The 72,089-nt window shown below is 38.1% G+C and overlaps 1 pseudogene; it reads right to left on the bottom strand.

Annotated features, from left to right (window-relative positions):
• Positions 1 to 35,100: 35,100 nt before the first annotated feature.
• LOC139715777 (adhesion G protein-coupled receptor L2-like) lies at positions 35,101 to 67,737 on the bottom strand (annotated as a pseudogene).
• Between the last annotated feature and the right edge of the window lie 4,352 nt (positions 67,738 to 72,089).

Below are 72,089 nucleotides of genomic sequence, written 5' to 3'. Positions count from 1 at the left end.
TCAGTCCTGCGAATGGCTTACTCTTCAGACGCAGGACATCTTTGTCGAAGAATCGGTCATGGAACAGTTGTGGAAGTTGTGGCAGGGAATGCGGTACGACCTCAGCGTCGCGCGATGAAAATGATTTCCCTTTGTGAACTTCCCTGAACGCACTCCTCGTCGACCCATCCCTGTGGCTCCCAGACACGCGTCGAGTCATCAGGCGAGTAAGACTGCCCTCAACGTCAGTTTCCACCCGGGATAACATTGGCCCACTGGCCGAGTCCGTCTCACTCTGACCACGTGCATTCCGCTGAGGCTTTCCGAGAGATCGCGGGACATCGGACGAGTCCATTTGCCCTCGACCTCCCTCTCGACTTGGCAGAGACGACTGCAACCAGCAGTTTGCCGACTGTACCTTCTTTGAATCCAGCATTCCCCCGGGTGTATCCCACAGAGATTTGTCACGAGGGACCAAGGGGTCCAGTGAGGGTCCAACTAACGAACTATCTCGCCTGCACTTCGCCGGACGCGAGGCGTCTCTGTCGTCGTCACCCTTTCGCTTGGCACTGTTTTGCAATGCCATCCTCGATTACGGGATGATTGTAACTGCGTGTTGGCGATCCAGGAACCTTCTCTCTTTAATCATGAAGAAAGCGACGTCCTCTGTGATAGTGTCGAGGGGTGTGTAACCAGGTGTAACCAGTGTCTGCAAGAAATAAGAGTTGTGTTAGATGTACATGCTTATGTATTGCGGTTCATGACATGCATTTCCTTCGTATTGTGTAACAATATGCGTTGACAAATGCATACTTTGTATCATGTATTACCTTTTGCGTGATGAAAATAAAGTATAATTGAATTGAGAGAATTGAAAGATTGTAATCCAAACATTTGAAAATTCCAGGTACTGTAACATTCACATTGTCCTAACTGCGATGCTTACACATAACACCACAGTTTGAACAAAAAAAAAAGGTGACTATTAAAATGTGTTATTCAAACAAGAAAATGAATATCTAAACCAGGGAGGTGTCTCTTCCCATCTCCCTGTTTAACCCTTCGTATGCCACATTGACTTCCAGTCCATTGCTTTGTGTGTGAAATTTGTGTGCATTGGACTCATTGGTACATAAAGGGTTTAACACAAGATGAATACACTGCGTCACAGGTTCTCAGCTCTAAACTTTAGGCATTGGGAATATGATATTATTGGCACAGCCTATCAAGCAGGGGGACTGAGCGAACGCCGAAAAGGACCGACGGATGCCAGCCGAGGTGACGGCCATCATCTGCTGGGAAGTGTGAGCAGGGGGGCATGTCTGACTTGTCGACAAATTGGGCTCTCAGCCAATAGATGCAAGCATAGCTTGTAACAGGTGAAAAATATCCGACCAAAATTTATGAAATGAGGTGTCACTGGATAATACTTGGATTGTAACTTGTTAGGAAGCTCCGGTCTTCGTTAGAGCAACTAAAACAAAAGAAAATCAAACAAATAGAACAGCAAGAGCGTCGTCATAGAATTCTGTTAATTAAAGAGGAGTGTTAGGGAAAAGCAACATTTTACAGGTTGTCGAGAATCACTGAGTGAAGTGTAAATGACGACTTCATCACATCACAAGTTTCCCGTTGATTAGCTATCAAATTTCCATATTTTTCTTTTTTGAAATGATTTCAAAACCCAGAAATCATTTGTTTCCTTATCAAAAATTTCAAGGTTTGTAATTATTATTTAGCAGTTGTGATATCTAAAGTTGGATTGATATGATTCGAATGACTAACAGAAGAAGATATGTGCATATATCTTTAATGCTCAAACTAATGAGAGAGTTGTAAGACTAAGAGTCGGACTACACTCGGTATACACAGTCAACTTCAACGTCAAGTGTAATTCCTCTTTTAAGACCTCAACGCATGAAGAACTTCCGCAAGATATGACAGCACTGTGAATGTGTCGGTAAATAATGTCCAAAGAGAATGCAAGCCAGGCAGCCAACCAGACAGATAGACAGATAGATAGATGAGGTAAGAGAGGGATAGAGAGGGGGAGAGAAGGGGTGGGGAGGGAGAGGGGAGAGATAAATTCGAGACAATGACATATTTGAGAACTCTCGAGTGATAACATGAATGTTTCGTCATCCAACGGCGAGTTTGTCATCCGTCCAACATCCTGTCACTCTTTGGAAACAGCTTTTGGATTGCACAGGACGTACTGGTTAGAAAAGAGTACTATCAGACCACATTTATACACGCACACTTATCACACACCCACTCGCACACATGCAGTTCAAGATGTAAGACAACGTATGTGCTTGTCTGCATTCACGACATTAATATCTTACTCTGTCTAAATCCGTTGCAATAGACACAGTACTGATCAAGAATACCTGGAGCGTTAACGATAATAATATGCTGGACAAACACAAGACCGATTATTACATCGGGTACATGCACTATCACACAATGATAAGAACAGTCTGATAAGAACGCGGTTGAATTCTAAGCCCTTAAATAAACTCTCACGATTTTGCAGTCCTCTATTTTGGCTCTTCAATTTCAACACGTGACTGTTTTTGTTCCTTTTCACGTGTCCCTCGACGAAGAAACGTATTCCAAGGAGAATTTTGCTTTTCCGTCAAAGTCCCTAGGTCAAGTTCAAAAGGCCAACTAATCGAATCCGGTTTCAGGCAACCTTCAGACAATTGCCTTCATTCTCTGAGGGCCTGGGTAACCTTCTGAAAGACGGAAATGAAACTTTCTCCCCCTCTCACACTCACTTTACAATACTTTCACATAAAGAGGAGGCACAATAGTGCGCCTTGATTTTGGGTACAAGAGGCTGACGGTGATTTGGGAAAATGCCCTCAAAAATCCAGCCAAGTTGACTTGCAGCGCCGATTAGGTGTGTGATTGACTACATAGAGCGGAGAATTCCTTTCCCGAAGGCAAAATTGTTATTTGTGTTGTGTTCGCCGTGTGAGGGTTGTATAATGAGTTGCTCATGAGTGTGCGCACACATGCACAAACACGGTACATAACGTCACTCATGTAAAATATCTATAATAACAATCTACCTTTATGACATAAATAGATTACGTATAAAGAGAGGAAAAGTGAGAAAAAAACCCCACAACAACATATAAGATGGAGGGGAGTGGATGTTGTGGTGGAAGAAGTAATACATCTGAGCAGGATGCGATCTTTACGAATCATCGTTGCTGTACTTATAGTCTATAGTCTACTTTCTTGACAGAAGTATCTATTATGAGAATGCTTCATCACACTATTCACTCACTCTCAGTCTTATTTCATACCACAAGATATGCAGGAATTACCTACATTTCTCTTTGCTTGTGATCACGTGATTGGGACATGTGTTCTTGAAGGGAGGGTTAATTGGTCCGGTGTAATGTTCAACTTCTTCTCTCTTCTTCGGTTTGAGACTTGGATCAAGACAGTTCGATAACGTCAAAGTGTAAAAGAATGGGTCACACAGAACCAATCCTTTGTCAGCCGTGAAAATGTATTCGTATCCCATATGACAATGATATTTTATACATCTTTGTACGATTGACTGATTTCTGAAAATGAAATCGGTATAGCTAGTAGCCGCAGAATTTGAGTAAGGAATAAAGCACATTGAAAGGTTTGTGCTGAATGATACTGGGTCATTAATTTGCAAGATTTGATTATGCATGTTTTATTTGATTATTGCGCTGGAATCTAGCGAGTGTATGCCATATGAAATCATTCTTAAATGACAAACAATCCATGCCGTTAGGATTAGAGTGCGATGTGGGATACTGTATGCTGGGCCATAATAATTAAGGGAGAAAAAAATGCATAAAAATAAAGGATAAGATACCTATCGTTTGTTTGTGTGATTTACAAGGTCGAGACAGAACTTTTGAACAAAAATTTTCTGGTAATTCGTTATCATCCCTTCTTTATTTCTACTGTACAGATGTACATAATATACTGTTATAAATCAGTGTACTCTGACTTGTGATGACAGGTGATATCTACATGCAATATTTATGTGTGTGATATCTACATGCATGGTGTGTAATCCCTGGCCAATTGAATAAGGATTTCGGCGTTGTCGGAGAATGGATTAACAGAAGTATGATTGATTGATTGATTGTATGAATGAATGAATGAATGAATGAATGAATGAATGAATGAATGAATGAATGAAGAATGAATGTATGAATGAATGAATGAATGTATATATGAATAAACTATCAAATATCAGTATCCAATTCATCACATAACTAAAATAATGCATATCATCCAGTAAAAAATATGAGCAGCACTCTTTAGTCTTTTCCCCGAAATGTTTTCTTTACTCCTCAGACTTTATGGTGAAAGCGATATCGTACACCTAGACAAACAGGATGTACATCTGACGGCTAAATCCTAGCTAGCTAGCTATGAACAGACAAATCGTATCGATGAAGAAAAATGGTAGCAAGGTGGGGGGGGGGGGGGGGGACAAGAGAAGTGGTCGGCGATCTCATGCGGTGAGCAGTTGCTAGACGTCCAATTTGCCTATACGACCTTGGCGTCAGTAGATATACAACGCAGACGATGGTATAAATGTCTAATTCACACATCTGTCCCTCGCTCACCATGGGTCGATTAAACAAGCAGCACTTTCTCAAGTTCAAACGGATCAAGACTGGAAGTGGTATTAAAGCAAAAAGCATTGTGCGTATCGTTTTATTTTCTCTCTCTTTTCACCGACGCCCGAAGGCATCCCGTCTTCCATTTCAATGTCTCGTCTTTCTTTCTCTTTTTCATTCTTTCTCTCTCCTTCTCCCTTTCTTTTCCTCAATCTTCGTATGTTAAGTTTGCCGGTAAAATCACAGCCGTTGAACACACACACACACACGCACACACACACACACACACACACACACACACACACACACACACACACACACACACACACACACGCACACACGCACATTCATGTAGACACACAACCCACAGAAAAAATACTTTTGTTGCAGACGATGTGTCACACTTTTTTCACATGTTTCACGACACTCACCAATTTTCGTGTCTCGTTACTTGACAAAAATTGATGTGAAATTCAGATGAAAAACAGATGATAAGGAGTGAACCTTCCCTTCCCAAGACCTGGGAGATAGTAGCCCTCGTTTCGAAGCCCGCCCGATATCGTTTTTTTTTTTTTTGTTGTTTTTTTTTTTTGTATAAAGACGTCACCGGTCTCGTCTTGGCTCGTGCTGCCAACAGATTTGGCGGCGAGAGCGGCCAGAGTCTGGAAGGATCTTTGTTCACTTTCTTCCCTGCGATGGTAAATTCCATCAAGGCGTTGAGTTATGGCACATCTATCAATGGAATGATAAAGGGCTCACTCTGTCAGACAAGTTGCTTAATTCTAACTACAAAACGGTCGGTGTTACTTTTTAGACCCGCCTCCGTTTATCTTAGCCATCCCCATCCACATGCTGCATCACTACATTGAAAATTTAAAGAATATTAAAAGGTGTTAACAATTCCAAGTCACGCTAAACGGCGTTAATCAAAATTACTTTCTCTTTGTTACACACGACCGACGTTATGAGACGTTGTTGTTGTTGTTGTTGTTGTGTGTGTGTTTGTGTGTGTGTGTGATTTGTATGTGTGAAAAGGATTTGTAGAGCTCCAACACATAGTATACACGTATATCAGTCCTGTCAACCCAACTTTCCCCTCAAGACGGTTCCAAAAGAAACGCAGAGCAATTAAAAGGTTTTAAAGGCTATTTAACAATTTGTGTTTCCCCCCCCCCACTCAAATGTCAAAATGCAGCCTACTCAAACACTCAAAAATAAAAAATAAAAACAGAAAACGTCCATACATATTGTCAATTTTTATATACATATCTTAAAGTGGTAACGCTAAAGGCAATGATAATGGCAGGGTCCTCTGGTAAAACAGTGCCAACGCTGAATTAAGGGTCTGCCCTGGACCATATTACTGTTTTGATACAAGGTGCCGTTCCACGTAAATTTCAAAGTTGCCTTTATGTAGAGTAAAATCAGCCAAATAAGGTTTTGTTGAGAGGTTTCATATAAAATAAGAAGGTTCTGGAGTTTGAAGCTTTTCACATTTTCAAGAAACACTGATATCACGACCAACCACGTAGGCAAACTAAAGGAGGAGATGACGTCACCATCTCACAACTCTTTCATTGGTTCAGGCCAGCTTCAGGCATAAAAATTATTTGATGATATCAAATCATGTTCTGTTTAAATAAATGATTAAGCAACTACCATTCTTTCCAAATGAAAGTCATATTATTACAAGACTATAAAACGGTGCTACAATGAATGTGCAGCATTATTCTTAGGCCTAATGACTTCGTGTCAAAAATAAAACTTTAGTAAAAATGAGAAAATGGGAGATTTTTTAAGATGATGCAATCTTCGTCTCACTTCATTTTATTCTATGTTATTTCCGACAGCACAAAATATTTACATATACATCACAGTAACACAAAATCAGTGCAATATTGTAACAAAGAAAAGTATCTCTTCCCCAAGTTGCACGTGGTTGCTCCTAATCGGTGATGTTCGTTGTTCCGAATGTTCAAATGAAATAACGCTCGTTAATCCGACAATTAAAAGAAGGTGCGCATTAAAGGGGTGGTACAGTATTGGTGGAGATGAGAATTGGGCTTTTAACTTTTTGCGAGATACCAAGAAAACACTTATGAAATAGTACAGAGCACACCATTCTAAGAGGAATTCAAAGTTTATTTGATAAAAATCTGGTTTGGAATGACTGAAACATCCAAAAACAAAGTAAAACAAAGCGATTGTAAAAAGTGTGGGTCCCACACTTTATTAGAGTCGCTCTGTTTTGGATATCTCAGCCATTTCAAAACCAAGTTTCATCAAATAAACGTTGAATTCCTCATGGAATTACATGCTCTTTCATATTTCATAAGAGGTTTCTCATTATCTCACAAAAAAAAAATGTTAAAAACCTGAAATTAGGTCTCAACCAAAACTATACGATCCCTTTGACGATTTTTTTAGGAATTACAAATTCACCTTGTTTCATTTTCGGATTAACGAACCTTCGAAATAACGAAGCTTACTTCATTTTCGGATTAAGGAGCCTTCGGAACAACAAACTTTATTCAATTTTTGGATTGACGAACCTACTTCGGAATAACGATCTGCAACCTTATGATTGTGTCATGAATAGTGTAACTCCCCATTTTGTTGTGCGTTTATTCTCATGGGACCTCCAGATTGTCAGAACTATGTAGCTTTATCTTCTCATCTACAGAACACAGATCATATCAATCAACATTTGAAAAATGATTTGAAAACACAAAGCAATGTTTTCCTGCAATGAATATCCGTTTATAGAAATAATCTATCAAAGCACAAAATGAAACTGTAACGAAGACGAGTACACAACCCAAAAAAACCCCAAAAAACCAAACAACCAAAAAAATCGAAATCAAAAGCGGCTTGAGTGGACTAGGCTGAATTGCAAGTTTTGAATGACTGATAGATTTAGAGATGTTGAAATAAGAAGAGAAATAATTGCACATGGAAGTCTACTTTCTTATTCAAAGAAATATAATTTTATATGAATGAATGAATGAATGAATTAATTTAGTCATCTATCCATTTATTTATTCATTCATTCATTTATTCATTATTCGATTAATTCATTTCTCTTTTGTAGTGATTGACGATTCATTCATCTATTTTTCTTCTTAATTTTTTCATCAAAACATCGCCAGGAGTAGAAGTGCATTGTTGAACCTGATTTGGTTTGATTTGATTTGATTTACTTTAATTACTGTGTACGAGATGGATTATGCAAGGTTCGAACAAACAGATTTTTTTTTTGTTCTCAGTAGTTTGAACATGCAAAATGAACAAGAATCAGCCATTACACTGCAGCGACTTTCCATTTTACAAGAAATGGCGTTCTAAGTGAGTTTTTCTCCTCTATATTTTATGACATCTGTCCCCTCCCTCCCCCCTCTCTCTCTCTTTTCTCTCTCCCTCTCCCTCCCCCTCTCCAATATTGATGTTTCAGTGTTACGTCTGGCCAGTTATGAAAGCAGTCGGTCATATTTCCTTTTTACTCTGTCAAACTTTGAGGGAACGCAGGAAAGTTGTTAAAGTGCAGGAAATACAGTGGATGAGAAACCTGTTACACGACGGAAACGAGGAGAAAAAGTGATCCCACTGTAGGCATAATTATTACTTTCTGTGCCATGAACAAAGTACTATTTTGGAACTGTAGATATCTATTTCGGTTAAAGGGCGGTAGGGGAATATATTCATTCAGAGATTTGCCACCAATTTAACTATTTCCGTCTAAAAAAGAAAAAGAAAGAAAATATACCAAACCTCTTGGCACATCATGTTTGTGTCATTTGTGTGCGGTGATTAGGCAAAACAAATCGATTGAACTCGATGATATCTTCCCGTATATGGCCCACTGGCATTGAGAAGAAAGGCAAGTAAAGGTATACAACAGTATCATCAACTGTCTCAAATCCTCATAATTCCAACCAGCATCGAGGCTGACAGTTTAAAATGAATTGCACTTTTTCGAATGACGCACTTGTGCGAAGAGAAATCCCCAAAGCGCACTCCTCGACGTTGAGGGTAGCGGCACAGATAGGAACAAGTAATTGTTCGGTTTGGATTTTGCAGACGACAAAGCTCTGGTCTGATTCGTATCTTGCTGTCTTCATTAAATCATTATAAAGAAACCAATGATAGCAACGAGGTATTATCAGCCGAGCCAATGCGCCGAAAGAAAAAATACGATGATGATAATAATAGAGGGTGGGGATACACGTGGGGAGAGGGAGAGAATCAGTGCCCACGAACGTTTGCACTTTTGAAGGACAAAATACGCCCGAAGCGAAGAATCGAGGGGGGATGAAATTAGAAAATTGATTTTAAAATTTACAGGAAACATAGCCGCCAGCGCCCCGGTGTCACTGAAATTGGTATCTACATAACTGTGTTAGGCTATAAGATTGAAGCGACACCAAACTTTGGCGTAGACATGACAAGAGCTGAAGCAATAATCTACTTGAGTGGTCCTTCGCGTTGATAGTTTCCTATTTTTTAAATTATATATATATATATATATATATATATATATATATATATATATATATATATATATAGATAGATATATAGATATATATTTCTTTTACTACGCCTTCATTTCATAATTCTCCAAGAATTTCGAAACAAAAGAACATAAAGTGATACGGGACATTCTTTAATGAACATATGCTTATGAAACGCAAAATCTTTTAAAATTGATATATAACAATAGTTGAACGTAAAATTCACGTGAAGTTTGATGGAGGACAACGACGACGTTTGTCGTCAGAAAAGACAAAATGAAACTAACGTAATTCCCGATATAGATGAAAATGATACTGGTGGTACCATAATACAAACGACAATTTTGGTAATGTGAATAAAGACAGCATGATCAGAGCAAGCCTTGCATAACATCTTAACCTATAACGATTTAACTTCTATTTATAAAAATGATAGTAATTATGACGACCTGTCTTCATATTTGGTGTGATCATCAATGTGATCATTGCAAGCTAATTGCAACTTGCTAAAGAACGACTGCTTAATGACTTCCCACATGAATTTAAAACATTTTACACAATCTATTCATCTGCTTCTATTAACTTTGTTCGCTATTTGATGAACAGATATGTTTATGTTTGTGCATGAATAACAATATCAAGTTTTCTCATTGTATATTTCACTGCTTTAAAGTCTCCCCTTCAAAAGACGATATGATGTTGACATTCTCAGGATAAAAGCGAGAAGCAAAACAAAACAAAACCATACACTTATTGATAAAAAATGTAACATTGCAAACAAAACAATGCAAATGATACAAACAAAATTTTGATATTTCACAATTGGCAATCATGCCCATCGCTACAGCAAAAACAAACAAGTCAATTCAATTCAATTCAATTCAAATCAAACACCCTAGCAAACGAAAGCTTCGAAACAATCTATATCAAAATGGCCTCGCTCATGTTGCGCTCGTGATTTTTTTCTTTCTATTTTCAAAACCTGTCAAGAAAAAAAAAATTCTAACTTAAACCACTGCAAATGTGGTGGAGACCTGACCAATAAACACCCTGCCTCGCTGCCTTGAGATCGTCAAACTAGCTAATAAAGTCTAAATTGAATGCCAATCTCTTTCGCACAAAAAAAGAAAAAGAAAAAATCTCCACAATATGAAGACGTCCCCGCACGAAGAAAAAAATTCAGGCCAGTAATCAACACCCACGAAAAATATCTCTGAATAAATTGGGAAAGACAGAAAGTTTTCACACCAAGTTTGTTGTTTTTATCGAAGTGATGGTGATGATGATACGATGAAAAGGACTCTTTTCCTCCGGTCCAGAGTCTTTGTTTAGTCGCAGAGAGAAAAGTACGATGGGAGCAAAGCTCATAGGAAGCAAATGGATTGTAAATGAGTGATAAACAAGAACGACAACACACATTCATTTATGTACCCAAGTGCCCGCGCACATATAAAGCGAGATTTTGAATACAAGAGCTTCAGACTTTTTTTTTTTAATACTCGGAATATATAATGATTATCATGATTTTCCTTTGATCGCTTGTAATTTGCCCTTCATGCATTAAGGATGTTCCTTTTTTGTTCTAAGCGATTTTCCTCCTAACAATTCAACTCTTTCATTAATGAGTGAACATTATTTTCATTTTCTTCCTAAGCTTCTTTGCGGTGGTTCTGAAAGTAGACTTAAAACGCCACCGAATCAACAATGGAGTACTGTGCAGCTACGTTTTTATTTGATTACACCGCTTAGTCATCTGTTTAGCGGTTAATAGTCCTTCATATCACCAATCAAGAGCACATGTACGGTGACCGACAACAATTGAATTATTTTTGTTTCCAAGTTTGAACTGGAAATCATTCATCACTGCCAACGCATGCTGCGTGGCACTTTATCATCAGTCAAAAGATGGCGCTGTTTAAAAGTCCCAATGATCATGATGATCGCGTGGCTGCGGCAAGATGTTGTGGTCTGCCTGATGAGGAACCTCTCACCTTTCACTAGTCTAGTTCTGGACCGTTTTTATCGATTCTCTTTTTTCGTCGACTACTAGTATAAGCAGCCGAGTGATGGCGCGTCCCCGGGGCAGCAGTTCTCGGGATCGCGCCATCACTCGGCTTAACGCATATAGTCGGGGAAAAAAAACCCCGGATAAAAAGGGTCCAGAACTAGACTAACTTTCCGCAGGAAGTGCGTCTTCTCTCCCTCATCTCCCTACACTCACACCAGATGACCATTACGAACTCATGTGGATTGCATTGCACTTTTCTGTCGAGGAGGATGTCTTAAAGAATTCGAAATCAAAACTTGTAGGAAAAGTGGTGAGGCAACTATATCGGTAATCTACATCAGGTTGGACAAAAGTAAGGCCTTCTGTCTAAAATCGTCTCCTCTTGATCAGCTGTGCATAATTAATTCAGTAAAAGAACAAACAAAAAACAAAAACCCTCCTTAACCCAACAACAAATAAACAAACAAACAAAAACAACAACGAACTACAAGCCGTAATCTGGCTTAAACGTCACGTCAGAGTTTGGAAGGAGAGAGCAACAAAGATGAAAAATGTTATGCAGAAATTGCAAAGGCGAAAAAGAAAACTACTTTTACAAAGCAAAATAATGGCAATGTACCTCCTCACCTACCTTTCCATCCATCCGGCTATCTATCTATTTATCGTTCCTATTTATCTATTTATTTATTTATTTATTTATTTATTTATTTATTTATTTATTTATTTATTTATTTATTTATTTATTTATTCGTTTATCTATCTATCTATCTATCTATCTATCTATCTATCTATCTATCTATCTACCTATCTATCTATGTTCTCCGGTTCTCGTGGTTGGTAATCAGACTGGCACTCAAGCTACCGGTTAAACCATACTTTACTTATTCCACTTACAGATCAAGCCATCTAAATGATTCCGCTTGCTATCACTGTTTTAGCCATCAACACACACAGGTTTTTCCTTATACAGGGACAGCGACATATTCAAAATTTTGTCACAGTCTATTATGCAAGGATCGCGAATATTCAACTTTCGAAATCATCTTTGCATAGTGAATATGGTTGCTCGGATGGAAATATGCACACTGGATTTTGTTTATTTTTTTTTCAAGGCTCAAGGATAAAATATTATTATAATACTCCAGTAAAATGACAAAGATCTGGTGATTTGCACATTGGGCCTACATGTTCTCGTTAAGTGGGGACTCAATGTGAGCACTGTATTACTGTATGTGAGGAGAGCGTGTTGGTAAGACGAGTGTATTTGGCTAAGAACTGCAGCAGCAGCAGCGTTGCAACAAACAACTCTGCTGCAGGGTAGAACAGCGCCATCAGTTGGTAAAAACACAGGGAGGAAATTTCACAGCTGAAAACTGTCTTGCCGGCAGGCACACACGTAAGCGGGTTCTCGCAGTAGCTTGGTGGCGTTGGTGAAGATTGATGGAAAATAAGGTTCGATTGTTTATTTTATCCAGCATCAGGATCTAAACCTACGGCTAATCTCAAGCGGGCGCTCGTAATTGGTTATTTTACTGTGCTGCAGCCCTATTAGTTGTGAGGCCTCCCTGAACTGGACTCGTATAAGCGAGAGTTAGCTGGTCTCATGGAATATCATTTTCTCTGGTTTAGAGACGTAGGTTTCACAATTAGAAAACGAGGTCTATGAGATTCATAGCCCTGCTTGTCTATGATAAAATGTAAAAGACGCATGCCCCCCTCCCCGGAAACAAAACAAAACCCATTATCTTAGAGGAAGATACCGTGCCGAGATTCAAAGTAGCTCAAATCATTATGCAGTCGTTTTTCATTCCCTTAATGTCTAGCTCTATGTTTCAACAAATTTGGAATGCATGTGTGTGTGTGTGTGTGTGTGTGTGTGTGTTTGTGTATGTGTGTGTGTATGTGTGTGTGTGTGTGTGTGTGTGTGTGTGTTAGGGTGTGTGTGAGTGAGTGTGCGTGTGTTTGTGCTTGTGTTTGCGTGTCTTTGTACTTTTCCCCCAAAGCGTTAGGAAATTGTTTGCATTTGTCTTTCTATTTTTTTTCATTTTTCGTTTTACAAAACAAATGTCACCCGTTTTTTTTTTATTGGGGTCATCCCACGAGCTCGACACCTGCGAGTCACATGGCCCACGAGGTAGACATCAAATGAAATTGGCCCATTACTTAACTCGACCCTAAGTAAAAAACATTCCCATGAGCTGCACACTAGGCAAATAAGGCCCACGAGCTCGACACAAGGTAAATAATGCCCACGAACTTGACACTAAAGGCAAATAAGGCCCACGTGCTCGACACCAGGCATAAAAGTTCCATGAGCTCTTCATCACGTTCATTAAGCCGCACGATGTAATGTATAGCTCATGGACGGTATAGCTCGTAGGCCTTTGTTCACGTGTCTAGCTCGTAGGCTGTATGACGCGTGGGTGTCGAACTCGTGAGGTGCACCCGTTTTAACCTGAGGCGAAAGGCAATTTTTCTGTTTCGTCACTCTCCAACTCGACTTTTCCGGTCAAATAATTGAGATTAAGTAGAGCGGCACAAGAGTAGCAAGGGTTGCTTTGATCGTTATTTTTTCCCTGAGGGGCTGCAACAAACAAAATAAGTTTTTAAGCAGTGCCCTTCATTTTTAACCTCTTTCCATTTTACCCATGTATTAAATGATAAAATACAACGTTAATTGATTCTACATAACTTAGTTTTAATTTTACTACCATTACAACAATTCATTTACAGATGTATATATTTGAAATATTGTGTCTTCATGTAATCATATTGTGTTTATGAACGAATCAATACTGCACGCTCCTCCACCAAGAAGGTAGCTACATTCGTGACAAAAGTATCTAACACCTTTAACTGTAATATATTCATATTCTGTACATAGTAACAAATCATGATAATTCCCCCTAAGGTTTATACTAAGGCAAAGATTCATGATATTACACGTACTCTTGCAAGGGAGTTACAAAACAGCCTGTGTTGACACAAAAAACACAATGGTGCTGTGAGTATCGGAGTTGAATGACAATCATCCAAGAGGTTCTCGTAAAGGAATTATGGATTTCTTGCTACTCTGAATTACAGGTAACGTGGAGCATTTATTTTAGTGAATGAATTTCACTTGATTTTGTTGTTGTTATTATTGGTTTTTTTTTTGCCCTATCTCACGGTGAGATGACGAAGTTACAAAGTGCAGGAATGTAACAGTGTGATACAAATAGGGATAACTTCATTGGCAATGTCGTCATTTCGTGAACCTTTTCGTCCACATGATATAATAATAACCGCATACTGAATATGGCCAGGATGGTAGAAAACCGGAATGTACAATTAACTATACACTGCATAAGTGCACACACACACATGCACACACACGCGCGCGAGCGCACACACACACACACATATGTATATATGATAATGTACACACACATGTATAGGCCTACATACGTACAGATACATATAAATATGCATGAATACACACTTACAGACAAACCACATTTTTCACAGTGAAAACAACTCAAGAAATGATGCCTCTCGCGAAGGCATTCACATAATTATGATTTTATTTATACATGTGACACTCTGTGTGTGTGTGTGTGTGTGTGTGTGTGTGTGTGTGTGTGTGTGTGTGTTGTTCTTTTGGTGCATGGTGTCCTCAGTTTCGATTTCACGATTTCATTAACGCAATTTGCGCTGCCCTTATTGCCTGAGAGCTCAGACAACCGGAGAAGACCACGGGGCAATTGATGAACGGGGGCATCAGCTGTTGTCATGCCAGCAGAGATCTTGATCTCTACATCCCGCTCCATCTTGCTGTCATCGGAGCGATGACAGTTCCGCCGCCGAGGATCCTGGCTAGTGTCAGCCACTTCAGCTCGCCGACCAATCTCTAAATCTCGGCCGCTTCAAGACTTCCCAAAAGGAGAAGATGAGGGAGGAAAAAAAGGTGGCACAGGACTGAGAGATACATAAGCCTGCCACCTGCCTGTGGACGAGAGTTGTGATACGTTCGGCTGACTTATATGAAAACAACAATTTATCTAATGATGTGCCCTCTTATAGGCCTCTAACCCTCCCTCTCTCCCTCACACACACACACACACACATACACACACACAGACACACACACACACATACGGTCTCATTTTCTTTTCTCTTTATATTTCCCTCCTTTTCCCATTTCACTCATGTTTTTTTTTTGTGTGTGCGTGTATCTATCCACACAACTTTGATGTTCCTGACGATTTATTTCTTTAAGTTGTTTATATCTTTATGCATATTTAATTATACACTGTAAAAACATCGGTGTTAGATTTAACACCACGGGTGTTAAATCGAACACCGATCAAACTTCAATAAAGGACCACACCCACAGGTGTTAAAAATGCACTGTGATGGTGTTGAAAAGTGTTCACCTGACACTTCGTGGTGTTAATTTGACACTGTACCTGGTGTTATTTTGACACTGTACTGGTGTTAATTCAAAAATGACACCACATGGTGTTGATTTGATATTTGCTGGTGTTAATATCAATGGTTTAACACCCGTCCAGCTTCAATAAGGGACCACACCAGCTGGTGTTACTTTGGTGTAAATTTATTTTCACATTTTTTCACAAATCTAGTATTTTAATGTAAAATTCTTGATCGTCTTGTTTAAATTAAAAATCAACAAGAAGTGCAGTTACTAAGAAACTCTTTAAAAAACAGTTTAAAATTTGGAAATGACACCCGTAGGTGTTAATTTAACACCATAAATGAGCACCGAAAATTTAACACCAGCTCGGTGTTCACTATTTAACACCGGACTTTTTGCAGTGTATTTCTTTACCCCAGCTCTACTTTCATTTCTCTCTCTCTCTCTCTCTTTCGCTCATCCATTATTGATACAATACTTGTTTATCCGCCCTTCTTACCGTCTTCCTATCCATAAACCCATCTATCTACTTCATATCTATTTCTGTATTTCCAGCTATCTGCCTACCCATGAACCTACTTGTTGTTGTTTCTCTTTTGTCTTCTTACAGTCTTCCTTAAAGCAGGTGAACGCCAGCAACGATGAGCTCTGGTAGGGCGGATCATTGATCATCATGGAGCTACAACACAGCTCCATGATCATAAACAAACCATGAAGATTCCCCATAACCTCTGTTTCTGTATAGATTAAGTACCAGCTAACATTTCAAAATGTCCCTTTGATTTGAATTAAGGAAAAAATGTATTCAACGTTTGCGCATTTCAAGTTTCTTGGTGAGCAACAAATGAAAAACTCTAATCTTTTGAGACCCACTTTACTTTCTTGTAAGACGAATTAAAGGTGATGATCTCTCCACTTCTTAGCAAAATAGAAATCAGTAGAATTAAGCTTAGCTCAAATTGTCATGCTGTCTCGGATAAGAATAAGAGCATCAATAAGACAAAATGTATAATAAGACAAAACGCCTGACCGTTCACTCCCCTTTCTGGAGTAAGGAAATAGCTTCTGTCACCTTGATGTCCAAAGCCTTTCGGCTGCATCTTCGATCACCTTCTGACAGGAAATACTAAGTAAACATCGAGGCGAATCGAGCGATCTGTCCACGCATGGTTACAATAAATATCCACCCTTCCTTTTTTCGATTTAAAGAAAACCCCGCGATGTTTACCCAACGAGATCGGAGACGCATCTTGACAAATTGCATTTTATTCCTGCACCAGGATACATCCGCGCGCGTGTGTATGTAGTGGGTGAAGCGGCGCCACCTTCTGGCCCCGGAGCTACCGGCACGAAGACAATCAGTAGAACGGTCCGTCTTCACCTCCTATTGTTTAGCCTCCAACTTCAGACCCCAAAAGATGTTGGGACAATCTACACCGACACGTGTTTGTACCTCATCTATCAAATCACCGATGCATGCTTGATGATTTTGTAGCTGGAGCAAGAAAATCAAAATAAGAGGTGCCTGTTTTGTTTTGTTTTGCTCTTTCCTCAGGAGTTCTGTCAACAAAGCATGGCAGGCGTTACGACAAGCAAGATTTCAGAGGCTTTTATCGATCGCGATTATTTTGTTATGAATTCTCCTCTGACTTTTACTAATCTTTCCGTCACTTCTTTCCTAAACTGCGTCAGCATTTTCACCTTCACTCTCTCTATTCCCTTACATTATTTCCGGTATTATGACCTAACCCACGCTATACGTCCCGCAGTTAAAAAAAAAAAAAATGTTGTTGTTGTTGTCGTCTCTATGGAATTTGAATTAATCATGTCTTCGAAATGTTACTTGAATAGGTTTATTCTTCAGACAACGCTCCATTACCTTTGAGAGTTTGCAAATGATTTCAGAGGTAAGGTAAAATCATCCTCAATGCCAAGTATACTTGTTCATGGTTCCATTTTGGTAAAACCATTCATTAATTCATCATGATCATAGCACCATTATCGTTCTTTGCACCATTATCGTTATTATCATGGTCATTGCACCATTATCGAATTTTAACAAAGAGTATTAGAAGTATTGAATTACATTGGATAAAGAGAAATCGATCATGGGAGGTTTGTTAGGAAGTTTACTGGGAATATCAAGAAATGTATGCGATCCAATTTATGAATAAATGTTCGTTATACTTTTTTATTACATGTATGTCTAAAAAAACAAATACTACAGTCATGTATATTTCATAAGCGTCCCTGTCACGAAACTGCCAACTTGCCGCTTTCTGTTTTGTATTTCGTACTTCTCGATAACATTTGTGTGTGGGTGTGTGTGAGTGTGTGTGCGTGCGTGTGTGTGTGTGTGTGTGTGTGTGTGTGTGACTATGATAGAAATAAAGTCATATAAACGTCAACTAAATTTTGGACACATGCCGATGACTATCATTTCACATTTCACTTTCATCTTGAAAATAAAATCTATTCAAAGCAACTTCTATTTGAAGACTTTTCAGAGATCATTCATATATTGTAACAGCTTTTCTTTATGGCAACATCATTCACAATTCAAACGCAGTGCGGACCGGTTTTAATGAACTTAAATCTTCTTAATGTTTGACTTGAGTGCACGCTCAAAATTCAGGGAATAGTGGGTATATGGTTAAAGATTATTTCGTCGGAATTTTAGCAAAGATTTGGAAATGCACATTACTTACATGATTATGATGAAGTGGGGATCGAACACAAGGTAATCACACTAGTGGCAATACAGGAAATTGAAAATCTCTATGATGATTATGAAGTTAGACATTTTGAGCTTAACCTCGTTTATCCGCGTGCAGTATGCGGTCATTTTTTTAATCCTTGATATTGTTATCTCTGAAGCTGGAAAAATGATAACATAATAACATCTCCTTAACAAGTACAACTCTTTGCATGCAAAATGTAATTGTCTCATCACATTTAGTTTGATGTTATACTTTCTGATATACACGAACATAGGTGACAAGCAATGGAATTTCGCATACACTGCCATCGGAAGAGAGTTGGTTAAAGTCACCCAACAACAATACCATCAGCTGCCTATAAATCCGTTGATATAACTATAACCTTACATGAGACTGAAATCTAAAGCAGATTTCATAGCAGTGACGCTTCAGTGAATTTAAGACACTATGGAATCTGTTATAGCAAAAACGAAGTCATTTAAATCTTTATTGACCTGAAACAAGTGGCGATCAATGTTTTTTTAGAGGGATTTCTTATTTTCTACATTTAAATAGGGAAACCATGCAGGCAAGTGAAGAAATAAAACAAATTCTCTGAAAACGGTAACGGAAATATTAAGAATGTTGTGGTCCTTTCAACGTCGGTACGACATTAAACGAGGTATTCACCCTGTACTTCACAGAAAGACAATCATGTCCATAACCATACGTGACTGTCACGTCGCTTACGTCATTGTCCATTTTTTTAAAACTCATCAACTAACAAACACTATAGCCGTCACTATAAGGCAAATACTGTAAATGATTTTAAATCGAAAACTGATCAATTTAAAAAATAGAAGAGAGTTTTAGACACGTATATATATATATATATATATATATATATATATATATATAATTTTATTACGTTGTTGCAATGTCCTGTGATAACCGTATTATTTTCGCATCCTTCATTATGTGGCACAACGTTCTTGGACAGTCAACGTTCGGTAATTTACTAGCAGATATTCTTTTGCGCACGGAACCTCATATTATTCTTACGCATGTGCATATCTGGATTATACCGTTATAGACACATACCCTTGAGGTTATTTTTTTTTCCAGTCACGTAATAATATATGTCAAGCTGATTTTACTTTCTTGAGTGCGTACATTCCCCATTTGCGCACAAGTATGTCGGATCATTTATGGCCATCTTTGTTCTAACATCACAATGTAACCGATTCAGACAGACAAAGTATCACGTAGATGAGAAAATAATAAAAAAGAAAGAACGAAAACGCTTCTCGTTTTTATACGGCGCTAAACATATTCAATCCCCCATAAAGCTATCAAAATTTGTTCTCACGGAAATAATGATTAAATTCGAAGTATACGTATGGGGTTAGAGACAGAGACAACTCTTAAAAAAACACAAAAAACAAACAAACAAAAAACAACAACAAGAAACTAAGCAAGTCCCCCCCCCCAAAAAAAAAAAAAAAATCTTTACTCTTTCACTTATGAAAGAAAGATATTATTCAGAGGGGTAAAGGTTCAGGTTCAGGAGTGAGTTTCTTCAATTTGTCTTCCTCTACTTTTACTCTTTTACTTACACACGCAAACACATCCAGCTATACTTGATACTTGATACTGTAATCCCTCTCGCAGCTCCAAGAAGCTATACTGGGATGAACTACACGTGTGTGCCATTGGGAGGTGCCACGGTGGTGATCTCTATTTACAATAAAAGTGTGCGCTGTGCAAGTAAAATCTGAACGCATCCTTCTTTAAAGGATGAGGGATCGACAAGAAGGCTGCAAGGTTGTAATACAGGAGAGAGCAGCTTCTCTGAATGTTGCCAGGGTGGTGGCATGTACAACTTGACTATAGGTAGCTGTATCATCATTGTGCTGTTGGTAAGTATCTGAATAGATTTTGAGTGCGTTTATCAGCTCTTTTTCTCGGCAGAAACAGGTTTGCCAAACGGCTTTCAGGGAATTTTTACGAGATGATAAACGCAAAGCTGTTTTGATTATGGGGTTCGGAAATACCGCAAATTTGTGCTTTCCGAAACAGGTTTCCGAAACAGGTTTCCAGAAACCTGTTTTAAGAAGCCCTTTGAAGCGAGATAAACGCAAAGCTGTTTTGAAACGGCTTTGTACTGCGGTTACGAACCAAAATGCGCAATGCAGCTGCGCATTGACCAGGCCAGTTTTCGTGTTCGCGATGAGTTGATAAACGCAACTATTTTGCAAGCCGTTTCTAAAGGGCGTTGGAAACGGCTTTCAAAAGCCGTTTCAAACAGGGGAAAGATGATAAACGCAGCCTTCGTTGAACCTAACACAGAGGACAATGTTCACATGGATAACAAGATAATCCAAATATCATCAAATGAATACATGAAAACACTAATGATGATAATAATGATAATTACTATTATTATCATTATCATTTCTATAAGAATAACAACATATATATAATATATATATATATATATATATATATATAACTATATACATATTACTCGACTTTGAAATTTTACCTTGGTAGCCTAATTCGAAGCATTAGTATGTCAGCTTGAAATGAAAGTCCTGTAGTCACGAAATTCCATCTTTGGTAGTAGATCAGCCAAAGAATATTGCAATGAATGCTTACAATTAACGTTCGTAACACTCTTATTAAACTATGAATTCTTGATTTTTGAAAATAATCTTGTGAGGTATGAAATGTGCATAAATTATGACGCAGCTAGGAAATCAAAACTTACCAAAATATGGCATCTATATTCGTCGACTGTGGTCTACACCAGATCCATATGGAGATCATTCTAGTGATATTCCCAGGCTTAAAGATGAGAAACCGAGTGAACGTGAGACAGCAAACCAATCTCACTATCTCGGGAAACTCGCTCCCTCTTGGATGCTGCCGGGTTGTCAAGACACACACTGAGGCGGATCGCGACCAGACGATATTGATATTTTCATTCCCGCCTAATTGCGCATGACCGCTTACAGCACGCGTACGTGACGTGGGTTAATACGCGTCGATCTCGTGGCTGGGAGTCAGCGCTCGCGCATTTTGACGTCATTCGAGCACGGCTGCATACTCCGTGACCGCGTCGTTCACCAACAACACCTGAACAGATGTGAAAGAAATGCGCCACAACGTAACGAATTACTGAGCAAGAAAGAGCGATTATATATTCTTGTCATCTTGGCAACTCTCGACAGGAGAGCGTCTAAGGACATTGCAAATATCATAATCATTATAACGTTTTGTAATGTTAAAAAAAAATGCATTACTCTTATTTTTAGAGGAGGGGTGGGTGAAGAGCTGTTTTTGTTCTAACATTGTCTCGTCTTGCAACTTTGCGCTTTTTGACAGAGCCTATGACAAGTTTAAGTTATGATCATACTACAAGAAAACAAAATACAATATTGAACAATGTCATGATAAACGATTTGTCCTTGATATAGTATACTTGGAAAAAAACCCAAATCAACCATTGAAATAACCATTTTCTTTTAGGCTTTATGTCTTGAAATTCGTTATATCATTGCATAACATTAAAAAAAAAATCTACAATTGTATTCATCATTTCCTTTATATTTCTGTACTTCGAAAGAGTTGCAGAAATGAAATGAGCTGAACTGAACTGAGCTGAACTGGACATTGCTGGGGTTTCTTTTAATATCTATTTAACTGCCGATCAATGTAATTAATAATCTCACATCAATGCCGAAAAAAAGAAAAAGAAAATTGGGGGGGGGGGGCATGAATGATGCGTGCATGTAGCGAGAATGCGCGTATGGTATACATGGGGCAACTTACATTGCTCGTTATCACGAGTCCCGAATTACGAATGCACGTCGTGCTCTAAAAACATAAACAAATCAAGGAAATTACCATGAGAGAGACGACGCTTCATAATATGCGCCTGTGGTTAAAATACAATGCTAGCGCATCACGGTCACGTGAGAAAAGAGAAAAGAATGAAGCTCTCTTTGCCCTGACACCTTAAGGATGAAATATCCGCAGAGCGGGAAAACACGTCCGTCTGCGCCTTACCGCCAACATATGCCCGTCTGATTGCTTCTGATCGTACGTGGGCCGGCCAGGCGGGGCTCCAACGGTAGCGACTCTCCCGTGTCGGCCCCGCTCGTTGCATCTTTTGTTTGGCCTAATTGGCTGTGTCTGGCGGGCAATCCTCGTACCGCTAAAAGGCGTGGAGTGGGGTAGGGAACATCGGTAACCATCTGGTACGTAGTTGGTGGGATTTTCGCCTTTCGACGACCCTGTTTTCTTAAAGAACATACCCGTTAACGTAACATATCTTGCACATTGTTTTTTTTAGTATTACCTTGGTATCTTTCATTGAGTGTATGGAAGACTAATGCAATAATTCAATACAATGATTCAAGATATATCGCACCAAAACATCTTACCACAATTACTTTACAGCGTTCTATCCGCAAAAATTGTCTGATGGAAATTCAAAACTCAGTTTACAAGTCCTGTCTTTAAACAAAGAAATAAATGTTAGATAAATTGAGAAAAAAAAACCCACTTTAGATAAATATCTTTGAATATGACAATAGAAAACTGATAACGCTAGATTATGAAATTTTCGTATATCAATATAGTATGTATGTGAAGACTTAACTATTGTTATATTTATCATGAGTTGAGTTCTGAGTTTATATCCACGATGGTCTTTTTTATTCGTCAAATGAAACGAACAAAAGGTGAAACAAATATGTCAGTGATTAAAATGAAATGCAAGTCATTGACGATTGTTGTTGTATTACATAATATAAAGTTAAGGAAATGAAGAATAGATTAGACTAAACAATTGTACAACATTGAGTACAATAGAAAAAAGTAGTGAAGCCTGGTCGAATAAAAGCTTGTACGACATACATTTGTAGGTTCCAAAGAAAACAAGGAAACTGAAGACAATCTACAAGAAAGAGAAAGAGAGAGAGAGAGAGAGAGAGAGAGAGAGAGTCTGCTAAATTCTTAATTTCAATTAGTAGAAACCATGTGGATTTTAGATTAACCAGAAATTAAGATATAAACAACCCAGCCTTTAAGTTGTTGCGATAGCGTCTTCAAATCAATATTCAATATCTATAATACCAAATATTCTTCTTACGCGTACGTCGGGAAGAAAAAAAAAGTTCCGGGATGAACTCAAGCTGACGGATTTCTCGGACCTGATTGACGCTGCTTGAGATGCCTTTTTTTTTTGTTAGCCTGTCTGAATCCGTCAGGTGTCCAATATTTCAATCGACTTCGTGCTCACCTTTTTCTCTCTCATCAAGTGATGAGGATGAGAGGATTCAAGCCCGTCGGAAAATATGCTTTGATTTCATCTAATCGGGCGGACAAACCGGTGATTATCCTCGCCTCTTATATTCCCAAGGAGCTTAGATGCCGTAAACAAGAGAGGAAAATAAGGAAATGGAAAGAGATGAAAATCGGCAAAGTGAAAGTGAGAACAACTACTAGAAGTCAACGATGATGATAATCTGGTGCTCCATAAAGAAAAAAAAAAGGAAAAATGCCTTAGACATTTGATTCCGTTCGACAAATGGAAAGGGGATAAGTATTGTGTCCTTGAAAATGGCTAAAATGAAGATTCTGGTGTTATCTGTTTGAATTCCTTGTACTCATGGTGTGTTTCTCTCGCGTTTCCCCCTCGTGAATTACTAATAACTTTCTCAGTACAATCATGCATGGTTTGTTGATCTCTTTTCGTACAATACAATATATTGTATATTCTCCCTAGAATTTTTTTTTAAGTTAAGGGACATTGAGAACCAATATTCTTAATAGCACTATATTAGCGTTTAGAGAATTCATCCCTTGCACCTTTGATCTATTGTATGTTAGAGAAACATGAAAACATGAAAAGTTTGATTATTTTCGAATGCGTTTTGATGGATGGTACAATGTTCAATTTGTTTTGTTTTGTTTTTTGCTTCAAATGAAATATGAGCAAAAAAAATGGAAGTCCATCAAAGTAAGGTAGTTTGTGGTCTTCTACAATTTTTTTTTTGTTGCTTTCATCGGCAAGTATTATGCAAAGATAAACACGATATCATAATGATGATGTGGCTCCATGTAATACTCATCTTCACATAATCCAGGAAGCCCTACGCTCATGAAATAATGTGCCGTCAACAGTGTTTGGAGAGTATATGGAAATACGTAAACTGCCATTGAGCATGCGCAGTGCGTGATAACCTAATATTGCACGGACCTAGATTTCTCTCGATATCGGCCTTGGAATCCCATTAAGGTTGCCATATTGCTCAATTCCAACATTGAAAAGTCAACCCAATGAACGTCAGGCTGAATTCATCGCCCATTCAAAATGGCCAACGAGGCTCAAGTAATGCTTTTAAGTGGTCAACAAAGAAGCGATTCCAGTAACGTTCGTGCTGTGGAGTTTATTTTTTTTTTAATTGGGCGCTCTTATATATATGTGCGCCATTGCCTACAAACTGATATGGGGAAAGGAAAACATTATTACTGTACCTTGACATAATCTTGCCCTAGTGCAAAGTAATGATAAAAAATGCAGTGATAATGCCACGAACGCTGAGCCGTTTATAAGGAATATGTGACAAGTTTTGTCTCTTGTGCTTTTTGAGGAAAACTTTTATAATACGAAAAGAGTCAGTGTCACTGGTAATAAGTAGAAAAGGCACAGTATAGTAAAATCAAATACTTTGTTCAGAGACCTCTGTCCTTTACGCGGGCATAAACAATAGTAACCGTAAACAATTACAGGCACAAAAAAAATATGATGAATGCGATTCGAATTCCATTGATTGAAATAGAAAACAGCAAACATATTCGTTTATGTCGTTGCAAAAAAAGAATGTTCTCCATGATGACACAGTGTCAGCTGCATTCACTTTTGCTTTTTGTTTTATTCTTGTATTCCTTTATATCATATTGTCTTGTGTATATAGCATTTTAATTCTGTTAAAATGTGTATACTTCTATTTAAACGAAACATAATGATTATTTAGATTTTTAAGCCTTTCGTATAATTATTTGTCACTCTTATAGAGGATAATCTATTTATGCAAGTGTTTCTTGCTCTAAAGTTCGCTGCTCTTTGTTAAAGATATTATCGCAATATTCATAACGGAGTAGAATTCTGTTTCGTTTTTATTGTGATCAAAACTGCATTCTTGTATGATTGTTCATGTACTTCTGTATTACTTTTATTTGTTTTCACCAAATTAAGGTTCACTCACATATCCTGAACTATCACGGACTGTGGGTTTGTGTTTAACAATGTTTAAAAGCCGCATTGCTTTTTTACCGCCGCTTTTGCACTCTCTCCCTCTCCGGCATCAAACCGGGAGAACACAGCATCGTGGCTTTTATGATCAGGCTGTCTTTCCCTTTCCGAGTGGCGTGAACTCTAAAAGCAGTCGTGTTTGTTTTTCCAAATTCCCTGAGACAACTGTACCCGACCAGTCGGGCGTCAAGGCGGAGGCAACGCCGGCCGATGCCAAGAGGAAAAGCATTAGATTAAGGTCTCATTTGCGCATCAGCCTATCAACTCAGCACACATTAATTAGCCCGAGTCAACTCTCGGCATCTGATCGGCAATATCGCCCCTGACGCCCCGGCGAGATGTGAGGATGGGTTCGGCCTCGATTGGTTTAGCGAGGGAGCAGAGAATACAGAATAAATGGTGAGATGCAAGTGACTTTGGTTAGCAAACAAAGCATTGCGAGGAAAGAGAGAGAAAAAAAAGTAGACATGCAGCGTGGCGTTTGATGGTTGATATTTGACCTTACGTTGAGATGATGCCTGTAAATTCAAAGAAATACCACATCATATCACCTTGTTTAGTTTTGTTTTTCTACCACTCCACAGTGACAGGTGTGGTCTTGTACAACTTGAAATTTGAAATTCACAATTGCTCTAATGCCAAGTGTACATTCTGCGTCATGCAGAATCTAAAATCGGACTGTACAAAGATAGCATACAACAAACAAAGAAAAACGCGCTGCCATAGCAACACACAAACAATGCCGACAATACACTCAATTAATATTCCGAGAAATTTGTACATGACCAAAGAAGCGGCTAGAAGAAGAACCAAAAAGCTGTCTCTCGAAGAATTACGAATCAAATTCACGCAAACATTCTCAGGGAGGATGATCCTTCCTCTAATATCGTAATCAACAGACTGCCATCTTACCCGTGGCTTGCCCCGCATTTTACTCATGAGGACGGGAAGAAAAAGATGTAATGGATCCTATCAGCACTGCGTTTAATCTGTTTGGATGACCGAAAACTTCAAGAGGTGACATGTGTACTTGAAAGCGTCTCGGATTATCTTATCATCAGGAAGGCGTCCCTGCTCATCACAGTATGAATCTGGATAGAGACATAAAGATGACTTATTTCCGAAGAGTCATCCTTGATGCTGAAATTGAAGACCTTTTTGAATTTAAGCGCCGCAGATCGCAATCGTAAACGGATTACCGACTCCCCCATAACCTGCGAGTTTCACGCCTATGTAGACTCCTTGCCCCAATCGGTTGAATTGCGATGACTGGCTTTAATATATAGCATTCATACTTCGTCCCAATATCAGATTTCGGAAAAGCATGTTACCTGAAATAAAGATAGGAGAACCAGTAAAGCGCTATATCCTCTGTATCTTTAATGAACAGCTCTGAAGATAGGCAACGGAAAAAAAAGAGTGTTAGAAGGTCAAATAGACTTTCCATAAAATCGAAGTTATCGAAATACAATGACCACTTTATCAAAGCGTTTGAGGTTTAGAATCTGATTTGAGGCATTAGAAAAATTTCGTCTTGTTAATATAAATGTGAGATACTTTCTTTCATAACGAACATCCACGAGATTGAGAGAGAGAGAGAGAGAGAGAGAGGGATTTGTAGATAGATAGAGAGAGAGAGAGGGAGAGAAAGACATACAGATAGACGGGGAGGCGAGAGGGGACAAGAGGATTATCAAAATCTTTACATCGATAAGAATTAGTCCATTAATTTTTACTTCTTTTTTTAGTTCATAAGCATGATGAGAAGGATTATCTCAGCAATTATATATTGTCTACTCAGTATATAAAATTTTGAATCATTATTTGATATCTAAGGATTTTGTTATACCTTTTAAAGGAGTTCCATTTCCGTCGGTTCTTAATCTCGTTAACTTTATTGAACGAAGTTTGATATAGAAGTAGATTAATTCTCCTTTTTTGTAGAGCAAAAGACAAAAAAGAATTCAGGGTGATCACGATCTATATCTCTCTTGATTAAAGAAATATCAAGCCCAGGAGAAAAAGAAATGAACTCAAGGTTGCCTTGGTAACGCGATCTACAAGACGATTCAATATTTGAGTGTGTGTGAAATGTATCCCATTTCTCAAAAACAATGTTGGATCTGCCTGTTTGCTTCTTCGTCTTTTAACGATAAGATAAAAAAAAAGAGAACAACTATTATATTTTTTCTGATGTTTCTCCTCTAGTCAATCACAAGTAGCACGCAATACCTCATCTATTCTCTCAGTGGACAAATAATCTACTCCTTCTGACCATTCTATAGTGTGCACGGTGGGGGAGCAATGGCTTTTCGCAAGATTAATCATATTACTGAAATATTTGCCAATTAAACGATTCACCCTCGTCGCCAGGAGTCGCTCGTCGCTGATTGCAGTTTGCTCTTTTTCTTGACACAGACTCCCGAGAGGCGATGTGTCTGCATTCATCGTCTTCAGCATATTCTATCCGAGAAGACATCAAATAAACCGTAAGGATTTCGCTTTTTTGGCACAGCTCCCTGTGGAATTCATGCGCCAGAGATGCATGATGCGGAAAATACATAAAGTGGGCTATGCGGTGAAAATGAGAGAAACAGCGAGAACGCAAATTCGAAAAAACAAAGGTTGAAAACAGCACAACATATCTTTCAAAACGCGGGAGAGAATGTTGCTTTCCAGCGCAAAATGAGCATGTTATGAAGATTCGTAAGCTTTAAACGTTTTTTGATCAAACTATAGTCTTGTTGGGTCATATTTGGCGGTATTTTGGACCTCTAAAGAGGGTCAGAGAAGATGATGAAATGGCGAAGATTAATGCTACTACACTATAAGCACATAGACAGCACGTGTGCTGCTCAAAGTATACAAAGCTTATATACGAAACTACAGATTGTGATTGATGCAAATTTTCATTTCTTAGCATACCGTGTTAAGGTTCCCTTTATAAATTTGTGTTATGAATGTGTGATACGCATATTTGCTAGATGCGCTATACGCTATTAGATGTTACAAGTAATTTTGAGGGAATGATTAAGCCATTTCAACCTTCGATAGGAACTTTTAAAATCAAAAATTTCGATAAGAACTACAGCAACTGAAGTCGGGGTGTCTTTGTTTCCCCGTTACGGCGTGACGATTGACGGTAGCCATCCCCAAAATATCATTATCTATCCCTTAAATGTTTCATTCCTTTAATCTTCTTCAAAATCTTAATGTGCCCTGCTTTTTGGAAAACTTATATGTTAATATCTCTTTCTTTTTATTTACATTGTGCACATGTGTTTTTTGATGATAATGAGATGAAAAAAAAATCATAAACTTAACACTTTTATTAGCTTATCATTCAAGAATTCATTTGCAAACAACAATTTCATTTGTAGACCCTTGAAATGATAAATGAATAAGTGGCACGAAAAAACAAAGACGCACACAAGAGAGAAAACAGCACCAAAGATTATGAGTCATTCATCTGTCCACAGTAGTAATGAATCAACTACATGAAATTGCTATATGCGCTTTTAACTACGAATTCCGTTACTTGCACTTCTACTTCTATTTTCAAATGTAAGTTATAGACATAATTAATAGTCAAAGATGAAGACAATGATATCCGAACAGCATTGGTAATGGAGGTCTGGCTTGATGTTCATTTATCCTAAATTCTAACGCCGATATCTAACGTGACAGAAAGAATAAAGAAATATCTAAAAAAAGTAAAAATGCTAAAATGAATCAAAGAAAATTGCAGATGATTCGATTCCTGCAAGAATTCAGGACAGATCAAAACAAATCTAGCGCGTCATTAATTTGACCCACTTTTATGTATTATTGTCAAAAGCTGTCATCAGCGATTTGATCTTGCAGGTGTCTCCATCCTGATGGTGATTCACAGTCCGTGATTAGTGCTCGTAGCTGATCGGCCATCGCTTGTTTATAGTGTACCAATTATTCAGATTGCATAATATCGCGATGATCCCCCTCTCCATCTCCGAATTCGGTCAAAGGGATCAGGGGGTGCAGGGCGCGCGGCACTGTTCGTGTCAGATCTCTCCCCGAGAGTGTCGCCTCCTACGATGGCCGGCTTTTGGCCGACGCTGGGTCGGATTAGCGGCGGATATTAAGCGTTCTGCTCCATCCCGAGCAAAGCGGACTTGAAGAAGAATGAGGTCATTTCTGTATGAAACACTGACAGAAACATACAGATGTGGGATGACTTATGGAATGTCTCATTGTCTCATTGCCAGAGGAGACAGGGTAAAGGAGAAGGAATGAGCTATGAGAGAGTGAAGACTGCGTGAGGAAATGAAGTCTTATTCTAAATCCTTTATGATTAAGAACATGCATATTAAGCTCGAATTGCGGGTGATATATTCATTGCTGTGAATATCACTCGTTCAGATATCCCAATTTAAGCTGTAACACGAGCTTATATTCATCATAAAAATTCATGTCAAGCGCTGTGTCTTCTTGTGTGTTTGTGTGTAAAGGTATGTGTGAGAAGAAATCGACTTGAAGTCTGAATAGCTCACACTTACAGGCCCAGACCTACATGCACATCACACCTATTCATATTTCCAGATTATAATCCTGCATACATATTGATTTCTACATCCCCTTGCATTCTATCTACGTATAATAATGAACCAGGATGATCCATATGGTTAATCGGTTCATGATACAGATAGGCCTAGATAGACAGATGGTCTAAATATTGAAGACGGGCAGGACAGGATGGGAGAGATTAAGGGATATGAGATAGGGAACAAGACAGAAAGAGGGAAAAGAATGGTGATGCATATAATTAGAATGTTCTGAGGATTTATTGTGTTTCAGGATTTCTGAACGTGCAGCTGAAATCATAATATGAACTAAAATGAAATAATCACACATTTACGACTGCGTGTTTGTCGACTTTCCGGTATTTTTATTTATACTTTCCAGTAAGAATGAAACTAGATCTAACAAAGGTGTTACAGATCAGTAAGCCTCACTGACGCTAACAATAAAATCTGACTTTCCATTGGCTCAGCGAATTTGTCAAACTTGAAAAGCAATATACAGCAAATTAACATAGAAAACATCTACTTATTGATCATTACACCTTCACAGATAACAGAGACAAAACGCATTTACGATAGGGATCGTCAAGTTTGTCATGCTTTGCCCCGCGAGTATAAAATAATCATTCAAACCGAAAAAAAAAAGCTTCGAAGGTTGGTCTTCGAAAAGCTGTACAAAGAATATTGAGCAATTACACACATACAAAAAAGCCCCAAACGCTAGGAGCCTACATCATTGCTTTATTCTGATAAAAAACTAATTTGGCATAATACATAATTCAAACTTGGCATGTAGTATAAAAACGTCGAGCCTTTATATGGAAAATAATCATTTCACAACACTGAATCGAATTGAACAACGCATATGACGATTACATATTGAATGAGGTTGATTAACGTCCATTATCTGCAAGTGTCTGTCGAAATAATTTTCGATCTTACAGGAAGCTTCCATTGAACAGTCATAGCAGTATGTGGTTTTTATGCAAAGCGTATTTTAAAAATGCGTCAAAGATATAGAGTTGATGGGTCACGAAAAAGCGAACGACAGAATTATTAAGTGACATGCTTCACAACGGATACTTGATATATAGCTTTAACAACCTTTAAGGGGTGGGTCATCCATTTCCGGCATTCTCAACAACTGATTTTGTTCTTGTTTCTTTTCATCAACCTTTTTATCAATTGTGTTTCTTACAAGCATTTGTGACCGTGCATCACAAAACGAACAAAAAGTCGCACACACTGATTTTGTGTGAGGATTGAAAATAGGTGAAATGGGTCAACCTAGCCGATCTTGACTTTCTATATTTTCTGAAAGAGCAAGTCTTCTTCTACATTATGCTAAAATTTGGGATCATAAATGATCAGGAAAATGTGTTTTTAAGCAGTTTATCTCGAACAGTTTTTTGGTAGAAAAGTGTGATTAGGTGTTTCTTTAGAGTCCCCTTATCATGTCTTAAAAACCTTTTACACACGGTTGGCATTGATTATGGACAGAATGTGTCAATAAGGCATGCTCAATTTCAGTTTAATCTTATAATCCCTTCATTGTTGTTACTCTAGTGGTTTACATCCTGTTTTTTGTTCCATTCATAGTACAGCCAGCACGTCTTGATAAAAATTTAGCGCTTGAATAGACACTGTACTTCAGAGCCTCTTTTCTCAGTTTACACTTTTCCCGAGTGTGTGCTTTCTTTCCAATATTTAAATAGGTTAGAAGAGTACATTTGATTTGAGTTATACTTCATTTTAAAGCTCAAATTCTGCTCTTTCAGAACATACTCTTAACTAAAATTTCATGTCTGGCGATTTTGAGTTCGTTTTGTGATGCAGGGTCACATTTAGAACTTCATTTTCATAATAACCATGGTAACAAGGCCATTCATTTTGTCGCTTGCTGGTGTAAACCGTCCGGTTCCACCTTCGGATGACTTCTCAGAGGTAGCGTTTCCCTGTGATTAGAAAAAAACCCTAAACGATAAAGACTAATTATCATGTCTATATCTGTATTATGAAGGACGCACGCAGGAGAGTATTAGTGAAAGAAATAATGCGATGACGAAAAATTTGTGAATCGACACATTATCATCATTTCATTACCACAGCTGGATTACGTGTTGTTGCATATGCTTCAGAATTATAGGATGATAGTGGCTGTATATGTATAAAATCATATTATTCTACACAAGGAAGCCCTATACACTGTATATCAATTTGACATATCACTGCAAAGTTTATAATTGCCTCCGGTGTTTTATAGACATCATCTTGATTTCTTACTTGCAAAGAATAGGCTTGATATTCAACTTGGGCCTATGAAAACGTACAAATCTCATTTCCACTTGTATCTGTATGGTAAAAAAACACCTCATTTTATTGCACATTAGCGACAACAATCTTTCCTCCGACTAATGACAATTTGCTATTCATTTGTAACAAGCAACAATCATACATTCAGACAAAACAGATAGTTTCTAGTTGAACCTATAAAGCGCACACACGCGCGCGCACACACACTCACACGACACGTAAAGCTATTTCATAATATACCTCTTGTAAACCTACATCATCATTACAGTATAATTATATGTACACACATTTTACCAGAGCTAGCAGCTGAGGACATTTCAGCGTACAAAACAAGGTTTAAAGTGTATTAGAATAGCAACATCAAACCAAGATGATTGTAAGATAAGCCTTTTATCCTTGCTATAGTTTTAACAAACAATATGTATGAGAAGAATTTTGTGTTAAGGTGTTAGCTCAAGGAAGTCTAAGCCTGTACAGACCTCTTTGAGAGTACATCCATGGTCTTGACACGCATATCTGTCTTTCGTCAATATTAGCTAACAAACAATTAGGAATAAAAACAGACTCAATATAGTAACTTGGCATGAAGGCAGTAAAACTCTAATATCTAGGATTTCCCTTCGTTTCCTTTAACTTGCCAACACAGAGGCGATCGAATATTTCCTGACACGACAGGTCCATGGACCCTTAGGTAAATAGAAGTCTTGTAAAGGAATACTTTTTAACAAGTTCACACCATCCAGTTGTATTATTCAAATCATAAGCAGTTTTTGATGATTTGTTTGATAAAAGTTGTGCATAATTTAAAGAAAGGTAAAAAGTTAAAGAGAGAAAGAAAGAAACGAAGAAAGAAAGAAAAAAATAAGGGTGGGATTTCACGGAGCACGCGAACGATTTGCGAAGGACGCGAATGACAAAATCCAACATTCGGAAAAGTTTTTCTCCGAATGTGTTCCGACAATGAAACCGAAAACTATTCTTGCGCAATTTGTGCGAAGTTTCCACGACGTATGTGCGAATGTCGTGTGTAGCATTGCTAAAATACAGCATGTTACGTACACAAAGAACACGCGACAGAAATGCGAACGAAAAATTTTCAATAATCATGGGAGAAAATGTACCCAAGGAGAGGTGGAAGCTGTCTTGAGTTGAATTTTTTCTTTCCTCTATTTCTCCTTTCTTTTTCTCTCATTTCTCTATCGTGCGCTTGCCTACATTTTTTTTTCCTAGGACCTATCTCCATTAGTAAAGCATTTTATTTTTTTTTGCAGTTCCTCCAACACATAATATCTATAGTTCAAATGAAATTTTATTTACTTTAGATTCATTTTAAGTGTATTCTGCGATTTTTTTTTGTATATCAAACATTTGTTTCTCTTTGCTAGTCTTTAATTTCTTTTGTTACTATAGTTGTTAATAATTGTTTGATGTTTAGATGTATGTTACGATTTTTATTTGTAGAAAACGTATAGGCCATACATCCTCCAAATGTGCGCCAAACGTTCGTGAGCGCGAGAATGTCTCAAAAGGTACGCAAACAGTTTGCAATTACGTCGTAAAATGATCGGAAAAACTTCGCAGATTTCGCGTAACATACGCGAGACATTCTCCAAAGTTTCGGAGTCTGTTTGGGGTTTCACGAACATTTTGCGAACATCGCGCGTGTCTTGCGAAGGTCTTGCGCATATGACGAGGCTTTAAAGACACTTTCGAGAACAATTCACGAGCAAATCACGACCAAGTGTGCGGAAAAGGTTCGCAAAAAATTGCAAACTTTTTTGAAATTCTCGCCGAAGTGAAAACGACATTCGCGAACAATTGACGACGCTTCCGAACCCTCACGTTCGTTTGGCGATCTTTTGCAGACTAAAATACGAATGCCGGATTTTGCCATTCGCAAATCGTTCCGGTGCTCCGTGAAATCCGACCCTACGAAAGAAGGAAAGAAAGAAAGATGAACATCCATTTACTGGGATCTGAAGCTCAAGAATAGATACCTTCAAAACAACGAATAATTGCTAGGTTAAAAAAAAATGAAAATGGTTAAGGAGTGATCAATTTCCGAAGTCAACCAATGACAATCACATTATTGCCCATCATTCAAAATACTGTCCTTTGGTCTCTGCAAAAATTGGAAAACATTAGCGACGATTTTTATTCTCTTAATCGGAAATTTGCGAAACATCATTGAGGGTTCGGAAGAGAAAATAGACTAAAATTTGTAGTCTGACGTATGAGCTTGTCTGGTAAATCTGTACATCAGTTGTTCACTTTAGTTATACTTGATTCACATTTTTAACTTGAGCACAATCGAGCAGTCGCGGAAAGTGCTGAAACTTTAAAGAAAGACTTTTGTATCTCACAAGTAAAATTGATGCAAGCTGAATTTGATACACGTTCTGGTGATTTTAGATTTGGTGGCAATTCAGTACTTATGTAAGCGTTAGGTATACTACTTTGTATTACTTTATATGGAAGTAAAATCATTTTGAATTGAATTGAATTCTGAGTATCTGCATTGAAAAGTTTGATAATTCGGGTGCACGCATCATACTGATCGTTGTCGGGTTTGTTGAAAGGAGACAACATTCCGTCTATATATAATATGGAGACTATCATGAATGCATGCTAGATAGAGCACGGCAACCAGACAGGGTTACTGCTTGAATCATTACATGTATTCTGAGGGAAGAAAAATTCTATAAAGCCTCTCTTTCGTGTGAGTACACACATGATGTTTTGCGTGACGTAATACAGGGGAGACACCACGTGATTGGGCATTCTTCGCCGCGCCCTTAATTTGCATAATAATTTCATGATGATTACACGGACGTGACGAGATGGTCATCTTCGTTCATACCCACGTCCTGTGGCTCCGGGCCCCTGGGTGGAGTCTGGAGGGCAACCTTCACTTCTTCATCCTGAACACGAGAGGATGTATGAACGTAAAGTAAGAAAACAGGAAAAGAAACTCAGAACACATCTATGCATGATGTAACATCACTCCTACCAAACTGCAATTGGTGATCGAATTGACTTTGCTAAATACATCAGACTAGGATTAAATGAAATTGAACTACTTCATAATATGTAACATTACTAGCGGTTTCACTGGCAAAAGTTAACCAAGCTTTAAGCTTTCTATTCAATGCCATGGTAGTCGCGATTTTCTTAAGTTGTATTGTTCATTACGTATTCAATGCTACAGCAGCAGAAACCTTAAAAATAAAAAAAGAACCTCCTACACACAAAACCCCCCTGAAACATGCACACCCAAACATCTTCCTAGACACATAAGAATTTGTGAGCTATTGTCTTTCATTGAATAAAGATTTCATGTTCAAATATACTGTGCTGAAATCGAATGGCGATCAGTAATTATGCCTAATAAAGATATTATTGCTTTGAAATGAACTCCAAAACAAGCTCTGGGAGACAGAATTAGGTCAGGGCTGACTGAATTTGGTCATCTATTCTTGTAAACTTATGTTCTGATTTTTATGCTTGGAAACTTTCGTGCAAAGTTATATAGCCGGCTAAGATAAGGATTCTAAACTTATCATGCAGCACACAAAAATGTCTTGAATATAGGTAGCTTGCCTGGCACTCTGTACACACTATGCGTGATATGAATAAGGTCCTTCCTCCATAGATCAATCTTCCCTAACTTCTTTTATATTCAACCCAAAAGCAAAAATACATGTATTTAAAACCAGCGCTTTCTCATGTAATATTTTGACTGCGACGGCTGCTGACTGCAATGTAATGAACCCACGGCATTAAGAAAGTGTCAAATAATGACTTCAAATGCTAAAGCTTGACGTGTATGGAAAAATTAATTATACTGGAGGCGAAAAAGCGATTCTTTGAAACTCGCCCAGGCGCCTTGTTCAGGGCGATTTGTTAAAGCTCGCCAAGTCACTTGGCTTAGGATGACAAGGCGGGAAGTCAACTTCGAAGAAACAAAAAACAGACAAACAAACATAAATAATGCTTAAGATGAGTTTTATGGAGTTACCTTCACTAGACAACTAGAGAAAGCACTTGAGGCAAGTTTCAAACAGTCACACTTTGCTGCACTACTAGTAATCAGAAGCCTCCGCCATTTACTATGTGCTCTTTGAAAGAACAAAACATATGTCTCGGTGCATAGGGTCACATCAACAAGGTGTGTTGCATAGGAGTGAAGTGGGCGTTGCCCATGTGAAAGCGGTTAGCTACACTCACACTGAAGAAGCGTGCCAGTACCTCGCGCTTCGCCTCGCTGTCCTTGCGAGCGAGGTGCTGCTTCCGTAGGGCCTGTACGGCAGTGGCGCCCCACCTCACCAGGGCGGGGCTACGATCACCACCACTTCCCCTGTCGCCACCGTAGCCGGCGCCTCTCTCCTGTGGTTGTGGCGCCAGATCACCAGAATCTCTGGCGCGCTCTGACGTAGATAAATGGGCGCTTTGGTGAAAAGGTTCAGATAATGTATAAAACAAAACAAAGTGAAACACAACATAATGAATACCAAATTATATGTGCGTCTAAAGATTCGCAAAGGCGAAAACAACGTGTAATACAAATGTGATAACAACATGAGACTTTCTATGTAGTTGTTACTGTTTCTTGCTATATTAATGAATATGGGAACATGACGCGAAGCAGGTATGACTGATGACAACATTGCGATATTCGGATCGGAATAAACACTTGTCTATGGCAAAATCAAAGATCCCCATTCTAATAACATATGACAAACTTCTACTTTGTCCATATTTGTGAATAACACAATGAATTTCTAGTTCAGGTAAAACAAAAATGGAGGCATTAGGTCGATGTGACATTATCTGAACCTTGCCTTTCAGTGTTATATACTTTATCGATTTTCGTCCCTTTAGTGGGTTATTCGGCTATAATGCAGGGAAATGGAGGGGTTGGAAAGCCCTCATTTTGGAAGTTCGTCCAGAGTTAGGAATTCAAATGTTTCTCTGATGTTGATAAACTAAAGCATAGTGTTCACTGTGTTTGTATTACATAAAACATGTATTGCAGGAGTATATTACTATGTTGCCTATTCAACTTTCTGAGTCTCCTAGTAATTGCTGATTCTGAGTTGAGAAATGGAGTAAATTAATATCGTCTTATGCACTAAAATTGTTGGACCAATTTTAGCGAAAAAGCATTTTCGGAAGTAAAGCATCTTCAGTTAATTTCGGTAGCTTTCATTACAAACTACTGGTCTATCTTACAATACAATTATGTGATTATGGGGAATTACACTGACTAGCATCAGTCACTAGATATTCTATTCGTTTGATTTTGATAATATATGTAGTTGTAAAAACCTCACAAATGCTCGAATGGTCTCTACCTGCCGTGCTGAGACGGGCTGTGAATGTGAGACGGTGGTTGGGATCTCCTCGCGCTAGACCTCGGCGGGAGATAGCGTCTGTACACGCTGTACTTGGTTGAGCGTTGAATGCCGTGTGGCGACACGTTGAAGCCCGGCATGGCCGAGCGGCGCTCTGCTAGGATCTCCGTGACTTCTCCGTCCAGTGCGCAGAAGAATACGAAGAAGAAAGCCCCCTGGAAGACGAAAATAGGGCAAGGTAATAGAGACAGTTGCATGGCTTATGACTAAAACTGACGGTCGATTCGGGAGTTGTCACATTACAGATTGGTTCTGACGCTACTGCAATATCCACGACCACGTTTATTTGCAAATTCGTCACTTTGACAAACTATTGTACCTCGAAAGTATTTCGTGCGGTATGCTTAACACTTTTCTAATTTGATAAATAAGTCTGATGAGCTTTGGTTGTTAGACTGAAAAATGATATATCCTAAGAGATATTGATAACGCCGGTTGTAGAAGTTATTGGCGCAAATATCATGTGTAAGAATAGATTTTACAAAGTCTCACCACCATTTTCTTCACAGGCACACTATATTAATAAGTGCCTGAATATTTGCTGCCTTCACTGTTGCCTATAGCTACACTTCGTGTACACATTATTGGCCCAAACTGCGGCATGGTGTCAAGCTAAGTTCATGAAATCATATGGACTTTAAATAAATCACTTCTATGAAACGTGTCACTGAAAAATGTCACTGATGTACACTTTTTGACATACTTGTCAAATTCATGGCTTATTCGGTGCATACATGAAAAGTGAGAATCAAACTATTGGTAAATCTTGTGGATTTTGAGTGCGTTGGCGATGCCACTTACCTGTAAGATATCAAACATGGCGAAAAGAATCTGCGGTATGACACTGTACATATCGACTGATATCAAGACGAAGGCCCAGGCTACTGCCATCAACACAACTTGGATCCAGCAGCCTTTGCAGTGATTACTGCAAGTAAGAGAGAACGAAGTCATTTGTTACTATAAAATAAGGAATGAAAATACAAGTCATGACGACAACATAGGCCACGAACGCTAAAGAGCAACTTCGACAAAGGTCCCAATATTCCAATATATTGTATCTTACAGGTATGATCTCTTCAGCCCAATGGTTGTATCATAATCAAGTGATGGCGGACACGCTACGAAATAGAAGCTGAATAACCGCCATTGCGTCTCTGAAAATGACCCCTCATTTGCAACAATTGAGCGTTGAAGGCACAAACTCTATAATGATTCTAAAAAGTGTTCGGACTACTGATGACTGATAATTATGATTTGCCAATCATTGAAATAATGTGGATATCCTTTTGGTACATGTGTCCCTTGCATGTCTTTCAGCGTTGGCTGACCAGTATATCAAGGTCTAATCTGCTTTGTGCTAGAAAAGAAGTCAGCAGAAGCTGTAATATCTGCAGGTCTCACGGTTTTGATTGATTGATTGATTGATTGATTGATTGATTGAATCATTCATTCATTCATTCATGCATTTCATTCATTCATTCATTCATTACAGGTTATCATCGATCGTATTCACGTTGATCGACATAAATGCAATATCAACGAGTAAATCCCTTTGATGAATTTATTCATGTTGATTTTGTATTTCACTGAATACATTTTTAAAATAACTTGCAAGGACAACTAACAACTGAAAAATGATTATATCAATCAGTTTCTACTTTTTGCCCTGGTAGTTGGGACTAGTATACAGGACCATGAAAGATGCGTATATGCGTCACAACCTGTGGCCCTCAGAAAAAAAAAAACCAATAATAGCACTTTAGTATGACTTCGTATCCGAGATGGGAGAATATTTTCCCCTAATTGATTGACAAAGCGTATGCTCCACCACTGTGCCCTGGCTGAAAAAAAAAAAAACAAAAAAAAAAAAAAACTGAACCGTGGAGCCGCGGGCATCCGTATCTGAACCAGCCATCACGTTTGGGGCTCAAGATTATGACCTATTTGTAAACGGAATCACGTTTCGGGCTGTTAATGAATAGATACTAAAGTGAAATCAAAAGTTTGTTTCTTACCCGATAACTTTATTTGCCTCCTTGTCCTTGGAGTAGGAACTCTCCATAATATCCTTCATTGTGTAAACTAAGACAAACACGGTGATCTGTAACACAAGCAATTTAGAAATAGGGGTATGACCTTTTGATGTGATGGAAACAAATAGTGTCAAATAAAGGTATACTTTTCAGGAGGAAAACGACTATCCAGAAATCACTTATCCAAAGATATGACATCACGTATAGTAGGAAACGTTTTCTTTGTAATTTTTACTACCAGTATGTCATAATCTTTGCAAGTGATTCTTCTTTTATAGATTAGTATTAAATAATGCTTTTAAAGTGATTTCTGATCTTCTAAAATTCTCTTTAAGGATAACTACTGCTACTGACAGTCGACAACACTGCTTTTGCAGTTTGCCAAATGCACATAATATGTATAACCAATAGAAGGCTGTGGCATAGAGTATGATATTGTATATTAGTGCTAACATAAACACTGAAAAATATGTATATAGCATCAAAAATTTTGTTGCAGTCGTAGAAATTTAGATCATATTTACATGGATAACGTATAAAATGTAAACAGCGCATAAGAGAGGGAAGAAAATACAAATTGGTAACTGGTAGGACATAGATAGATAGATAGATAGATAGATAGATGGATAGATAGACAGATGGAGAGATAGATGGGAAAATAGAAGGAGGAGAGAAGGAGGGAGAGAGAGAGAGAGAGAGAGAGAAAGAGGAGGGAGTGGAAATAGCAGAGATGAGCGAACTTACTGCCCACATTCCCGCTGCCGGTCCCGCCAACAACCATATATGCTCAAAATCGATAAAACATCTGAGAGACAGAAAATAGAAGTATGAATTTAAGTTGATAATTTGACTGTCATGGAACCACTTCATTGCAGTCATGCATGCAACAGTGGAATCAGAGTAATTAATGTACATTAAACCACGACAACAATGTGGTGTCGCTATACTGTATCAAAATCATGTATCAACATGCTTTGAAACTGCTAAGTATTTGCGTATACAATATCTGCGAATTCCGTAGTTGATATTCATACTTCTATGAAAAAAAAGTTAATGTACAAGGCTGGCTGCACATTGAACGAAATAACATAATAGTCACAAAAATGTCACTGACCATTTCACATCATCCTTTTGCGAAGTGAAATTGTAAGTGAATGTAGAAAATGGTTTCGTATTTTAATGACACACAAATGTGAAATGAAATAAATATATCGCTTAATTCGTTACTGGAGTGTCAACAGAATTTGGAACTTACTGCAATGCATTATAATCTGATAAATAATCTATAGCAAACATGCTGGATATTATCATTTCTTTCCTTTTATACCATCAGCAGTTTGATGACACTACATTGCTATTTATCTACACAGTTGCATGTAATCATTTAGCTGTAGCTCCATGATGTAACTATGAAAAAAAAATGTCTGTTAAGTAACTCTGATCCTTTCTCAAAATGCATTGATATTCGAATACGCCCTCTATTGAGTAAGAGACAACCAATGCAACTATTTCACAGTGTGAGAAATAAAATACGACTCACACATCAGCGGCGAAGTATGTTTCCCATTTGCTCTGGACGAGCGCCCCCACCAGGACGGCTGGGACAACTGTGGACAGACGATAACATTATGATGACTTTATGCAGATATCGAAAATGCGATGATGATTATAAAGATTGTAGTGATGATTAATAATGAAAACAGCAGTGATAACTACAAGAAGAGTGCTGTTCTTCGTCCTTTTCCTGAACAGCTGCTACTAGATCTCCTACTACTCCAACAACTACAGCAACAGTATTAAGAAAAATATCATACCAGCCTAAACACGTCTGAATTCTCATTTACTTTTATATTTCTCGACCATTTGTAAAATAACAGCAGGTTAGATTCCACAATCAATGACCGACTCTTCGGATAGGGGAATAACACTGTCAGGCGAGTAAACTGCCACATTTAAGGCGCTTCTCTTTTTTTTTTCAACCCATTTTGTTTTTCTTAATTCATCTTCCCACTCAGAGGGGCCAACATACTTCAAGCGTTGTCTTTTCAGTGCGTCCCTCCATTCTCTAAAATTTTCCTATTGTTCACTTCATTTTGATTACTTCAATATACATTACAATGTATCGTTACTACGAGGTTTCACTATTGTTGCATACGCTGTTCATTTCACATTGTCTTATTTACATTATTATCTGCTACAAAAGAGAGTGAAATGTATGTTACGTTTTCGGTTGAAAAATTTAAAATAAATTTCCATAGTCTCTACTCACACCAGCCTATGACGTAGTATCGCAGCATGGGTCTCTGCTGCTGTGTGTCTGCGTGTATGGAGTTGGCCACCTCGATGTAGAGATTGAAAGCCTCGTTGCATATCCAGCTGAAGGAGGCGATGAAGAAGAAGTGGATGGCGATGGCGAAAATCTTACACACGGTCTGCAGAGGAGGCAAAGTAAAATCCCGGTTTTATGAATGAGAACCACGGACATTCTTCACACAGCAAAGATTGCTGAGACCACTGACGAAACATGGGCCCTATTCATTAACCGCAAACCATTCGTTCGGACCAAAGTTGTAAGTGAAAATTATCATAAAACACCGAAACCTACGAGTCATCAGAGAGTAGAGAAGCTACAAAGGTATCGCGTGGTTTAATTTATTTTTGTTACTGCTACTTTCGTTACTAAGATGATAGTAATAACAAGTATGATAATGGTAATCATCATCATCATCATCATCATCATCATCATCATCCATTCATTATTCATCATTATAACCCCGATCAGTTTCATAATCATCTACATGTCTCCTAAAAAAACCAAAACATTCTGTGGTAATTTCGAACAGAAGGAACTACAAAAGACTGAAAACTCACATCCTGTGAAGCAAATTTCAAATCATTCGCTTCCGGATGCATTATTCTAGCGATCAAAAAAAGAAAGAAAAAAATTGCTGTCATGTCTTACCGCGTTTTCTTGCCGTGTGATGCCAATCATGAAGAGAATATGAAGGGAGAGCAGCGAAATGGCAAGGTTGCGATGGACCGCTACTGTGTCTGTTGTACACCTGTCGTGAGATTGGGGAAAGAGAGATCATGACCAGAGTTCGGTCCCCTGACATCTAATACACTACTAGTTCTGCGCCCATGATGATTTCTTCTGAAATTAATAGGTCTTGACGTCACAAACTAAGAAATCATTAAATTTATCAAAATATCCATCAAATTTGATTACTTCATTATTCATTTTTCTGTACCTACTAAGTTCCATCCTCAAAAAATTGCCCATGCCTTTCGTGATGTCATCAACTGTGAAGGCAGTTGATCAGTGAAAAATGGTATGCACCTTGCTCTAACATGATATACTAGTTCACAACAGCAAGACATTACTCATTTAAGAAAATTTCACACCTTTTCTTGCCATGCTCTCAATTTTTCAACATGCATTTTAATGACGATGGTAATTTCCAAGGTTCAGTGGTGTTATTATATGAGATCTGTCTGGAGAGATTTTGTGCGCTAGTTAAGGTAAGATGCAAGACAGTGGGTATTGTGATCTTTACTTGTTAACTGATTGTACTGTTGATGAGATCACGAATGGCAAGACAGGTGTTATTTTAGGGGTGGAGCTTGGTGAGTGCAGAAAACTAAACAATAGAATGATACCAATCTGCAATACAGTTTTTTATTTAAACATCTAGAATATTAGTGATTAATAAATTTGTAGAATTATTCCCATCAGAAGTCAACATGTAATAGACGTTAGAGTACCTATAACCGTTTGGCTAGCAAAACATGATAATTCCTCTATAAAGTCTTTGAGGATACAAATTTGTAGGGAAAGGGCTAGCACCTACATTGTACACTGCATCTGGTAGGAGCCTCTCTACTTCTTTGATATGACATAATTTGACTATTATTGAAACTAACTTTCCCGTTACAGCTTTCCCCTTTTTCTATGTCTGTGTAGGGTCACCTTGGTTTATGGCGTACGCTTTATACTGTACTGCTACAGCAGTACAGTGAAGCCCACACCAGCACTAGTAGAGAAGGGACCATTTTCGTAAAATGACACCTATAAAACATCAAGGTCCTTAATACTTAATACAGCTTTTCTCCCAATGATTCTCAAAAGGGCGGGAATTCGGGGTTGACGAATCGTACCGGAGGTAGAAGAAGACGCCGAGGGAGATGGCGACCATTGTGGTGAAGATGAGGATACCGATGTAGCCAGCTGCTTTGACGACAAACCGAGGAGGTTCACCGGGATCCCACTATAATACAACAATGAAAACAGATGACATCATTGCTTCATGAACGAACAATAGTGTAAAAAGAAACCCTACATTTACCATCTGGTTTTGCACAGAGAAATGAATGGTGTGTGTAAATCTATTCTCTTTTTATTTTTGGTGCTATGATTAACTATGTCAAGCAACTTTTGAATTGTATTAACGGTGAACAAGTGGAATTTATCATGTATTTATATTATCATGATGTGCCAATTTTTTCATTGACCACACACACTGGAATGCTCATTCATGGAACATACGCGTACGTGTAATTATGTTTACATACAGCACAGTTTGCGTATACACATATTATAATATTGTATGCGTGCGTGTATGGACTGAGATCCATTGTAATTCACGTTACTTACATTAATGTCGTACATATCGGTAGTGACAGCAAACGTGCCTAGGCGGTAGTACAGACACTTGACGAACTCTCCGTCCGACGAAATGTTCCCGTCCGAATCCTCCCAAGACCATCCATTTGGCCTGAAAGAGATGCAGATTATAACATGATGAATGGTTAAAGTTTGTTAATCTGAACGTTCCTTAATCCGAGGGTTCGTTATTCCAAGGCTCGTCATTTCCAAGGTTCGATAATCCGAAGGTTTCTTAATCCGGAAGTGGAAAAAAGGTCGTGCTTCCGAAGGTTCGCTAATCCAAAGACGAAATAAAGTTCGTCAGTACGCACCTTTCGGATTAACGTATACCTTATTTCATTTCTGGACTATCGGAAATTCGGAATAACGAAGCTCATTTTATTTACGGATTAACAAACATCTAAGGTAAAAGAAATTTCTGTGTTTCGGAATAATGAACCTTATTTCATTTTCGAATTTACGAACCTTCCAAATAACCACCATTACCCTGATGAATGGTGTGGAAGAAAAACTGGGATCTTATTAAGTGTAAGTGTTGTGTATTCAAACGCTTTACAGTATTAATCGAATACCCTTTCTTTCTAAAAAGAAACATCTCATGCTTGTAGAGACGGGATCTACTGTCAAAGATAGAAAAGAAATAAATAAGTTCTTGAAGGTCATATAAAGTAAAAAAAAAACATATATTCAGAAGGAAGATCACATCCATATCTTTTTTGCTTTAAGGTCGATCGCATTGAGAGTTATACCTTAATTGCAGTTTCTATTCAAGAAGATATCATGTACAGATTGTAAACGTTTTTTCAAGCGTGATTCCAAAGACATTTTCAACTAGCATTCGGTGTTAGCTGGCATCAGTTTCTCTATATCATTTGCTATATGTACGTTGTTATCACCATATGAATATCTTACATTACGATATGACACTGCTATTTAGATAGTGACAGCAATCCATGTGATCCACTTACCCGCCACTGATGTCAATGTATACACAGTCCGGATTGGAGATGTTGAACGACTACAAAAGGAAAACAAAATGACATAAAAAATGTAGTTCATGGTCATGACACAAAAGTTTAAGTGTACATAATCATACAAAGCGATGAATACGAAGATGTCGAAAGTGCTTTTATAATACAGAGTGGACTTGATTGAGAAGTTTAATATCCAATATCCATAATGATAATATCCCTGAAAAAACAAGACACGCCTTTCTGTCTGACCAAATTTGTATATTTTCTCTGACTTAACACGATTCTTATTCGTGCTGAAATACATACTGTAAAAACATTTGTATCTATGCATGATACGACTGAACTGAGATGGATCAATCCTCCCTTAATCATTAAAGTATGACTAACATAAAACAAAACGCTGAAGTTAGTAGATCAAATTCTTATTCTCACTTTTTATCTTTGTCGTTGACCGGGAAACCCTGAAAAGTGGAAGTTATACAGTTGATCATAAGATACTTTGTACATGATTTACCATGTTAGCATAACATTACGATGAAAATTCGTGTAAGATTTTTGAAGACAGACGGCGAGTAGTATCATTGCGGGTGGAAAAGCAAAACGTTACACTGATATTACAAATGCTGACTATGACATTCCGGGCATTCTTACGTTGGTAAACTTCAGGTTGATTTCGATGGGGTCTGTGAGGTTGGCAAAGACGTCTCCAATATCCGTTTCCGAGTACACGCCGGTCGAGATGACCACGGAATTGACGTTGTCTTGTTTGTGTCGGTCTTCTTTTTCCTTGTCTCTGACGTACTGCACGATGACTTGTCTAACAGTGTGAGGATATCATGTCAGATCACAATGTTAAATGGATTCAGCAACAATTAAGCTTTTGATAATTTTCAGACTCTTTCGTAGTATTTATGATAATCATGATCATGATCCACAGCATATTTTGTATAGCGTCATTTATATCTATTTTAAAAACATTCGAAGGCGCAGACTCCTCAAAGAGAGTAAGCAATTAAATGCCTGGTGAAGATGTGAGTATTGAGTGAGGCTTGAAAGTGCTCCAGTTTGTCAATTCCACTGAGAAATGATGTGTGCCTAGCTGTAATGCTTAATGAAATCATTAAAAATAAGTCAGTAATCAATACTGCTTGGTAGGCATATGCGATGCTGTCAACTTGTTTAAAGGTTTGCAGCAGACGAAACATTGTATGAACTATATCCATTTTACTCTTTTTGTTTGTTGTTATGCAGTTGAGCAAAGAAAGAGAAGGGCATGTTCACAAAGTAATCTGAGCGCTAAGACTGTTGCGAACATCGGTAATATTTAGGCACATCCAAACCACGTAACGCTTTGTTTTCTGATGATGGTTATGAAGCAAATCTGTAAGAGAATCATCAGTGGTTTGATTACTTACTCAGGATGGTTTGGCAAATATCTTGCGATCTTCTCGTATCGGATGTAATATACAGCCACGCTCTTTTCTGTAAGATAAACAAGGAATGGAACACATGATTGTCGAGGATTTAAAAAAAAAAAATGCGTATTGCTTAAAGGGCTCGTATAGTTTTGTTTGAGACCTAACTTTAGGTTTTTAACATTTTTGGGTGAGATAATGAGAAACCTCTTATGAATTATGAAAGAGCATGTAATTCCAACAGGAATTCAACTTTTATTTGATGAAAATTGGTTATGAAATGGCTGAGATACCCAAAACAGATCAAAACTAATAAAGTGTGGGACCCACATTTTATTACGATCGCTTTGTTTTACTTTGTTTTGGGATGTCTCAGCCATTACAAAACCGATTTCACCAAATAAACTTTGAATTCCTCTTGGAATGGCATGCTCTGTACCATTTCATAAGTGGTTTCTTGGTATCTTGCAAAAAGTTAAAGCCAAATCCTCAGCTCCATCAATACGGTACCATCCCTTTAAGCACCCAGTACGCAATGATATCAAACAAAACTAGTACCTAACGAAACCAACCTTATTTTACTCAACCATTGAAGCATCATCATTTGCTATATTTTCACTGTTTTTATACGAAAAGAAAAAGCTATAATGTACCAATCAACCAACCAAATACTGAATGAGTACTTACTTGTGATTATCACCAGATTATATGTGCCCTTAAATGTAATGATAATTTCATATCTGAATTAGATACACAATTAGATGTTCCCAAATCATCTTGCAGCGAAGAGAAATGGAGATTAATTCACGTGCTTTGCATCAGCATCAAAACGTATCTGTTTATATCTATGTCCATCATCTCTTCTTTCGAAATCTAAGTAAAGACTTTGCTGTGTAAAGGTTTCATTGCAGTTGTAACGACAGTCATTTCGCACCCAGAAGATCGTCGTCCAGGTCGTCGAAGAGCGTGTTGGGAATGATGGCCTGTCGACCTCGGCTTTTATGGATCCCATGCCTTGGATTGTGGTGTCAGGGAAGAACGAGCCGGTAAACGATTTGGGCTGCACCATTTCCAAATACAGAGCTGAAAACAAGAGGAAAACAAATGTATCAAGCGTAAGTGTGATTTTATGCGTGATGGAGAATTTCAAGGAAAAAAAAGTGTCTGCCTTCGAGCCAAAACATCAAAAACATGACTCACATCGGACTAAATTAAGTTTTCGCAATTAAGCATCATGGAAATGATTTTTAGAGTGTATGAACGCTTCTGCAAAAATGATCACATTGATGCTTAGTAGAGGTTCAATCGACATTTGATCGATTCGCGCTTGAAATGGAAACTAAAGCAGAAAAATGAATGAAAAAAATATGATAATTAAGGGTAATAATGGTGGTCTAATAACTATGGGAACAGAATTAATGACAAATTATCATAAAATCAGTTAGTATCACAATAGTGGTGGTGAAAACAAATATGATAGATTTATTTTTCATTAATATCAGCGAAAATGTACGATATGATGAAGCTCTCTAATCCATCGTACCGATGTTATTCCTGACGATTGCTTTCTTTCCATCGCCTTCCTCGACCGATATATCGCCCCTCTTCTCATGGCGGAGGAAGCTCTTGGCAAACAAGTCCACAAACTCGTCCATCACTTCGAGCAGGTTCACGGCTTGTGCGCCCCGGGGAAGCGTCGCGTTCCACGCCACGTCATTCCGCTCGTCGATGATATTGTCGACGGTGTCGGTGAACCACTGCATCGTAAAGACAGAATCGCTTCTTATCTGGCTTTTGTGATTATACATTTCATAAACACTTGCTCGGAAACCGTCTTAGCTACTCAAGCAGCTGTTCTTGCACATGTGGCGTATAGAATGTGATACCCGGTAAATGGTTTTACTCAGGTCATAAGTTGTTGTTTGGTTGTTTTTTTAAATTGAAATGTGTATGTTTACTGACGAGATCAATGATCTCACTGATGACGTCTTACTCATTTGTAGGAAACTTAACCTGTTACCGAAAAAGAGGGAATTAGCGGTGAAAATGGTCGATCTACTGATTGTCCAGAGAGAAGGTTTGGCTACACCAACAGAAAGGAAACATTATGTATAAACGAAGGACAATGAGATTAAAGTTCTGTTCTTCCTAAGTTGAGCACATAGCTTCGTGCCATAATGCCAAGTTCATGAATCTGTTAATCTCTCCACGTTATTTAAAGCGGAAAATGCTTCTTAAATTTCAATTAGTTTCAGAGGTGTTTCATCTGCCTTGTTATTGTTGATATTAACAATCAATCCACCTATCCAAATTACCTACAAAACTCTCCGCCAATAACGTCTATTAAGCCATTTGAGGGTTTTAATCTGTATTTTCAAACTCTGGCACGTTCAAGAAAGCGATGTGGTCTTACCCTCACGAATTTGTCAGTATCGCCGTACTTCGGGTAAGCCTTGGGTTGCTTGAATCTCAGCATGGTATCGGTCCAGTGATATTCATCGAACGACGAAGCCTGAGCTCTGACGATCAATCGGAGGCAATCGATACTCGCCGATAGATCGGACGGGTTTGTCTTCTTCCCCAGGGTGGAATTGTAGAGGCGTTCCAGGAAGGGCAAAATGTTGGCTTTTGGACCGAACACGCTTTTCTCGATCTGAGAAAAACGAAAGTGAAGTCGTTAGAACTCTACGTGCTTACAGATTTTAGACTATGCATCAAAATATTACCTCTACTCCGATGTGTTTAGTTTTCAGGCTTATCTAAGCAATTGCCATGTCCAACAATGGTACTGCTTTCGTGCAAGTAATGTTTCATACACTATACCTACGATGTTTTTACATGGAAAAAGCCTCAATGTTGAATAGCTTATGTAGAAGACGTACAGGGAATACAAAATCAATGCGTGAGCTTTTATCACCTACCTCGTTCTTCAGATCCCTGAGTTCATGGGACACACACGCCGAAGCATTCGCCTCCACCCACTCGCCAAACAAGTCATCTTGCAGGCATGTGCGAGTAGCGAAACCTGGAAGAAACACATTATATTATTTTGAATTTATTATCTCCAGTATAGTAATTACCTTTAGAATAGAATTATATTGCACCCTACAGTGACAAGGTGGTTACATCCAAATGCGTGGGGAGATATGCATGTACAAATATTTCTATACTGTGTTTGTCTATCTGTGTGTTTGCAAGCATATCTGTTTTACTATTTATATATCTACCTGTGATCTCTCTGTCCATCCTTGTTTGCCTGTATATTATGTACTAATATGTGTATGTGTGTATTTTCCATCCACAAATCGATCCATCTCTCTATCGAACCGTGTATGATGTATATATATCCATCTATATAACTATGTATGTATGTATGTATGTATGTATGTATCTATATATCTATCTATCAATCTAGTATCATGTGAGTGCACTACAAAACATGTTACACACAAATACTGTGTGTCCTGAGACTTACCCTGTGTGGTGCCCGGACAAGGTCTGGTGGAGTTGTGACCCGTTGGTGTCCGAGGCCATAGAATGTTCTTATCATGGCCCTGGTTACATTGAGGTCCTTTAATAAGACAAAGATATACATAAACAGACTTTGTGTTTTAAGCCAATAACTTCAGATTTAAGTGTCTTACACAATGATTCGTAAAGACCTCTAGTGATATGTTAATAATGTATAGATATCTAAATATATATGTTAATTCTGAACGAAATATATACTATACATTTTGTTTTGTTTTTAAATCGCTTAAAATCAAGCTTCGTAAAGTTGGAGAGAGAAATGTACAACGACAAATATAAAAAAAAACCCACCATAGTTTCATTGTTGGCCCTACTTTGAGCAAATAACAATGGCAAGCTTTCTCATGCAAATGATATTCAGGCAAGTACTGTACATGTGTGATACAGAACTTAAAGGTTTCATTTAAGTTTGATGATCTCACCAATCGTATGACTGCAGTGACTGTCACAATCGTCATCCTTGTTCATCACGCATTCATCTGGAAGGGGATGAAACAAATTGGTTAGATATGACAGAGGAAATCTACAAAGTCATGAATCGCAAAATTTGAATAGATTAGTCTATAACCCCTTACGCCAATTACTGTAACCTATCTCAAAATATCTGAATCCAAGACAGATATATTTTCCATCGGAAATAAGACAGAAAGATTTCGTCCTTCCTGATATTCAAAGAACTTCAGCTTTGTATCTACAAGCGTCAGAACCGTATCATTACTCATGAAGCATCCAAGAATCTATGGAATAATGGTTAGAACACATCGTCAGTCATTCTGCCTTGAAATTAAAGTGAATGTGTTCTTATTGTAGAAGTACGGAGTATCATAATCTTATGAAATTTCAAGGAACAAACGAGTTTGATTTCTTGGACATTACCATACTATTCGGCATCAGTTGTTCGGTTTGCACTCGATGCGGGTTTTCCGTCTTTGTCCAAATGACCACTTACTATCACTTATCATTGCTTTTGACGAACTCACCAAACACCCTTGATGGCCATCGAAGCTTGACCATACCCCTCGTACCGCTACGGAAGTCTACCCACTCCGCTACGTTACCGCAGTAAGTGAAGGTACAGTCGGTGGCGATCTGGTGGATGTACGAGTCATTCAGAGTGACGTTCCACACATGCACGTGACTGAGCTCGCCCAGAAAGGCCCTCGTCTTATCTTTCAGGTGGTGCATCATGTGACCAATGGTCAAATCGCCACCGGACTCGATGTGACCGTCGAGTGGCAGGGCTCTGGGGGAAGTCCCGCTAACGTCAGCCACCAGGGTGCCATTTCTGAATAACTTCCAAGCTCCACCTGTGAGATGATGGAAAAGAAACATCCACAGCACTCCTCGTTTTCCATCTTAATTCAATGCTTGCAATTCCATACAACATTAAAAAAAAAAAAATGATACTAAATCTATATGGTCTCCCCATGAATGATATGTAGGCTACCAAATCAGTTAATTCAAAGGAGATTGGAGGAGGATCCTGCCTCGTCCACCAAGATTTCCAACCGACAGAATTCCAATCAAATCTCTTAATATAGAACCCAGGAAAAGAGTTGCTTTCTAATGTAAGCTTCATAATTTGTCAATCATTCAGTAATCATTAGACATATAGTTCAGAGAGTAGTAATTACATCTATTCAGTTTCCTGTGCCGGCGAATACTTCCATAAGTTTTCACAGCAAGATACCAGGATAAGTTGTTCTGAAACATTCTTTTCATTTCATATTTCGTCAGGTTAATTTCTTTCTTCACGATGGTATACTCTCATATTCTTTTGAAATTATAGATACGTATAATGTAGGTTGACGTGAATTCACGAAAAATGCTCGTGTATTGGGGGAAAATGGCAGAAGGCTAAAAAGACTGGAGTGCGGAGTATAAATGCAGGCCCTTTATGGAATACCTTTGTCCCACGTCACCGCGATGTGGCACCATGACCCCGCCCTCATACCCCAGTCTGCCTCTTCCGTGTGCTTATTGAAGACGCCTATTCGGAAGACACGCCCAATGTTGATCCGCAGCTCCTCCTTGTGGCCCACCACATAGGCGATCAGGGTCGGCTTCTTACTTATTCTCTGTAAACGTGCAAAGGCGAGAAACTTAAAAAGTGCAAAATGTTGGCAGGTGCAACAATTAGAATATACTAGCATGACTATATCGACTGAAATATGACGAGAAACGATATTAAGTATACAACCATTGGATGGTCACCTGTTCTGATGCCGTGTGACATTTTCCATAACCAATTACTTTAAACATAGTACGTGTGAGGATTGTCAAAAGTGGATCGGAGTCACTGAAACAGGAAAGACGCTTTGATTACAAGACAACACCTTCATAACATTAACAGAGATACAAGTGGAATATCCCAGAAATAGCTGTTATGCTGTATTAAGTGTGTATCAGAAAAGCTTATCGAGGTGGTCAAATCCCCTCTCGTGTGTCCCTTTCATAAGCTGCTATATTGTACAAGTGCATGGCAGGCAGAACTACAGACTTCTCTGTGATAGTAAGGGAAACCTTACAATAGATTTCCCAGAGAATTTATTTATTCTCAGTACAAAGAAGGAGCATAATCTCGAGTGACTGGGTTAGTTATTTCTTTAAAAACAAAAAACAAACTCTGAGTTGTATTACTGTAAGATTTCATATATGATGTTGGAAGACATTATTCTTCAACCATGCAAAATTTCGTGACGTTTGCGTAAGGGATATACAATTGTACGACCTTTATGAGAGAGAAGGGGGGGGGGGAGGAAAAGGGGGTAGGGAAGGGGATAAAGGGGTAAGTGGTGAGGTCAAAGGAAAAGAAAGAACCTCAGGACTTTGCTTTCACCTCTTCATCCAGCTTTACCCAGGCTGCTACTGTGAGTGCTTCGAGTGCAGGCACGTTCTTTCCCAGCAGTATGGCGTAGCTGGGAGGGTCTATGTGTTTGAAGTCTAACCTGGAGTCCACAGCGTCAGCTGGAAAGATGCGAAAAAGGTTTAAAGAGACATCTTTTAAGTAAGGTTTCACCAGGGAGGTGGTCTCTTCAAACACCTCCCTAGCGTCACTAGGTAAGATGACAGTGAAAACATCAGGGGTTAGGATGCCCTGTTAACTTGTTTAAGATTAGAATTCATCGTAGCGTAAAATGAATTCATCGGGTTTTTTTTTTTTTTTTTTTGCAGTGGCTTTCGTCAGTATAAAAGTGAAAACGAAATTCACCTGTGATAAACAGCAGACATGTAAACGTGGACGTACAGATGGGAATTCTTTGCATTGTGAGCTCATTACTGAACTGGAAAAACAAACCTATACCATCAGGCGACATCTACATAAAGCAAGGTCATGGTCTAATCTTCTATTTTGCTGGATGTTAGCAGTTACTTGAACATGTAAGCAATCTCCCTTTTAAAAGACCTTTACAGATATTCAAAGCCCTTTGCTGCTAATATCACGGGGAAGTAGACGGCGAAGTCATCAAGGCCTGTACATAAATTGCTAATGGACTGCTAATGTAACTATCACTCCCTCATATCATGCCTGTCTTGTTTTTTTCTCCAATGTAAATTACCTGCCTTATTGATACACGAAGACGAAATTGAATTTGCCCCACCCGTGTATCGTGGATGCAGCATAAATTATTCGGAAGCGCTGACATTTCAATCTACACACCCTGACGCTTGCATGTTTGATGGACTGCTATACTACATGGTCGTTGTGTAATCATTATCGAAATATGTTAGGTGAATCTAAGCCCTGTATGGAGAAAGAATATCACCAGTCTCCCATCTTATGGCGTTCATGGATCTTGCCACGATATGTTCTCCTTCTTCGAAATAATAGAATAAAAACTATGATGGAAGGAAAGTAATGAAAATGGTCTCAACCTTTTCAAACATGTCAAAAGAAACAATTACACAGATGTCAGTAATCACTAGTATATATTTAACAATTCTCCGGTCGGGAAAATCATCATCATTATCATTCAAGGATATATAATATATATATATATATATATATATATATATATATATATATATATATATATAAAAGGACAGTAAATATAATATGAACAGATGGTTATGGCAAAATAGATTGAATGTATTTGTTCCTTTTTTTCTCATTGTGTATGTAGTCTAATAGACATGCGATTAATTTGAGTCAGACAAATCACAGGCACGAAGTCACATTGAATACTATCATTTAAAGTCCAGATGAAAGGTTTTGTATTATATTATAATTCAGCGTATATCTTGGTTAATTCCTCCTTTTTTTGAATATTTTGAATAACTGATGCTGCGCATGCGCAAAAACGCACGTGCATACCAAAACGTACTCATAAAAATACACTGTACGCTCACACTTACAAAAAGAAAAGGATTTGGGAAGCAGAAACAATATCAATGTTACCTCAAGCTGCATCTGAAGTAACTTTGGGCACTTACTCATACATAGTTTACTGTTCCATTCGAAACCAGTGCCGCACTCGCACCAGTAGCCGGCTGGCGTGTCCACACACTGAGGGTTCTTGTAGAACCCGGCGTTACAGTGGAGCTTTTGTTCTGACGTCACGACTATTAGATACAAATATTTAAAAAAAAAATGATGAAAGGAACATCCACATTTCATGACTTACGCACAACGGTAAGACAGCCAGTTCTGAACAATAATTAGTATGGGATGTATTTTGCCGTCACACTTCGGATTTACTGGGGATAGAGAAGAGTTCCAACGTGATCAAGTGTATTCTATCAAGATTTTTAATAAGGGGAGGAAACTGCTTGATATTGCAATAAACTGTGAGCTCGACATGGTATTCATCTGCCAGAATGTTTACACGCGAAGGTGAATGTGTAGAGTTATCTTTATGATCTTCATTATACAACAATTCGTCAGAAAAAAAAAAACAGAGGCACTGAATTTTTTAATGCCTACGGCTTTTCCGTATTAACATAAAAAAAAAAAATCCTCTTCAAAGTTTATTCGGTCGCAGAATTTGTAATCACAGTGAAGATCCAACCGAAAGTAAATCAAATTTGAATTGTAAAATTCGTAGTTTCTGTCATGATCGCGATTGTCTTTAACGATATAAATATCAACGTATTAACAGACATTTTTCCTCACCTATGGCCGAGCACATACAGACGACGGTTGCTAGGCACAGTAATCGCGGAAAGAAGCCGTAAACCAACATGATGTACGCTGATCGAGCACTAACGAATGATGTGGTAGTATAAGGCGTCACTTCTGAGAAAGATTCTTTAATTCTCAGCCACAGACACTTTCAATCCTGGGGCATAAGATAAAAGCAAAGATTTGAGGAGCATGTAGACAATACTCAATCTCATTTCAAACCGGTGAAACTGTACTTCCAGAAATGAGGTCGGAAAAATATCAGCACCAGCAACGGAACAACCAGACGTTTAACGATGCAAAATGAGGATGACATAATGAAAAAAAAAAACAGCCACTGGAACGAAACTGTTGAAGTGAAGTGCATTAATATCCATATTATGATGCCTTCTGGATATAGTCATCGGAGTATTCCAATCACAACCTGAAAATGCATTTTAGTATTAAGATGGAAATTTCGCGATGACTCTTTGGTCATGCATTAATCTTTTATGTTTATATATCATGTTTGACAGATCTGGGAAACCTATGGAAACATTAATGTTATACGCAGAGAAGGCGAATAATGTTCTTAATGACTGGTTTAAATCAGAACACAAATATTTCTCCATAATAAGATGCCCCCACGACACGGCAGTGATCCATGTAAGCATCAAACATATAAAACCTGCCACGAAATCATCGTCCTTGCAATGATAAAAGACCGACTTGGAACCTCACTAACCAGGTCAGATAGAAGGAACGATGTATCGTTCTGTCTATCTTTGTAATGACAAAAAAAAACAAACAAACAAACACAAAACAAAACAAAACAAAACTCGTCTTTACTCGATTTCCTATTCTTTTAATTTGAAGATATATCGTCAAGAATAATGTATTTTTCTCGCGTAGCCTTTTAGGTGTGTGTAAAGTTAAAGAGAATCCTTCTTCTTCTTCCTCTTCTTCTTCTAATTTCATTTGTTAATCTTAGTTTTATTTTTTTCTACCGAGATCCTTTACAGCTTTACTCAGACTCCAAAGAAAATCTTACCAACAATTTAACTATTCTTGAGGAGAGTATAGTGAAAGGAAACAAAATAATGAATTGTTCCAAACTTTGTCGAGCATGATGTCTTGCGCCGGAGAGTTAGAGGTACAAAGAATAATGACCTAATTACTTAACTATGATTAATTTGAATGTCATGTGGTCATCTAATGTAACCAGACAACGTTGCCAGATGCAAGCATCTCTATAGCTGTCGGGCACATGGTGTCACTGTACATGCGCACGAAGTATAGTTTTGGATGCATGTACAATGTCTTCACAATTTATACATTAGATGCCATAAAATGATATAAATAATTTTTATATATATATATACACGCGTGTATATACATACATACATACATACATACATGCATAAATATACCTACATGCGTACATACATTATTATCAGAATACACGACAATTTCAATGTGATACAAGTGTTCATATCATCTTGTTGATACATGATTATAAAAAGCACTTTTGTGCCAATTCAAAATGTACGGTATAATTACAGAAAAAAAATTATATCACTTGAGCTCTGAAGTCACTATAGTCTGTGTACTTACATCAAGGTAAAGACTGGTCATAACACAAATTATAATACATAACTGAAGAAAAACATGTAATATGTGCAGCATTATATCCAGCCACAACGTGAAATTAAAATAAGCATGAAAAAAAAAAATCAGGATTTGCTGCTCTCAATGATAACTGTTCATCATTAGTATTTTGTAAAGTCGCAGAGGTGGCAGAACTATAATGCAAACTGCATGGCGGCATGCAGGGTGAACATGGTTAGCACCATCGACGTGTTAAACACAATTACTCGACTGTCTGCAGGCGTATTAAAATTTACCCTTCAAAGCGAGATGGATCGATGGCAGTGTGTTGGCTGATACCTCCTAGCAAGGCTAACTGGGCCCTTCTCGAGTTAGATGTAAAAGAGCGAGAAATCGTGAGAGGGAAAGGGAAAGAAAAGGGGGAGAGAAGCAAAGTACAGAGATAGACGGATGGGAAGGGAAGCACAGGAGAGGAAATCAGAACTGTAAAGAAATAGCCTGAAATGAAATTTTGCTTTCGACAAGAAACGCTATATTCTGGTCCCTCTCCAACGACGGTTATAAAGTAGACGCTTTCTCATCATACAGAAAGTACGCGACAGACCTCTGTTAGAACTGCGGGAAAAGCGTTACAAAATAGGGATTTGAAATTTGAGAATTGGGTCTTACTGTTGCGGAAAATATAGGCGACCAATACCGAGTTTTAATGGCCCTCTGCTAACAGGCGCACTTAACGAGGAGCAGATAACGAAATGTCACGTTCATGTGGCACTCGATTGCTCCCGACTAATGGCATAGAAAAGACAGGCTTTGGTTTCCTGCCATTCCGAGTAAGAAATTCAATTTCGGTAATTATTCCGATACAGCCAGCGCGGCTAGAGTATCTGCGCAGAAGCTTCCCCATGTTCAGCTTCAATGGATGGGACTTTCAGAGGGTTTGATGTATGAATCAATGATGTGTATTTAATTAGCTTGCTTGTATACCTTTCGTGTAACGCCCATAATTATGACAGTTTCCATTGAGAGAAATATAGGGCAGGAAATGAAGTATTTATTGCCTCACAATAAATATCCAAAAAGAAGAGTAAACTGTAAAACATGTCTTGAATTAGATTCGAAGGACAGACACTCCAATTTCCTTCGGATTAGTCTCTGAATAAGCTACATTGATTTTTCATATTATATTTCTATATCTGTTAACGTTTAGCACCAGTAGAACCACTAAGATCATACGTTGCTCATTATGTTTTCTATCATAGGTCTGAATATAATTTCTTTCTGTAAAACAATATCAGATTTTCAAATAGATAAGAGATAAAGATAGATTCTAATATTTGGACTACTAGGTTATGTTGAAGCTAAATTCACTGAATCCGACTTCCTATTATAAACATGCTTTACGTGATTGGTCGCTAATATCATCTTTTAAGTTTGATCTAAGCAATATTGTAGAATCAAACAATACAGAACGTTGTACGTCCAAACAAACTTGTCTCCTGTAACTGACGGGTGCAGCGAAAATATGTTCGAGAAAGTATGTTTTAAATGCGCACATTTCAAGGCAAACATATTTTCATGTCCATGGTCGCTTCCCAAACAAAACAAAATTGGCACGAAACATACTCATGGCGTTGGGTTTGACGTCACCAAGATGGCTAATAGGCGATGCTGAGGAGGAGACATGCGTTTGTAAGCTTTTTTCTTTGCTTTTCTGATTCAGTTCAATATAGGTCTCCAATATAAATCGCTACAAAACATCATTCTGTAAGGGTATAATGTCACGTTCGACGCTTCTTAATACCTTTCTCCCTAACGTTTCATTGATTTCTGACCAACAGAATATGTGATATTCATAGCAGAAGCACTGAGTAATCTTTCTGCCTACACCAGAGTAGGTCTAATGTAATACACGAGTATTTGGGAAAAGTCGGTAGCTATCAATGTAAGCAGCTGAGATAAGAGAAAATAGATGCCATATTCTGCGTCAGAGAATTTGGAAAGCATGCATGTTTTCTCACGTGGCCTCATCAGTCGAGACGAGACCGTTAAAGCCATGATTTACCATTTGTAGAAACAAAAACCCAGCATTAGCGCTTCAAAATATTTTTATGTGAGTTAGGGATGTAAGTTAGGGATAGAAACAACTACTGTAAAACATGAATCTGTAAAATCGATGTTAAATATTGTTAAATATACAAAATGTGAACAATAGTTATAATAAAAATGCTTCCAGACTAAACCGTTTACAGTTACGGTTTATTGAGAAAAATACAGATATCTCGTTATACTTTAGGCTTTATCAGGTAAATTTCATATGATAGGATGTTTTGTGGTACAACAGACCTACATATATGCATTCCCAAAGGTAAACAAGACCTGAAAGCACCGCCTCCACTCCCACTAGATTATCAGAATGGCGCAAAACCACAAACAGATTCCCACAGTCAAATTACAAACGACACTCATATCATTTCGACAACATTCTATAAGACCCAGAGAGTGCATGGTGTCTGTTCAAGTAATTTAACATGCACGCCAATAAACAAGATACATTTTAACACTTAATACATATAATCATTCCATACTTTGCGATCTGTGGGCATCTTAAAAGGATCGGGTTTGTTTTATCTGTAACACTACTTGCTTACCATTTATTTTGTCGACAGATCCCTCCTCCCTCTTATTTACTAGTGAAGAAACATGCATGTTTCACACACGTCCCGGATTTGTATGAGTGTGTGTGTGTGTGTGTGTGTGTGTGTGTTTTATGTGTGATAATGCTATGTATTTACATTTATGATAACTGTATGACTACATGTCACGCCTCGTAACAAGACAATTAATAATGGAAATTGATATCCTTTGTAAGTTCTACAGTTATTGTTGCGGCTCATATCTGTCGAGAGTATTTTGAGCTATAGTATAGGAGCGTTCTAAACGAATCAGAATGCAGACGCATCCTTAGGAGTTCTCCGAAGTAGGATGTCATATTCAATAACACCACTGGCATTTGAACAGTCATCCATGCCAATTTTTCACTGGTTATTGCGTCTGTATCACCACTTTCTCCACTTAGGCGAAGTCTTCGCGATCCTGCATGTGTATATCAAGACAAATATTACGTACATTTTGCAACTCCTATTGCTATCCGCCAAAGTATGAGTATAAAATGCATGGATGACCTTTGGTATAAGAGCAGAGGGGTATGTGGATTGGTGCAACTAAATCTTCGAGGCTGACATTTAATACAGAGGAACTATACCGCCGTGTCACATCAGAGTGACTTTGTGCATATATTGCTAGCAGGGGATGGTCCGTCGTGTATATCGACAAGGTGTCGTGTCCATATTGTTTTGAAATGAAGTACAAACGCGAACGTATGAAAATCAACGCAATTAAGTCAGCATGCGCGGCGAGTATATAGTTGAAGCGTAAAATCATGTTTTTTGAACAAATTACGTTTGCGTAGGCAAAGGGGCAAGCTATGAAAGGTCAACTCTATTAATAAGAGCCGATTGGTTCTATTTGAACCCATCGTGGTGGAAATGATATCAATAATGAGAGAAATTGTGTACGAATAGTCACAAAGATGAGAGCAATGGAAGCATGGAAGCTGACTTATAATAACTTTCGATTTATTTTTAGAATACTTGGTTGATCATGAAAAGTCGATATACTACAAATCTCACATTACTGATGAACATCGCGATGTATCACGAAGAATCGGTACTTTTGTGGCTGCTGGCATGAACATTTAAGACAATATAAAACAATTACAGAAACTACTTATTTGTCATAAAATGTTTGTCAAAGGGGGCGCTGTGGCGTAGTGGATTCGACTCCTGACTCCCAATTGGAGGACCCGAGTTCGATTTCCGCCCAGTGCTTACGTCCTTGGGTAAGATGTTTTTACCCACCACGTCCCTCTCGACCCAGGGGTATAAATGGGTACCTGACAACGCCAGGGTAATGATAATGGCAGGCCCTCCGGTAGACCAATGGTAACGAAGAGGTATACCCTATATGAATAAGACCTTATCATTATTATCATTATTATTATTATTATTATTATTATAGCAGTAGTAGTAGTATTGTTATAGTTGAATAATATACATTTCGTTTATAGAGGCAAAACGTGACTATTGGTTTCTCTTTAGACCTATAATAGGCATGAAAGGACATCAGACTATGTCTTTGTAGGAACCTTCTCAGAGAAACTGTCTGATTTAACGTACGCCGGTTATCTAGTAGTAATTTTCTTGTTCATCTAAATAAGCTGTCATCTATACTGCATCCTTTCATATACTTGATATCATTAAAAGGATAGGAACTCTTTTTTTCAAATTCATTAAATACTTTTTAATGGTGATGTAACCGAGGCCATGAAATATCTCCATTTTTTTTTCATGGACGGTTAAAATGAAATTGTAGCAATATTTGAAATGTGAACACGCAAAGAAAACGAAAACAAAGAAACATGTTTATCAACATTTTGTGTGCAATTTGTTCCAAGATGTGAACTTTCCGCGTCATTCTTAATGCATTGTTATTCAAATGTAAGGTAACATTTTCCTCGAACCGAAATGATTATAATTCTATCACTCTATATCTACATAAAATATAGTTTTAAGTCCCGATGTAACATACTACTTTTGATATGACAACCATTACCGATGACATCAAACGTCGGTGTGTAATTTCATTCAAATTGCGTGTTTGACGTAGCGATTATACATTGTTACCATTCAAACCGCTTGATGAAAGATTTCCCCCATTTTGCTACAGTACTCATTCTCTGCTTTATAGTAGTCATTTATATACTATTCTTATTTATGTTCAGGTATCTTACCACTTATAGTCTATTACATTTGTTTTACCTAAGTTCATTTATGTATGCATGCATCTATACGGATTTATTTTAAACAAAATCCTCGCGACTGCGAGTTTTGATCGGTCTTACCCTCCTGAAACAAGCAAGCAGGCAAGCAAACAAACACATAGAACAGCTGAACATGAATTAACTTTAATAGTACAGCTAGGTTGAATGTCTTTTCAATTTGGACAGGTATGGTGATTTTTTAATATATTCTCTTTACGTATGCGAACAAATTAAAGAAAAGGTGTTAGAATGTCCATTATATATATATTTTTTTTTTTGCTTCAACTGCAACCGGTATGCCTGCTATAGGACTCTGAAATGAAATGGCATACATAGTAGCCTATAATAGGACCAAAGATTTTTCAATGATGTATATGACAACTTCTCGGTATTTTATGACTCACATGAGTGAGAATGAAATGGAACTACAAGATGTCACGCTCCCTTTGTTCCCCGTCGCCTCAGAAATACAGATGCTCTATTATTGGCTGATGGATCGATATCAATGCGGGTGGTTATTCAGACTGCTGCGCCAGGCATTCGTAATGGGTCGCTGAGGAGTTTCCGCATTTCTATTACCATGTGCATGTCCACTATTCTCGTTCAGAGGGGCATGCTCAATATTCATTTCTCAGTTCACTCTACCTCTTGACCGAACAAATTTGTTTTTTGTATTGTACTAGAAGATGCATTGGTGGTAGCTTGCTTCATCTCGCCAGCGAAGAACACAATATTATTCCATTGTACGGTGACAAAGTATAGCCGGCACAATCCGTCGAGCACATCTTAGAGGCACTGAGAATTGTGATATGGCATACTAAAAGAAACAACAACAACAATACACTGTATATATTAAAAGAAAATATGCGCAATCCAGCCTTTATGACTATGAAAATAATTGAAAAACATTCAATCTCATTATAAATTCTAACTAAGCAAGGTCTCTTTCTTTTATTTTCGTGAACGTGCTGAATTTTATCATATTTAGATTAATCACAAGCATTGCCAATGTCATTGTAAATACAGATGTTATATACTGCTGTAAAACATTATCGTTCTCTTATCTTATACACCATCATATTGTGATCATTTAGCCATGTTGGTACACTCTTATAAAGCATAACAAACAAAAATATTCTGTGTGAGATTCCTCAGTATAGCACAATGGATCACTGCTCGGGAAATTTCGATTCTTTTTCTTTTTTTCTTTTTCTTCTTTTTTTTTTTTTTTGGTGATTCAGAATGCATGTGCGAGACTTGTGTCCAGTTCGTCAAAATTTTCACATATTACACCTGTTTTGATGAAGTTACATCGGTTGCCAGTAAGGCAGAGAATTGTATTTGAAATTTTGTTACTTGTTTATAAAGTACTGCATGGTCAAGCACCTGGTTATTTATCAGAATTGATATCAATGAAATCACATTCATATTCTCATAATTTACGAAGTGCACAGGATAAGTTGCTTCTAAAGCAACCTCACTTAAAAACGAAAGTAACTTTAGGGGATTGTGCCTTCAGCTGTGCTTAGTGCTCCAAAACTTTGGAATAAATTACCTGAGAAAATGAGGAAGGCCTCATCACTTGCTGTCTTCAAATCTTTATTGAAGACTTACCTTTTTTCAGAAGCCTTTGATTAATTTGTTATCTATTTTTTGTGTGTCTAATCAGTAACAATTTCAGGAGCTCTGTTACATCACAGCGCAGTAGAGTATATTTACATAGTAGCTGCGCTAAACAAATTTGTCTAATTATTATCATTATTATTATTATTATTATTATTATTATTATTATTATTATTATTAAGGACCATTATTGCATCAACCTTGTTTCGGTAACAATAATATATAACAAAATAACTCAAAACAGATTTGTCACAAGCTCAAAATTGGAAATACGCCGTACTTGTCAAATTGTCTCTTTTTTATGCAGTGATAGTTTTATGATGATAAATAAAAAAAGAATGTAGTAACGTTTTAATTGTTTTCTTTTCTTGCTCCGTATAGCTTCTGTGAATCATTTCATGTAACATACTGAATCTTATCAAATCTGCATTCATTATAGTTGATGCAATAGATGCAGGGAATTAAGAGGAATGGAGAAGTTTTTTGGTTGCCAGGAAATATAGATTTTGCGTTGTTAGATTGTTGAACACAAAACGTGATTCTCTCATAAAATTCTCCAAGTGATAATAGACCAATTAGCCACTCCTTTTAATGATCCTCAGTATCAAGAAGTGTCTTAGTGGAGTGGTACCTCTTGACTCGAATTGAAGAGTAAATCAAATTACTTTTGATTAATTTCTAACGACATTATCTGCGCTGACAGGAAAGTAAAGTAGGTAGATGTATCGGCCGACGTTAATGAGCAAACATGGTACTCGCTTGAGACGATGAATAGTTCGGCAATGTCGTATTCACAGCGAATTCAGCCCCCAGTCCATCTCGGTCTCTTACATGCATTCGTTTCTTCCTGCCTGATATAGGACCATGTCTAGCATCTAGCTCAGTGCGGTATTGAAAGATATTCGAACCACCCATAGCAAGGCGTATAGCCAGCTATTGCTGTCACGACGATTCGAGCTTTAAGGGTGGAAAAAAGAGGGATCTCCTCAGTCTCGCTATCAAATTTCAACATGGAGTGATTCTAATGGGTGTGAAGTACAGATGCTAAGATGCTTTGCCCGCATCAGGGGATGCAGCGTCTCTGCTTAATACCTCTTGGCACGTTATACCGCCTTGACTTGGCTGAAGATAATAACACGGTCTCCGATTTCTACTGCAAGCACAAAAGACGAATCACTGCCGTTGCGCAGCTTTCTTCCATTGACTGTTATGCATTAAGGCATATGTAGTTATGACCTCTGAAAACTTTTGTCCCGTAGCGTATGGGGAGTGTGGGGAAAATGTTGAGCATGAGAAGAACATAGAGAAGATTGAGCGTCATCAAATGTTCCATCTTCGGATTGCGAAATCGGCTGATGGGGGTAGGGTTAACGGAGGTATATGTTTCATGCAAGTGATGAATACAAAGAAGAAGGAGACAGAGAAATCGAAAACAATGATATCACCATGATGTTTATTTCTTTGTTTTTTATCTAAATATTTGTTGCATGAAATCGTTTCCGAGAAAATTGCTTATGTGTGAAACGCGTTCTCCAGTCAACGACACCATGTAAAGGAAAGCGATAATGATGCAGCCATCACTTTCAAGTGTATATGCTATAACGCGCATCACTTTTTCAGGTGAGTCTTCACATAAAATTTGTAATCACCGGTGGCACGCGGGGCTCGACGCTCCCGGAGCATGGAGCCATAATTAAATTCCATGTGGGAATAGCAGTGCAGTCATTCGCAGTCCGATCTAATTGTCGATGCGGCACAGTCATCTCATTGATCTCAAGACAAACTACTACACCAAATATTGCACGTATACAAAATGGTGACGGTATTAAACATTCCTTGATATTTCACTCCGTAAGTGAATTGTTCTATCAAATCATCAAGTCAAAAAACAACAACGAATAAGCATGGTAGACAAACAAAGCTCCCATGATTACGGAAATCATGTCGTTTACCCTGGTATATACCGTGACTTTTTTTTTCTTGATGGCCATAATTCCACTCAAACATACGGGCCTACATACATAGATACACGCGCAAGCACATGCACGAAAGCGAATGAACACATCCTGCACTGCCATATTATATCATGCATTATAATTATGCACGGAGAGAAGTATACGATTATAATGATAGGGGAAATGAAATATAAGAGTGGCATCACTTTAGACGATATGAAGAAGTGTATTATCACAGATAAATGGTTCAAAATAACGCGATGATTTAGGGTGGCATAATAGTCTTTATCATAAGTATACTTTAGTAAGGTTACGGGTATATCATTTTATACATTTGTCGAACTATATTGTTGTAACTGATAAGACAAGGAAATAAACAAATCATAACAGTATACATAATTATGTAAACCTTGGCAAAGTTTCATTTCGCTATATTTTGCTTTTGGAATAAATATCGGACTAGTTGGTATCAAAGGCAATGCGCATGCATAATGAAGGCTGACATATTAGTTGAAATAAGGATGGAGCAATAGGCGAGAACCTATATCGGTAAATTCACCATTTCTAAAACTGTTATCTTTCTCTCTCTTCCTTTCTTCCCATTCTTGCCCTTTCAGTTGAAGGCTGATTATTAATTCCACGTCACTTTGTCCATTCATCTTGAATGTGCAACCCCCCAACATCTCATTGACCTATTTTATCATCAGCTTGTAAACTCGTTCCCGCTTTCCTTGTACGTACTGTAACGAGCCCAAATCTCATAGTATACCAGCATACTGTGGCTTCTATAATGGGAATCGTTTATGCATCAGCGGCATAGATTCACATCAAAATATTAGAGAAATGTCACTTGACAATTTTCACCATAACAATTATGCAGAGAAGGCGAATAGACTTGTTTCAACACTACCAATGTTTCGAAGCGTTTATGATATCTCTTAGCTTTGCTTTTCGATTGTCGGTGGTTTTTTTTTCTGTTCATAGTTGCAATCAACATTTAAATGAGAGTTCAATGACGTCATCACTTGAGGACGGATTTTATTGTGGAACATAATACACAAGATTATTTCTTAGACTCACTTTTAATCTTCGCAGTTTGCTTTCCAATTTCCATCGATTGCATCAAAGTATAATGATTTTGTTGCATTTATCGAGTCACTCAACATGAATATGAAGCGGTGAAGAACACGTTTGTAACTACGGTTCATTCAATACATTTGCATTTTTTCCTTATTAATAGCATATGCCTCTGATTAATCTGCGTATAGAATTAGGAGGACACTATATATTTAAAGCTGTGTCAATTGAGTGCATAACTGTGAGGGCAGAAAGGACGCATAACGCTTCCCTGGTGTCTTGAGTGCATGACTGCGAGGGCAGAAAGGACGTATGTTGCTTCCCTGGTGTCCGAATGTATGTAGTTTGCCACCCATCCGTGGAAACTAATTATCATCGATTGCAGAGAGCAACAGCAATCGTATGGTGTAATCACCGAATTGATGGTTTCATTGTCTAACGATATTGATCGCAACGGTAGTGTGTCTACTGTTGCTCCTATCATTGTCAGTCATTACCATTTTATGCAGCTGTTTACAATGCTTCATGATTGATCGCTTTTAATCATGTGTTTATCATTGTATCGTGTAGGCACAGAGTATACTTGAGCACGCACGTAGGCCTATCGCACGCAACATTTCCCATTATTCAAACTGATTGCCGACATCAGCTCTGGTAGACAGGCAAAGAATAAGTTCAACCCAAGATATACTTGTAATGACAATAGATGAGTACAGACACGTACCTGACATGCATTCAAACAAATCTGATAAGATATGTTCGGGCACCGTTCGCGTTGTCGTGATCCGCAGACAACAGGTTCCGATACTACGATGGCGTTTGCACATACCGTAAACTCAATGCTCATACATTTACGCCGCTCCTCAAAAGATGAGACAATCAATTTAGACTCTTACCTTCTGACATTGTCACAGAATTAGACACTTCTTTCAGATTCCATCTCTAATGAGAAACTCTGAATAGAGAAAAGGGCAAATATTGCGCTACATGAAAGCAATGCACAAGGCGAATAGCGAGAGTGGATCGCATACATTAAATGTCCACTGCGTACCAGCGCAGCGCAATGTGTGCTATCTTCGGTAGACGTATGGCATTAAAATCGTGTGTGTGAGCGGAGAAGATGTGTGTGATGATAGCTTGCACTTGCAACGGCGCTACCAGCGATGAGGGAGCGAAAGTGTACCGTGAATTCGGAGGAAAATACCACGAGGAAAAAAACATAGCACTGCCGAATGACGGCCTGACCCCTCCGGCCTTTGAGGACACTCGAGAGCTAGGTTGTGTTTCGCGTTCCAAGAATGGCGTAATCCAATAGTGCTTCTATGTCTTTCTCTTTGTTAGATTATTTTCACGGAAATTTTGACATATCATAAAGGTTACAGGAAAAACATTTCATGATCTGCTGCGTGACCGGTGACTATAGATAGTTGGGAGGAGGAGACTGTTCTTAAATAATTCGTTGTAACGATATCATGACATTATTTTGTTACAACTTTCTTGTAGATTGCTGGAAATAAGATCAGTGTATGGATAAAAATTAGCAAAACTTGAATGATAAAAAGTATAACTAATGTATAACCTATACGTGCAAATAACCATCAAAATAGTATTTTGTTTATGATGTGAATTGTATCGTATGAAATTTGAGTTTTGTTCACTCGATGATGCTTTCTTCTGTGTATCCTTTGGCCAATATACGATGATACATGCAGGACCATGTCCGAAAGTCACAAAAAATTGACATTCCATTTATACGTTCATATTAATGATGGTTTTTGAACAGTTATGGGGAAGGTTGGGATAGAGAAATAACATGCCAGAGGTATATATACAGTTATATCATATTATGGGGTATATCAGATAACCCCAGATCGGTTTTATTTATTTATTCATGGTTTAAAGACAACTACCATGGCAGCCTAACAAGGCCGAATTGAGGTAGTTTACACAGTAATACAACATAACAAAACAATATCACATACAAATTGCTTATAAAAAATTAACTTACATTACGGAACAGATGCAATCATGTGATAGCATCGTAACATTGCTTATTCATTTCATAACTCAATTTCCAAAGCACGGATATAACATTAAAAAACCGTCAGATATTAAAACATTCATGTAATACAAATAAGAACGGATACAATTACACTTTTGAACACACTCGACATTTTTACACCTCACATAGAGCGTACACCTCCCTTTATACATTTGTACATATGTACATTTGTACGTATTTGTGCGCATATCTGCATTGATGATTAATTCGGGACAGTTGGTTGGACATAATGGTATAAAAGGGTCATTTAGGTGATGAGAAAGATTCGATGGGTTCAGACAGAGAAAGAAAATGTGTTCCAATATTTTGACACCTCGTTCAGTTGATAATCATTACGGCGTCATTTTGCATGAATATGATATCATAAATATGATTTTTTTTTGATAGCCATCATAACAAGATATCGAATGTATATAACATGGAGAATAATTGAGAAATACGGTCGAACGTGTTGAAAAGTCTAAAAAGGACTCACATGGCTCAAGACACGATTTAGAGATACTATAGTCCGGGTGGAAAAGTCATATTTTGGGCCTCCTGGAGCGTGGAAATACAAACGTATCCGGCAAAATTTGTGCGAATCATTTACTTCAACGGTATCATCTTTAATTGGAGATAATATCGATCTGTTTTAAAACTGCACTTGAATCTTTACCGTTTTCATTTACTTGTAAATCACACCCCCCCCCCCCAATGGTGGTTCTTATAACTATGGAATGTTTTATCCTCTTCTTCAGAACTAAACAAGACAGAGCTTAGTTAGTGCTATAAAGATACATTAACTGTATGTAGCTTCAAGTTTGCTTGTGGCCGATCCAGGAGTGCCCTGAACGGGTTGGGGTTAGGGGCGGGGCCGTAGAGCTATACTTTCACCATTGTTCACATTTGTCAGCTTCTTCTTGAAAACCCTTTGGCGGATTTTCACCTAACGTGGCAGGTAGCATGCCTATAGGGTAATACAGTCTCATTTCATTCGAGTAGGGGCGTCAAGTCCGGTTCATAGCACTAACTTAGCTCTGTCTTATATTAGTATAGAAGGTAAGAAAAATTCCATAGTTTAGTGACTTTGAGGGTCCTCCCTCCCCCCCCCCCCCCCGTGTGTGTGTGTGTGAGTGTGTGTGTGTTCGGGGGGGGGGGGCGTTTAAACAAATTGAAATCCTGTCACCATGAGGATGCTATCGAGGTTGGTGAAAATCCGTTGTAGTGTTTTCAAGAGGAAGCTCTCATATGGTTTCTAATAGGGAGCTGAAAATGTGAAAGTTTAGATCGATTCCCCCCCCCCCCCTTCAGTGCACCATGTGGATCCGCATTAAGCTTGACATGCTTGAAGCTACAGTCATTATATTTTTATTATCTCTAACTCAGATCATATAGGAATTATTTGGTTCTAAAGAAGAAGATAAAAACAATCCTAAGTTTAGGGACTTTGACGCTCGGGAGAGGGAGATGCTCATATAAATTAACATGGCATAACCCTATACAAAAACCTGCCAATTACATCCTTGGTGAAAATCCGTTGTGTGCAAGGCTTTCAAGAAAATTAAAACGGTACAGTTTTGATACGGATCGAGTTTATCTGCCATGTCTACCTTTGGTACGTAATACCGTTGAAGTAAATGATTTGCACGTTTGCCGGATGTGTTGGTACATTTCCTGACATATTTGAACGTTTGTACATCATTTTCCCGTTGATATAATTTTAGATAATATTTCCCATCGTTTTTAAACAGTTCCCCTCTCCATAAGTCTTACCTTACTTCACCGTTCGCCAGATGTTTTCTGATGATTTTAGTCTACTGACATCCGAATCTGGATGAAGGAACTCTTTGAGAGTTTTGAGATATTCAAGATGGCCGAAAATACAAGTGTACGGCCGCCAAAATCTGTAATTTCTGTATAATCTTTTCCGTATAATTGATAAACATGCACGTTGAAAACAAACTTATTTTTAAGTTGCTAAATTCGAAACCAAATGACGGAACTCTTGTATCCTTATGATTTTGAGATATTCAAGATTGCTAAAATCTTAGGCAATCTCAAAATTAGATTTTTCAAGATTTTTTATTGCCATTCTTGCAGCGATCTTGAATATCTCAAAACCCTCGAGGATCCAGAGTTGCACCAACGAGATTTGGATTCAACACCCTCGAAACGGGGCAAAATTATGGTGGTTTCCTTTTCACCATTTTTAAGACAATTCTTATAGTGGAATTTCGTGTGTGTGTGTGTGTGTGTTTTTTTTTTTTTTTTTGCGAACATTTTATTACAGGAATATCTCAAACCCCACAGGGACACAAGAGCTGCATCTATACTATAGATTCGGACTCAGCGCCCTGGTCGTGACGTGCGCCCTTCTTCAGGCAGTCAGGGGCCTCTGCTGGGACGTGTGTCTTCAGCACTGTGTGGTACGTATGCCCCCCCCCCCCCCACCCCCCCACCCCCCCCCCCCCCACCCCACCAAAAAAAGAAGAAGAAGGAGAAAAGGAATAAGAAGAAAAAGAGGAAAATGCGATCAGATTTCCGCGTTGATAACTTTCAGCATGATTAAACTGTCTGAATGCTATTTCTGGGTCTAAAAATGTAACATCTTTACCTATAAATTTACACTTGGATGCTCTTGGAACTGCATAACTAACACAATGAACAGAACTTGGAGGGAAGGGATTCTTAACATGCTCTACTAAAATCCTCATTTCTCTTTGACCGCTGAAGCAAATCGAAATGGCTTTTCTCTAAGACGTATACGTAAAAGTTTCAGTTTCAAACCCTGTCATTGTATTTTGATTGATTCCCTATTTCTAAAGTTATCCATGTTATCGTTGCGAAGGTTCCCGATGTATTTTTATTTTTTTGGTTGGTCATACGGTATTCGTTTTGCGTATCATATGCCACTACGTACGACATGTGAAAGTGAACTGCCATCAAGGGGCCCATACCTGTTCAGATAATCAAAACTCAGTCGTTTGTCTCAGTGTCTCTACTAGTCAATAATGTATAAGTGACACCAATAAGGTCCATGCTATAATACTCGTGCTTTACGTGTTTTCTTTGAATTAGTGTTTTGTATATAGTAATATCAGTTCGTTCTCTTTTGTGTTCTTTTCGAGCACTTATAATAATGGTCTATTATAGATAGGCCCGATCCATGCTTCGTATTTCTCAGTATACTTGATTTTATTGTGGGACAGAAGACCGAACAAGCTTCCTTTAATGAAGGCCCCGAAGCGAATTTTACTTTCTTTTGATACCGTCGTGTTGTCAAGGCTCCTCTTGACAGAAACCTCTTGTGTAACTTCTCATTGAATCCAGTTCA

Source organism: Diadema antillarum, unplaced genomic scaffold (genome assembly GCF_040938485.1).
Source record: "Diadema antillarum isolate AM-2024a unplaced genomic scaffold, OU_Dant_1.0 scf00000055, whole genome shotgun sequence".
Taxonomy (NCBI): Eukaryota; Metazoa; Echinodermata; class Echinoidea; order Diadematoida; family Diadematidae; genus Diadema; species Diadema antillarum.
The sequence above is the reverse complement of the archived record's forward strand: the minus strand, read 5'-3'. Positions and strand labels throughout refer to the sequence as shown.